General features: G+C 39.4%; 6 non-coding genes across 6 annotated transcripts; all 6 read left to right on the top strand.

Annotated features, from left to right (window-relative positions):
• The first annotated feature begins 54054 nt into the window (after positions 1-54054).
• On the top strand, positions 54055-54099 carry LOC112580959. Its single transcript, XR_003105416.3, has one exon. It is a non-coding gene; the product is annotated as a small nucleolar RNA SNORD115 (small nucleolar RNA).
• A 3755-nt stretch (positions 54100-57854) lies between these two features.
• LOC112580956 lies at positions 57855-57935 on the top strand. Its single transcript, XR_003105413.2, has one exon. It is a non-coding gene; the product is annotated as a small nucleolar RNA SNORD115 (small nucleolar RNA).
• A 2026-nt stretch (positions 57936-59961) lies between these two features.
• LOC112580953 lies at positions 59962-60041 on the top strand. Its single transcript, XR_003105411.1, has one exon. It is a non-coding gene; the product is annotated as a small nucleolar RNA SNORD115 (small nucleolar RNA).
• A 2473-nt stretch (positions 60042-62514) lies between these two features.
• On the top strand, positions 62515-62593 carry LOC112580957. Its single transcript, XR_003105414.1, has one exon. It is a non-coding gene; the product is annotated as a small nucleolar RNA SNORD115 (small nucleolar RNA).
• Positions 62594-64592: 1999 nt separating this feature from the next.
• Positions 64593-64672, top strand: LOC112580954. Its single transcript, XR_003105412.1, has one exon. It is a non-coding gene; the product is annotated as a small nucleolar RNA SNORD115 (small nucleolar RNA).
• Positions 64673-66698: 2026 nt separating this feature from the next.
• Positions 66699-66779, top strand: LOC112580958. Its single transcript, XR_003105415.1, has one exon. It is a non-coding gene; the product is annotated as a small nucleolar RNA SNORD115 (small nucleolar RNA).
• The last annotated feature ends 5310 nt before the right edge of the window (positions 66780-72089 follow it).

The following is a 72089-nucleotide window of genomic DNA, read 5'->3' as shown; positions in this document are numbered from 1 at the left end:
AAGTAGATGTGATAAAGCTATCCTTTCATTACCACTTAATGAAATTTTGCTATGTACCAGCCTCATGTTTACCCTGTATCTATTGTCATCTTTCTTATATAATCTATGTATGTACATCTAGGTATAGCTTACATCCACTTAAAGAGAAACCCCAATGTTTAGAGCTCAAGGAAGGTGTCTTGGGACATACATTGCCCTAGTGACAGAGCAGCTACCTCTACAGCAGCTGGGTAGAATGCCTACTCCAATAAAAATATAAGCTTACTCCCTCACATACTCAACCTACTTTTTCTCTGCCCTTTAAATCCCTGATTCTGGCTGAGATGTAATAGGCATTAAGTGGTTATGGTCCACTTACATGCCTTGTCTCCAGATACTCAGAAACCTCTAAAATTAAAAAATCAGAAAACTAAAACTATAGAACAGTTTATTTTATATAGTTACTAAATAACCAGAAATAAGCTGAAGTGTAACAAAGTAAGGGAGTATGTCACTTAATGAAATCATATGTAGGGAAGAAAAACACTGAGGAGGAGAAAACATAATATAAGAATCATCTAATACAGTTATGTTAAGTTTAAAAATAAAATAAAATTTAAAAAAAAAAAAAAAGAATCATCACCATGAACACTATTTTTATTGAGCCAATCTATTCTAACCCCTGTGTGTTCAGTCACTTACTTGTGCTCGACTTTTTGAGACCCCATGGACTCCTTTGTCCTTGGAATTTTCTAGGCAAGAATACTGGAGTGGGTTGCCATTTCCTACTCCAGAGGTTCTTCCTGACCCAGGTGTCGAACCTATGTTTCTTGTATCTTCTGCACTGGAAGGCGGGTTTTTCACCACTAGGATCACCTGGAAAGCCCCTATGGCTGCTGCTTAATATAATCCTACCATGTCATCTTTAGAGCAAACCTAGATATTATTTTCTCCACCTTAAGGTAAATAATATATACTAGTGTCTTCCCTGGTGGCTCAGATGGTAAAGTGTCTGCCTACAATGCAGGAAACCTGGGTTTGATCCCTGGGTTGGGAAGATCCCCTGGAGAAGGAAATGGCAACCCACTCCAGTACTCTTGCCTGGAAAATCCCATGGACAGAGGAGCCTGGTAGTCTGTAGTCCATGGGGTCACAAAGAGTCAGACATGACTGAACGACTTCACTTCACTAGCATATATATTAGTCTTAACTTTGAACTTCTGGATTCAAAGCCCACATTCTAGGATATCACTCTGTGTACCAGCATATAATATGCTTTAAATTCATCTAGTCACCCTAAAAATATTTATGGATCATGTAGTATGAGAAAGTTTCTCTTCTAGGCAGTGGAGAAATAGCTGTGAGCAAGATAATAAGGGTCCCTGCAATCATGGAAATAGAATATATTAGTAGGTACAATTGCATACTTATTAAGGAAATGAGTGCCAGAATAGATTTCCTGGATTCCAATTCCCATTCACCGTGGTTTCCTGGTTGTCTCTGTAGTGAGTGGAAGTAGATGTGCCAGCCATTACCAAAATTAAAAGAGATAATAACATCTGGCACATTATGTGTTCAATAAAAATTGCTTGTGACTCTGAGAAAATATACATTTTAAAATAACTGATTACATTACATATAGCAAATGCTGGCTCCTGAAAAATATCACCGAAGCTTGTTCCTTTTAAGACAGTAAGAGCCCATCTTGGCAGAGTCTCAGGAGTATATCACAGAGGGCAGTACACTCTGAAATTTCATTCAAGTTAGATCTTTTCATTGTGGGAACTTGAGAAAGTAAGCAATACAGAGTTCCCTTTGAGTGGTAAGGCTTGGATTCTAACATCAAGATTATTTTTTTTTTTTCTTCTAGAATTAAATTATCTGAGGATCTCTTCTTGGAGTAGAAATTGATGGGTCAAAATACAACCTGGGTGATGTCTGAAAGTATACTGACGGCAGAACTTAGTTTATCAAGGTAGCAGATTCCTCCAGTGTGCAGGATGTTACCAAGAAACTTTTGCTTCACTAATCTAATACCAGTCTTTCAGAAATACACAGTGATCTGTTTAAAGCCAAAATACCCCTAGGAGATTGTCAAATATTTTTGTAATGTCTCAGTGTTACTGATCAAGAATCTTCTAGTGCTAGACAATAAATGTAGTATCAATATCATTGATAGATCTAAAGCAAAAATAGTGAATTTTATGAAATCTGAGAAAATGAGACACCTCCAAGTAGATATTTTTTGTTCTGCAGTTCTCATGAAATTCTATTCCTGTGAAAGGTCAGTTACAAAAGCTAACTTCCACCAAAGACCTGCCAGTATTGTTTTCATAGACATAGGAAACTCCTTTTCCAGATATGACAGGATAGTAATTTTAGATTTCTGTCTGTCTAGTATGTTGTTGTGTTTGCCTTGTCTTCAGTGGTTGGGCCTCAGTTTCTGATTCATTTCAAAGAATTGAAACCAAGAGAAATTGGGTCGCTCACCATGGAAAATGTGTACAAATTCAACAATCAGTTTGATTATATGCTTTAACCCTTCACACATAAAATGTGTTATGTGTTTTTATTAGACTCATACTAAGGAGTGATTACATGCAAAATAAATACAGTAATATAAATAATAAATGCCTTATAAGTAACATAATTAAATGAAACCAAAACCTTAAACCAGGTAGATAAGAAGATAAACAATGAAGGAATACAAATTAAACCATGACAGTTTGTCATATTTTTTTGTGGATCTTAAGGAGAAGCCATTTCTTTCCAAAGAATATCTGCTTCTAATCGATCCTAAAATTTCTTAGCTTGAGGTCTCCAGTAATGATTTAAGATGGTTTATCCCTCTTTGATTGAAAGATATCACACTTAAGTATCAACCTCGTGAAATTTTACTTCTGCACCAGCCTCACCATCCTCAACAGTATTTGATAAGGCTTTTTCCCCCCAGAGTTTGAAGGCTGTTTTTCCCTCCCAAATTTTAGACCAGACCTCCAGAATTTAACAGTTGTTAAAAGAATATTAGGGCTTCCCTGGTGGCTCAGATGGTAAAGAATCTGCCTGCAATGCGGGAGACCCAGGTTTGATCCCTGGGTTGGGAGGATCCCCTGGAGAAGGAACTGGCTTACCCAATCCAGTATTCCTGCCTGGAGAATTTCATGGGCAGAGGAGCCTCGTGAGCTACAATCCACAGAGTCACAAAGTCACAAAAAACTGAGAGACTAACACTTGCGCTTTCTAGGAGATTATTGAGGAAAATCATTTGTGTCATTTGATTTAAAGGAGACCCTAACCTAAAATCAAGCTGGCATAAATTTCTACTTGTTTAACTGCTATGACTATTTATTGCAACAAAGTTAAGACATATACGTGGTGGTCTCTGAGGATTCCAATGAAGTTGAATCAGAACACCAAGTTTGTCCACATTACTCAGATAGGAATTGGTACAAAGTTTTATTATAAATACAACTGGATGAATTGCTGATGACTCATCTGAAATATTTGGCCAGGATTTCTTAAAATAGAGCAGAGTCCAGAAGTAGAGGTGATATTACTAGACTTGTCCTGTTACTAACTCAAAAGGAACAATTCAATGAACCCCAAGAATTAAGCTCATTGTCATTAAAGCAATCGTTAGGCCATGGGAGTTTGAATGAAGCTGAGAATGTTGCTAATTTGACCTTAAGATTTCTGTTTTTTCTATCTTTCCTGAAGATTGAAGCAATGTGGACAGTAAGGTTACTGTGTGACTGGAAGAGATGTGCAAAACTTCAATTACAGTCTCAGGAAAAAGATTGTGCCTAGTATTATCTCAGAAATAGTTTGGGAACACAAAATCATGTAATATATTGCTACTGGCAGAGCTGGAATTCTCCAACAAGGCTTTAGGCCCCCCACCCCTCCAAAAAAGCAATTATGATATATATTTAAAGCACATTCCAAAAAGTATGAAATCTGTTTGGACATGTTTAAAGGAATTCTAAGGTTTGGGCTCTTATCCATACCCCACCTTTACAGTTTTATCAAGAACAAAAAATGAGACATTCACCAGACACCCTCAGTGACTTTGTAAAGTTTCTCCACCAGGCTGATTATATACAGTAGTCAATTTGTCTTTGCTGTGGTAGATAATTTCATGTTAAATGTTTGTAATTCTCCATTTGATGTCACCTGGTATAGCTAAGTATCCATAATTAGAGCAGTAGAGATTATTCTCATGTAATTTACCTGCAGATTCCTCCTGGTAACTGTGATAACTCTGAAGCCAATGGAGCCAACAGGCTATTTGAATCTCTCAAAATATATAATCATGAGGGACAGGATGTTAGTGAGTGCTGCCTGTTAGGGCATTTATTTAGTTTTCATGGTATCCTCTCACGATGGGTGTTTACTTTTATAACAGCCAACTCTTTAGAAAACTTCAGAGCACTCTAAAGTTACTTAATTTGCTGACCATTCTTTGTTGAGACTCCTGCAGAAATCAAGAACCCTGTTTATTCTTAAAGATTTCAAAAATAATGGACTACACTCAAAGTATACTTATTATCACTCTGTATCACTCTCTTAGGAACCATGGACTACACTCAAAGTATACTTACTATCACTCTATCACTCTCTTACATCTCTCCAACTAATCAAATCTGTGGAATGTAATGAGTTCTGCCTTGTGGATATATTTTGCCTTGGGACATAGTCTAAATATGCTGTTGATTTTCCTGAGTGACAAGTATAAGCTATTTTGATCCAGAGTGACACTAACAAAAAACTAGATCATGAATCTACCACTATAAAGTATACTGCCTCAAGGAGTTACTGAAAATAAAATGGTATGGGTGTTGTACTATAGGGAAACAGGGAAAAACTCTTCTATTTATGGCTCTGAGGTCCTAAATAAATCTCTGTCTTTGTCAAGTAGGTTTTTGGAATTGGAGGGTTAAGGTATTATAAGGACTGGTATAAGTTTTTTACTTCCATTCTTAGTCCTCAGTTCCTGGTTTTAGAAGATACAGTGGAAGTTTGGATAGCAACTTAGATGGATAAATCTAAACTGTTTAGCCCAGACAATCCTGCCTATGTAAGTAGAAATTCTTTTGCACAGGAATGGGTGCTTCCTTGAGATCTTCAGTTTGGGCTCAGTTTAGATACAAAAATAGCAGTATATCAGTTTCTAAATTATCCACATTCTTTATGTGGAGGGGAGTCCTCAAGGACTTGAGGCCTAGACCATCCAGAGAATATTTAGCTTGCAATTCCATTTATACAGTGATTCTCTACCTATCAAGAAAGTAGAGATGGTATTACAGTGGAAGAACAAGTGTAATTTAGATAAAGTCCGAGGGTTATTGGAGAAATCTACCACCTGAATACTTGTCATTTCTAAGGAACAAGTTGTGTAATAGTGGTAGTGTTTAAAATTGATATATCACCCATATTGATTTTTTTAATTGCAAGTTTATCCTTTAATGTTGTTATATTTTTGACTTTAAGGGTAAAATGTAGGTTATTAGTTGCCTGATGCGCACTTAAAGCACCTTGATTGATTGCTTATTTCTTTTTTTTTTTTTTTTACTGTTTAGATTCTCAGCTAATGCAAGACAATTATTTTCCCAAAGTACTTAATGTTTACAGGTGTCTGGGATGGGAGGATGTAGTTTTGTCTCTAGTCTGATTTTGTTTTTATTATAAAACTCAATGTTTAGTGCAATGCTGCAGATCTAATAATGTGAGTATTTCCCTTTCTAGTTTTTTTGTGTTCATATTAAATCCTCTATTTCTGGTTTAAGTTTATTTGTATCCTGTTCCATATTTTTTAATACTTGTTATCTAATATAAAGTACCCTATTTAATATTTTTAATGAGTATTTGCCTTCTTGCACTAGAATGTAAACATGTTGAGCATAGAGATTTTTGTGTGTCCTTTACTGTATTAATACTAATGCTCTGACTGTAAGAAACATAAAAATTAGCTTAAATTTTAAAACCAAGTGCTAAACTTACTTCAAATTATTGGTCTGGTAGGGGACAAACTGAAAGAGAAATTTCAATATTTTGCTTCTTCAAGAAAAAAGCAAAATTACATAGAATTTTGAGGATGAGCGAAATCTGACTAAATTTATAATAAGCAGCATTTGGGGTAGATCAAAGCAAAAATGACATTGACTGGATGGATTGATTTGATCAAACCTAAATAGAGATGACTGGAAGGATTGGAGAGTAAATCAGTTCTGTTCAGTTCAGTTCAGTCGCTCAGTCGTGTCCGACTCTTTGCGACCCCATGAATCACAGCATGCCAGGCCTCCCTGTCCATCACCAACTCCCGGAGTTCACCCAGACTCACATCCATTGAGTCAGTGATGCCATCCAGCCATCTCATCCCCTGTTGTCCCCTTCTCCTCCTGCCCCCAGTCCCTCCCAGCATCAGAGTCTTTTCCAATGAGTCAACTCTTCGCATGAGGTGGCCAAAGTACTGGAGTTTCAGCTTTAGCATCATTCCTTCCAAAGAAATCCCAGGGCTGATCTCCTTCAGAATGGACTGGTTGGATCGCCTTGCAGTCCAAGGGACTCTCAAGAGTCTTCTCCAACACCACAGTTCAAAAGCATCAATTTTTCGGTGCTCAGCCTTCTTCACAGTCCAACTCTCACATCCATACATCACCACTGGAAAAACCATAGTCTTGACTAGACGAACCTTTGTTGGCAAAATAATGTCTCTGCTTTTGAACATGCTATCTAGGTTGGTCATAACTTTCCTTCCAAGGAGTAAGCGTCTTTTAATTTCATGGCTGCAGTCACCATCAGTTCTAGTAGTGTTTGCTAAATGTAAAGATTTAATTAAAAACCAGTTTTAACCACTTTTGCAGCTTCCTGAGTAGTGGGTAATTTTATCAGGAAAGTAGAATTTACAGCATTTTTATACATGTGGATGAGGTCCTTCTGGCAAATATGACATTTTCTTAAATCTCACCATCCAAACCTAAACATAAACGTGAGAACACAAAGTTCATTGTTATTTAAATACTCTTACTTGCCTTTGTAGATAATTTTAATTTTTCCTAAATTAAAATTTTAAATATCAATAACATTTGAAAAGTAATTTGCCAACCATTCATGTTGATGTATGGCAAAACCAATGCAATATTGTAATTAGCCTCTAATTAAAATAAATTAAAAAAAATAAAAATAAAAAATATGGTTGATCATTGAACAACATGAATTAGAGGTACAAATAAGTCTTCCCTCCCCAGTTGAAAATCTGTATATAACTTTACAGTCAGCACTCTGTGTCTGTGGTTCTGCATGCAAGGATCCACATTCACAGTCTCAACCAGATCCTGTAGTACATACTTGTTGAAAACAATTTGTATAATAAATGGATCTACACAGTTGAAATCATGTTGTTCAAGGGTCAGCTGTATCAATGAAATGGAAACAAATTCCTTAAGAACACAGCTAGTGAAAAAAAAAATCACAAGAATAAATAGAAAGTATAAATTGTCCTATATCTGGTAAAGATACTGAATCCAAATTGAAAATCCTTCCAAATGAGACTACTCCAGTCATGAATATTCTCACCAGTAGATTTTTACAAGTATTTAAGGAAAAAATATAGTATTAATTCCCATTTTCTCAGAATAGCTTAACTAAACCTGATAACACTGTTAAAAATGAATTTATAGAATATGACTACTATGAATATAGATGCAAACATCCTAAATATAATAATAGTAAACCACATTGCATAAAATATGTCAAAACTAATGCATCAGAACCATTTGTGACTTATTTAATAAAAGTTGCTTTTTTACATTAAAAAAATAAAGACTTTTGGTTTCAACTCTGAAATATGAAGGGATAAGAAGTCATTATTTCTGTACTTACAGCAAGATAAAGGTAGGAAAACTGAGAAAAATCAATGATTTCCTTGGATCCATCAGAGGCCTGAAGCTGCAGGGAAAACTGCCACCCCAAAATCTGGAGAGAGAGACGTCCATTGAGATACAGGTGAGATCTGCTAGTTGAAACAGAAGCTACAAATTGGTAGGAAAATTCAACTGCAATTTAGATGAAGAGATGGGCTGAATGTAGAATGAAGTGAAAGGGAGAAAATTCTGGAAACTCTTACACTTTTGTGGGCTTTACCTACAAGAACCTCACATGTTTCTTAAGGATTTGAGAAAAAAAAAAACAACCAAGACACCCTTATGACTCTGGAACTAGGGTGGTGGAGGAGAGTGATCCTTGTGAAATAAACCCAAAGAATTTTCCATAACTGAGGCCTAATCTTCAGAGGAAAGACTGGAAATTTGAAGTAAGGGCATTCCTCTAACTCTGGCCTATTATAGCCATTCAGTCTTACCAATCAGAAAACACACACACACAATTGTCAGTAGAAGTCAGTGCTTCAAGGAAATAGATTGGGAACACTAGAGTCAGGGAAAAGGGTAGGGGACAAGAAGAAAAACAACTATGCTACTCAAGAAACACTTGTAAAGGCCACAATCCTAAGACATAGGCAAACAAAACCAGAGACTTATTCAAAAATGCAGATCACTCAACTCCCCCACAAGCTTACCATCCCACCAATAAGCTTCACTATAATAACAGTGGATACAGTTGAAAGAGCTTCAAGACAACAGCTCTCTCAGAAGTACTTAGGGAAACCCAGAGTCAAGAGAGGAGACAAAAACAAACACACTAAAGTAATTTAACACTTCTGATACCTCTAGCAATACAAACATTAAACAGAACACAACTCCTAGTTAGATTACCACAAATCTCACACCAAAGGCTTATTTACCTCAATTCCAAATACCAGAAACAACTCAAAAAACTATAGTGCGTGTTACAGAGCAAGAAAAAAGCAGTTTGAAGAGAGAAAACAATCAGCAAAACCAGACTCAGGACACAGATGTTGAAATTATCAAATGGTTACAATAACTGATTCATATGTTAAGAGCTCTCAGAAAAATAAGACATCATGCAAGAATATATAAGCAGAGAAATAAAAACTACAAGAATCAAAAGGAAATGCTAAAAAAAAAAATGAATTCCTTCAATAGACTCATCACTAGATTCAACACAATTGAGAAAAACAATGCTATTGAAAACAATCCAATAGAAATTTCACAAAGTGAAATACAAAAAGAAAAAATGAAAAACCATCCAAGAACTGTCAATTTTAAAAAGTGAAATATATATAACTGTAATCCCAGAATGAGAAGAGAGAGCAGAAGAAATTTTCAAGGTAATAATGGTCAAGGATGTTTCAAAATGAATGAAAAACATTAAGTCACAAGTGTGGGAATTTAGAGAACACAAAGCAAGAAAAAATGTAAAGCACAGAAACACAAGCAAACTAACAACATTAAAGCCTAGGCATAACCTATTCAATTGAAAGAAAGTGAAAGTCGCTCATTCATGTCCAACTCTTTGTGACCCCATTGGCTATACAGTCCATGGAATTCTCCAGGCCAGAATACTGGAGTGGGTAGCCTCTCCCTTCTCCAGTGAATCTTCCCAACCCAGGGATTGAACCCAGGTCTCCCACATGCAGGTGGATTCTTTACCAGCTGAACCACAAGGGCAGCCCAGGAATACTGAAACCTATCCCTTCTCCAGTGGATCTTCCCAACTCAGGAATCCAACCGGGGTCTCCTGCATTGCAGGCAGATTCTTTACCAACTGAGCTATCAGGGAAGCCCTCAGTTGAAGGAAACCAAAGACAAAGAGAAAATCTTGAAGTTAGAAAATACCCACAATGCATTAACTATAGAGAATTACAGTGGACTTATCAGAAACAAAGTTAAGAGAACATGATGTGAGATATTTAAAATGCTGCAGGAAAGAAATATCGACCTAGAACAAGATTATTCTTCAGAAATAAAGGAGATATAAATACTCTCAGACAAACCAAAAATGAGGAAATTCTTGCTGAAAGACGTGGTGTACAAGAAATGCTAGCAGTTCTTTAGGAAGAAGAATTATACAGGTCAGAAACTTGGATTGCCATAAGAAAAGAGCATTGGAGAATAAATGAGGTAAAATAAAATTATTAGTTCCACTATTCTTAAATAATCTTAAAATGCCTAAAGTAATAATAGCTATAAAATGCTGGTTGATTATGGCATATGGATAGTGAAGCAAATGACAGTAATGTCACAAGAAATGGGAAGGAGAAATTGATAATACTCTGATCTAAGGAACCTGTACTGCATGTGAAGTGGTATAGTGTAATTTGCAAAGTGAGTTTGGATGAGTTGAAAATTTATAAGTTCTAGAGAAACCGATAAAAAGAGTAAGTGATATGCTAAAAGATAAAATGGAATCTTGTAAAAATCAACTAAAAGCAGAAAATGCAGTAAAATGGGAAGAAACAGAATAATTCAATGACTAGAAAACAGTTACAAATTGATAGATATTAATTGGTAGTATTAATAATTATTTTAAATGTGATGGTTTAAAATACAGGGATTGCTAGAATGAATTTTGAAAGGAAAAATAAAGACTCAACTAAATGTTGTCTACAAGAAACCTACTTTAAAATTAAAGATTTAGGTCAATAAAGGTATTGAGGAACCTTTCAGGAAAGGTATTAAGAAACATATATCATGCAAAATCTAATCAAAAGATAGCCAAAGAAGCTGCATTGATTTCAGACAAAGCCAGCTTCAGAACAAGGAGGATTATCAGGCATGAAGATTATTTAATGTTAAAGGACCCATTCTTAGAGAAGACATAACAATCATGAATGTATGTATGTGCCCATAAAAACAAAGTATCAAGATAGGTAAAAGTTGAAGGAACCCAAAGTAGGAATAAACAAGTCAACTATTATAGTTGGAGACTTCAACAGCCCTCTGACAGTAACTGATCAAACATAACAATAAAGATATAGATGATCAAAAGAGCACTATCAAATTTGTTTGCCTGATACTTACAGACTATTCCATCCCTGAAGGAGAATACACATTGTTCTAAAGGTCATATGAAATAGTGACTGAAATAGGTCATATTATGTTCCATAAAACATACCTTAACAAATGTAAAAGATTAGAAGCTATACAAAGCAACAATGAAATAAAACTGGTAGTTGATAAAGATATAGCTGGGAAATCCCCAAATATCTGAATTAATTCAAAATAAGAGATACATCAAGGAACATTAGAAAATGTTTTTTATATTTTGAGCAAAGTAAAAATGAAAATATTACTTAACCATAATTTATCAGATGCAGCTAAAACATCACTTACAGAAAAAAAAAAAATCAGCATTACATTTATACATTAGAAAATTTAAAAGACCTAAACCAATAATCTAAGTTTTACCTTAGAAAAATAAAGAACACTTCAAGCCTAAAGAAAATAGAAGAATATTAACAACAACAGTTAGAACAGAAGTCTGTAAAATTAAGAACAGAGAAAAGAGAGAAAATAAGAGGTAGTTCTTTTAACAGACCAATAAAATAGCTAAAATTCTACCGAGGCTAAGGAAAGGGGAAAAAAGATACAAATGACTAATAATAGAAATAAAAGAACAATCAGTTCTGATTCTAAGGATAGTGAAAGCATAATAACAGAATACTCAGAACTCTATGCTCCCAACTGGATAACTTCGATGAAATAACAGTTATGTAAAGTTTAAAAATAAAATAAAATTAAAAAAAAAACAGTAGTTTTGGTAGTTTGTCATACAAGGAAAAATACATATTCTAAATAGCCCTAAGTCTATTAAAGGAATTAACAGTTAATAGCTTTAAAAAAGAAAACACCAAGCCCAGATAGTTTTGCTGGTTTATTTTGCCAAACATTTAAGGAAGAAACAGTATCAACCCTCCACCACTGCCTCCAGAAAATGAAAGGGGGACGCATGCTGTCATTTCAGTCCTGTCTGACTCTGTGAGACCTGTGGACTGTAATCTGCCAGGCTCCTCTGTCCGTGGACTCTCCAGGCAAGAACACTGGAGTGGGTGGCCATTTCCTCCTTCAGGGGATCTTTTCAACCCAGGAACTGAACCCTCATCTCATGTCTCCTCCATTGGCAGGCAGGTTCTTTACCACTATCGCCATTTGGGAAGCACTAGAAAGAAGGGAGTCACTTCCTAATTCACTGCATTAAACCATTATTCCCCTAACACCATAACCAGATAAAGACATCACAAGAAGTTGGACATTACAGACCAATATATGTCATGAGCATCCTCAAAAATATTAGCAAATTAAATCCAATAATATATAGGAAAAATTGTACACAACCAAGTGAAATTTATTCCAGGTATTTCAACATTCAAAAATCAGTTGATATAATCCATCACATCCAAAGGCTACAAAAGAAAACTCATGGTCATATGCTATAAAAACTTGAGGGATGGTACGGGGAGGGAGGAGGGTTCAGGATGGGGAACACGTGTATACCTATGGCAGATTCATGTTGATATATGGCAAAACCAATACAATATTGTAAAGTTAAAAAAAAACTTGACAAAATCCAATATTCATTTAAGATAGAAACGCTCAGTAAATTAGTAATGCAGGGAAATTCTCTGTTTGGTAAAGGACACCTACAAAAAGCCCTGTAGCTAACATCATATTTTTTGATGAGAGTCCTTATGCTAATTTCAGAAAAAAGACAAGGATGTATTCTTGCACCACTTCTATACATCATACTGGAAGTCTTAGCTAATGCAATAAGATAAAAAGTATTAAGAGGTGTATAGATTGAAAATGAGAAAAATAAAACTGTCTTTATTCAGAGATGACATGAGTATCTATGTAGAGAATCCCAAAAAATCTATAAGGCTAAACAAAAACCTCCAGGAATTAAATGAGATAAATGTGCATAACAAGGATAAAGGATATAAGCATAGTATAAAAAAGTCAATTGTTTTCTTTATACCAGTTATGAACAATTGGTGTTTGAAATAATTTTTTTAAATGCCATTTACATTTGCAATTTTAAAAAAATTAGGTATTCATGGCACATACTTTTGTGTATCCAAATGGGGAAAGTACAAAATTCTGATAAAAGATAACAAAGAAAATATAAATAATGGCTATTCTGTTTTCATGAATTGGAAAACTGAGTATTAAGTCAGTTTTCCTCAGCTTTACCTATGGATACAATATAATCCTATTCAAAGCCCCAGCAAGTTATTTTGTAGATATCAGTGAACTGATTTTAAAGTTTATGTGAAAAGACAAAAGAACTAGAGTTAACCAATATACTGAAGAAAAGTTTGGAGGACTCACACTACCTTATTTTGAGACATTTACTATAAGCTACCGTAATCAAGATAGCATGGCATTGGCAAATAAATAGACATAGATCAATACTACAGAATAGAGCATCCAGAGGTAGATACACACTTATAACATTTATAATTACCCGATCTTTGACAGGAGGTCAAAGGCAATTTACTACATAAAAATAGTCTTTTCAATAAATGATGCTAGAACATGGGATATGCACATGCAAAACGGGGACCTAGACACAGCCCTTATATGTTACATAAAAATTAACTCGAAACCATAGAACTAGATGTGAAATGTAAAAATACAAAACTTCTCAAAGCAAACATAGAAAATCAACGTGTCCTTGGGTTTTGTGATGAGTTTTTAGATACTATAACAAAAGCACAAAACCATGAAGAAAAGTAAGTTGAGCTTTATTAAAATTAAAAGCTCTGATCTGGCAAAAAACACTGAAGTTAATGAAAAGACAGGAGACATTGGGAGAGTACATTTTCAAAGCACATATCTGATAAAGATCTTCAAATAGATTAAAAAAAAAACTTAAAATTCAGCAAAAAGAAAACAACCCATTTAAAATGGGCAAAAAATCTGAATAGACACCCCACCAGAGAAATATACATATGACCGTATGTAAAGATGCCGTACATTATCTGTCATTTTAGTTCAGTTCAGTCGCTCAGTCGTGTCCAACTCTTTAGCGACCCCATGAATCGCAGCACTCCAGGCCTCCCTGTCCATCACCAACTCACGGAGATCTGTCATTAGGGAGATGCAAATTAAACAAAAAAATACTACTACATACCTAGGATAATGGCTAAAATTTTAAAAACTGACAATGTCAATTATTTGTGGAAAATACAAGCAACAGAAACTGTCATTCATTGGTGGCTAGAATGAGAAATGGTACAGCAATGTTGAACAACAGTGTGGTTGCAAAGCTAAATGTTCTACATTTAGCCACTGTGCTCCTAGGTATTTACCCAAATGTGTTGAAAACTTAGGTCCACACAAAAACTAGCATATGAATATTTATAACAGCTTTATTCGTAACTGCCAAAAACTGGCAGTAGCTAAGATATTCTCCAATAGGTTAATCCTTAAAAACACTCGGCACTTCCACTTTGCCAAAAAGAGAGAGAGAGAAACAGAGACACAGATGAACTTTGAATACATTTTGTGAAGTGAAAGAAGTCAGTTGAAAAGAATATGTATGGTGTGCTTCCATTTATATGATATTCTGGGAAAGGCAAAACTAAAGATACAGTAAACACATGGTTGTCAGTGGGAGGGCAAGGGCTGAACAGATAAAGCAAACAATCTATCTTGTTTGATACTGTAATGGCATATATATAACATGCATTTGTCAAAACTCATAGAACTTTACAGCACAGAGAGTAAACCTTAATATATATGATTTTTAAAAACTAGAAGTTGGGGGATCCCAGGTTGGAATATAAAATGTAAAAAGAGAATCTACTGTACTACAAATGTATGAAACAATTTCACTTATGGGGTTGTAAAGAAAAGGTGCTAACAAGTGACTAGGGGAGTTAGTGCAATCTGTGTACAGGCCTGTACTTAATAAAGTTGTTTCTCATGAGTGTACGGATTAGCAATTCTGAAACCACTACACATACATACTAGAATTAATTAAGTAAATGGCAGATGAGCCTGGAGCATCCTAGAGGACCAGAAAATAAGGAAGTGCTTCTCTCTCTTTCTAATTATCCATGAATTCACACTAATATAAAAAAGTGAATAAACACATTGGGAGAATAGACAAAATTCTTATGTAAAATAATCCAAAACAAATTTTGTAGATACTTTGACTTCAAGGAGGTGCAACATGAGTCCTCATTCCTCAAGTGTGGTCTGTGCATAGTGACTTCCTTGCAAAGAATACAGTGTGAAAGTGGCAGGTGGGAGGAAAAGTAAAGTTATGGTGGAGAAACCTAATGAACACTATCTCAGCCAGGTAATCAAGGTTAATATAGTCATATTGATAGAATGTAACCTTTTATGACAGGATGACAATGGTACTTTATGATCTTCTTTCCCAAAACCCATAACGACAGTATAATCATGAGATAATAATTAGATAAATCCCACTTGAGAGACACTCTACAAACACTTAACTAGTTCTCAGATCAGTTCTTGATGTACCAAAGAATTGATGCTTTTGAACTATGGTGTTGGAGAAGACTCTTGAGAGTCCCTTGGATAGCAAGGAGATCAAACCAGTCAATCCTCAAGGAAATCAACCCTGAATATTCACTGGAAGGACTGGTACTAAAGCTGAAGCTCCAATAATTTGCCCACTTGATGCAAAGAACTGACTCATTGCAAAAGACCCTGATGCTGGGAAAGATTCAGGGCAGGAGGAGAGGGGGACGACAGAGGATGAAATGGATGGCGTCATGGACTCAATGGACTTGAGTCTGAGCAAGCTCTGGGAGCTGGTGATGGACAGGGAAGCCTGGTGTGCTGCAGTCCATGGGGTTGCAGAATCGGACACAACTGAGTGACTGAACTGAGTTCTTCTAAAACATGAGAGGACTGTCAAAACAAGGAAAATCTGAGAAATAGTCATGGTCAAGAGGATCCTAAGTAGATATAACATCAAAATACAGCATCCTGTATGGGATCATGGAACACTAGTAGGTCATTAGGCAAAAGCAATGGAAATCTGTAAAAAGCATAGACTCAATAAAAATGTACCATTATCAATTAGTTGCGTGACAAATAAACTGTACTAGTATCAGATAGTAATGGTTTGTGAAATGGGGTGTGAGATATTCAGTAACTGCTATTTTCAGAGCTTTTTAAAACAAATCTAAAACTATTCTAAATTAAGTTTAATTTTAAGAAATTTAAAGAAATCAATGTAATTTGATTACAAAAAAATCAATGATCCCATCACTTCATGGGAAATAGATGGGGAAACAGTGGAAACAGTGTCAGACTTTTTTTGGGGGGGGCTCCAAAGTCACTGCAGATGGTGTTTGCAGCCATGAAATTAAAAGACGCTTACTCCTTGGAAGGAAAGTTATGACCAACCTCGATAGCATATTCAAAAGCAGAGACATTACTTTGCCAACTAAAGTCCATCTAGTCAAGGCTATGGTTTTTCCAGTGGTCATGTATGGACGTGAGAGTTGGACTGTGAAGAAAGCTGAGCGCCGAAGAATTAATGCTTTTGAACTGTGGTGTTGGAGAAGACTCTTGAGAGTCCGTTGGACAGCAAGGAGATCCAACCAGTCCATCCTAAAGGAGATCAGTCCTGGCTGTTCTTTGGAAGGACTGATGCTGACGCTGAAACTCCAATACTTTGGCCACCTCATGCGAAGAGTTGACTCATTGGAAAAGACTGATGCTGGGAGGGATTGGGGGCAGGAAGAGAAGGAGACGACTGAGGATGAGATGGCTGGATGGTATCACCGACTCAATGGACATGAGTTTGAGTGAACTCCGGGAGTTGGTGATGGACAGGGGGGCCTGGTATGCTGCAATTCATGGGGTCGCAAAGAGTCGGACACAACTGAGCGACTGAACTGAACTGAACTGATCTCAAAAATAAAAAGCATTTGATAAATACAAAACATTCCTCATAAATCTCATCAGAACTGAGAATTTAACAAAATTCTTTAATAAGTATTTACAAAATAAATCAATTGCTAAATGCTTAATAATGGAGCTATTGAAAGCTTTTCTATTGAGTGAGAATAAAACAAATTTTCTATCACCATTTCTATTCAATACTATACTGGCTGTTTTAGTGCAGTAAGTCATGCAAAAGGAATAAAAGGTGGATAAGGATTAGAAATGCAAAGTATATGTAAATTCCATTATTTACAGATAATAAAATTGGTGTCTATACGTATGTGTGTTAGTATATATCTCTATCTGTCTATATAGCTATATCCCCAAATGATTTGAAATAAACAATTACAATTAGGAAGTTAATTTAGCAAAGTTGTTGTATATGTAAGCAAATAAATACAATGAAATGTGTTTATGCAAAGTACAAACAAACAGATTTTTAAATCAACATTTCCAAGAACATCAGAAATAGCAATTACATAAGAAAAGATCAACAAATATCATTACAAAACATTAGTGAAAAGAAGTAATACCTCAAAACTGAAGAGATATATTCAGATTGGCAGATTTGATTATATTTAGATGTTAATTCTCTCCAAATATTCATTTTAAATATTCAATGCATTAACATTCCAATCCAAATCCCGTTAGGAGTTTTGTAAATTGACACCTGATTTTAAAAATTATATATAATGCAGGTGTGAGGTGTATATAATGCAAAGAGCCAAGAAAAGCCAAGGTTGTCCTGATCAAAATGAATAAAATTTCTTAAGTTATAAAATTTCAAAGCATTTCAAGAGGTTACAGTAGTTAAGACTGTGTGTAGTGACAAAAGGTAGAAAACTAGCTCAATGAGAAAAAATACAGATCAAGAAATGTATGGTTACTTGATTAATAATAAAGGTGCCACTGCTGCATAATGAGGAAAAGATGAAAAAACTTGAGTCCATTTTCCAATTTCTAGACATAATGTAGACATATGTGAAAAACAAAGCAATAAAGATTTTTGAACATAGGAGAGCAGTATCATGATTTTGGTGAATGCAAAAACTTATAATTGAATAACTAGCACTAACTAAAGGAAAAATTGATAAATTGGTTTGCATCAAAATGAAAACTTCTGTTTATCCAAATTAAAACTTTTGTTTATCAAAATGTATATTCATTAAAAGATCATTATACATAAATAAACTTTTATATGTCAAGAAGTGAGAAAGAAGACATTTAAACAAGCACATCACAAAGGAGGATATCCAAATGGCTAATAAACATGTGCAAAGGTGCTTGAGGTCATTAGCCATGAGGGAAAAGAATATTCAATCAATAAATGTTTACCAGCATATAGAAAAATTTTAAAATCAAGCTATATGTCTATTTAGAATACTCTTAGACTGTGTCCATAAACATAATCCCAGGTATAAGAAAAATTTGTAAACATTTGCTCTAAAGTACAAACATGTGAGTACTTATAGTAGCACCATTTCTAACAGCAAAAACTGAAAGCAAAGTACCCATCAAGAGTTGAAAGAATAAGTACACCTCAAAACATGCACACCATTAAACAACAGATAGATCATGGAGAAATAAAAATGGAGAGGCTAACATGGTAGGAGGGAAAGGGAGCCTCAACAGGGGCTCATACATGGAATGACCACGTTTGTCGGAGCTGGACTAATAAATACAATGCTGCTTTACCAAAATCTGGGCTGTACAAGACTAGATAATAAATATCTACACAGTGTGGAATAGCAAACTACAGAGCTAAGTTAAATTTTCTTTAGCACAGGCAGAACTCATCTACAATTTTCAGAGATGGGTTGAAAAAAGAATCTACAGTAGCAACAGGTATGAAGTACAAGCAAAATGAGAATTACCAAAAATGAAAATTAATCTGGACCCTCCCTTTCTTCAGTGATTACAGAGAGCTATAATTCCTAATATATCTGTGGACTAATAGAGACAAATGTCTAAGATATTTGGGTTAGTTCTTTAAGGAACTATGGATTTTATTATGGCTAATTCTTTTTATGAGTGACTCACATGAGCTTTGCTTTGATTAAATTTGAGAAATCTTATAATTTACTAGTATTATTTCTTTGGTGCATTATCTGGTTACATCTAAAATCATATATAGACAAGTTTTATTTGTTAGATCATTTTGAGTTTGCTAAGGTGTTGTGATACTTGTGGATCCTAAATGAACTACTCACAACTGAAGGACCATGGCAACTGCAGCCAGAGGTTTGAAATCCAGGTATATACTTTGTCCATGATAAGTGAGACAATAAAATCACAAGTACCCTGATACTGATATCTAGCTTCTTATTATCATGTGACTTCATTAGATTTATTTTAAGTAGAAAATCCATGCTATTAATGATGCCATTGCTTTTCTGCTCTGGCTTCCTGGAAGAGACAGCCAAGAACTGGTTAGTAATAGATTTTAAATCTGCATTAAGATTTATGACAGGTTTCTTGAGGCCAAAGTATATTATTTACATCAATTTGACTATGTTTGATGAATCACTGGCTATGTATAAAGGAATGTGCCCCTCCCTGTTTGAGTAATAACCTTCCTATATAAATCACCATGGAACACGAGCAATGCAAACATGAAATACATGTTCTTTGAATACTGCCCTGTCTCTGTCCTCATACAAAAATATAAATGGGGAAGAAGACCCTTTAGCCCACTTCCCCTGGGCTACCCAGTTGTCCGACACTGAATCTCTCAGATATCCAGTCTACGTGGGACCCAGAATTTAAGGATGGGACCCCTAGTAAGAAATTACAGAATAAAGAATGTGTCAGTGTGGATGGTGCCCTGGTTTTAGTGAATAAGGACATTTGTCTTGAGATGTGGTTGCCTAAAAATCATGCTTAATGAAATTACTCTGGAGACTAGCAGAGGTGAAAATCCTGCATTATGAAATGAGAGTGAGAGTTCTCAACTGTTAATGTTGTTCAGTCACTCAGTCATGTCTGACTCTTCGCGACCCTGTGGACTGCAGCACACCAGGCTTCTCTGTTCTTCACCATCTCCTGGAGCTTGCTCAAACTCATGTCCATTGAGTCAGTGATGCCATCCAACCATTTCATCCTGTGTCATCCCCTTTTCCTCCTGCCTTCAATCTTTCCCAGCATCAGGGTCTTTTCTAATGAGTCAGCTCTTTGCATCAGATTGCCAAAGTATTGGAGCTTCAGCATCAGTCCTTCCAGTGAATAATCAGGGTTGATTTCCTTTAGGATTGACTGGCATGATCTCCTTGCAGTCCAAGGGACTCTCAAGAGTCTTCTCCAATACCACAGTTCAAAAGCATCAATTCTTCAGTGCTCAGCTTTCTTTATAGTCCAGCTCACATCCATACATGACTACTGGTAAAGCCATACCTTTGACTATACAGAACTTTGTCACCAAAGTAATGTCTCTGCTTTTAATATGCTGTCTAGGTTGGTCATAGCTTTTCTTCCAAGGAGCAAGTGTCTTTTAATTCCATGGCTACAGTAACCATCTGCAGTGATTTTGGAGCCCAAGAAAATAAAGTCTGTCACTATTTCCATTGTTTCCCCATCTATTTGCCATGAAGTGATGGGACTGGATGCCATGATCTTAGCCACTTTCATCAAGAGGCTCTTTAGTTACTTTTCACTTTCTGCCATAAGAGTGGTATCATCTTCATATATGAAATTATTGATATTTCTCCCAGCAGTCTTGATCTCAGTTTGTGCTTCATCCTGCCTGGTATTTCCCATGATGTACTCTGCATATAAGTTAAATAAGCAGAGTGACAATATACAGCCTTTACATACTCCTTTTCATATTTGGAACCAGTCTGTTGTTCCATGTCCCATTCTAACTGTTGCTTCTTGACCTGCATACAGGTTTCTCAGGAGGCAGATAAGGTGGTCTGGCATTCCAGACCTTCACTACAACTTCACTGTAATAGGATAGGAACTCTATTCATAGGCTTCAGATAATAAAGCCATATGGGAAACATGTTTCTTCCACTTCTTTCTGTCTCCTTCTGGGAAAGCAATGGTTTATTTTATATTAATCAGATTTGGGTGGTTTATTCTCATATTTTTGAAATTATTCCTCAACTCTTTTTTTATATTGTGTGCACACTAGCTGAATTAAACTGCATTTGGTAAATGCAAAGTGCAATATATATATATTATATAATGCAAAGTGCAATATATATATATATATATATATATATATATATTATATATTATATAATTGGAGAAGGCAATGGCACCCCACTCCAGTACTCTTGCCTGGAAAATCCCATGGATGGAGGAGCCTGGTGGGCTGCAGTCTTATGGGGTCATGAAGAGTCAGACACGACTGAGCGTCTTCACTTTCACTTTTCGCTTTCATGCATTGGAGAAGGAAATGGCAACCCACTCCAGTGTCCTTGCCTGGAGAATCCCAGGGACGGGGGAGCCTGGTGGGCTGCCGTCTATGGGGTTGCACAGAGTTGGACACGACTGAAGTGACTTAGCAGCAGCAGCAGCATATTATATAATGGGATCCTCATCACAAGAATTTTACTTTTCACCTGAGTGCTTTATTGGAATTTGTGGAAGTTTTATAATTCATCAAAATCATTTCTATGGTGCAATATTTGCTTTATTCTAAATATCCAAGTAAATAAATTCAAACCTGTTATATTATTTCAAGTTTTTAATGTGTGGTTTTTAATTGTTGATCATTTTTGGACTGTAAAAGATCCTGGCAATTGTGAATCTTTGTGATCCAGATAATTGTTTTCCTATTATGTAAAATCAATATAATTAGAAACTTCTTGATATCCTATTTACTTTTTAGGAATAATACCCATGAAATACAGTTTTCCTTTGACTACTGTCCTACCGCTGTCCTCTTAGACAAAGACTATTGAGAAAGATGACTTTCTTTCTGTCCCACTTGTACAAGTGACACATGAAAGCTACACAGAGTAATGTCACTGCTGCTGAGTCACTTCAGTCGTGTCCGACTCTGTGCAACCCCATAGATGGTAGCCCACCAGGCTCCCCCGTCCCTTGGATTCTCCAAGCAAGAACACTGGAGTGGGTTGCCATTTCCTTCTCCAATGCATGAAAGTGAAAGTGAAGTTGCTCAGTCGTGTCCGACCTTCAGCGACCCCATGGACTGCAGCCTTCCAGGCTCCTCCATCCATGGGATTTTCCAGGCAAGAGTACTGGAGTGGGGTGCCATTAACGGCACTGAATGTACCCAAATCCCAATATACTTTGGCACAAGGTTTTTAAGAATACTAACTCTGGTTAGACTTTTCACAATCAAGCAAATATATAAGGAGAGCATCATGGCTTGTGTCATTATGCTAATCCCCAGCATAGGTGCCATTCTTGGGAACAGATGTAGGAGTGTTCTAGGCTGTGCAAAATAAAGCTATGGAAGCAGATATGATGAAGAGAAAAAGAGTAAGGAGTCCTTGAAAAATTGTGTAAAGACTGAGCCATAGAATGAAAGTATCAGGTTAGACTAGTGGTCACTGGAAGAAAGGGAATAAGGCTGCTGGAAGGACTGAAAATGGTAAAGATCTATATGCCCTTTTACCTCAAGCCCTGGAGAGATCCACAGAATTTTGCAAGGTGCCCTGCACTGTGCTTTCTAGTCTACAGTCCTATACCTGGGCTTGTGTACTGGCCGCCACACAAATTGCTGCCTCTAATTGACTTTCTTCAACTAATGAAAAAGGCACAGTGAAGGCAAATTGGTAATCTCTATATCAGGGTGCTGAAGTCCTCAGGAATCCTGTACTCTTCCTTCAACAGCTTAGGCTATTCTGTTCTTTGTACCTTGGAAACCTAAGACAAGGGACTACTGAAAAGATTCCTTGCAAACTTTCTGCAGAAGGTAAACTGGGAAAAGCTAAATGCTGTACTTAGAAGCTGAGTCCTTCATTGTTTTTCATCACAGTTCAGTGAGGCATTTTCTAAGTATATATATATATATATATATATATATATATATATATATATATGTGTGTGTGTGTGTGTGTGTGTAAATATCAGAATAGACATTGAGCCTCTCCATTTTTATGACACTTTCGTTGCTAGGAATTCAAATACAAGTAGGAAGAAAAAGTAAGTTGATGGCAAGAATGAATAGTTTCTCAGATACTGGTAGCTACAATCTGGCTTTGAGAAAGTATGTAGAAAAGTAAACCATAAAGAAACTTAAGAGTGCAGTTTAGCTGCCTAGTTATAATTATTTACAAAGGAACACAATATTTTCTGGGGATCCCAACAAACGAGAAGGCACACCTGACGAAAAAGTTACTAATTCCCTATTGAAAAGTCAAGATATTAGAAAAAGTAATGCTGGAAAAGACTGAGGAAGATGCAAGGGATACAACCTATGTCTGAAATTTTATCCCCTCCTCAAGAGGATCTTCCCTACTCCAAGAAATCAGACAGAAAAAAATGGGTAAATGATGCAAACTAATGGACAAAATTGACATCATGCAAAAACCTTACAACTGGGAATGAAATGAACTTACATGTCTGTTTTTCTTTTCTCCATCTTAAATGTTTCCAGTCCTTTCTTGTGGATACTGAAGCCATGAATTCTGCAGTTTTACTACCTTTCTTGTTTTACCCTAACCCAGAAAAAACATCCATGATATGGGTGTTTCTGGATGACTTTATATTTATTCTTTCTCCTCTGAGGTTTCCATGCAAGCTAGTACTTCTGAAGTATATATCTTGTCTGTTGATGTGCTTGATGATATCAGAAAGGGACCTGCTATGTAACTAAGGGGTATGAAAGTCTATATTTTGGATAGAGTGTTTTTGGAGCACCTGGGATGCAAGGCATCCAGGTTGATAAATATCTGCTTTCAGAAGCAAAAGGGGGCTATGGGAGAACAGCAGTCTTACCCAATGCTGAAAAAGTACACCCAAATTATAGAAAATCTGTATTTATGGGTAGAAAAATTCTAGCCATTTAATAAAAGGGATGAATCTTGGTACAGTTTACAATAAAGAAAATACATGCCAGTGTATAAAACATATTCTCCGCTTCTAGCTCAAACAAAATGTATAAAACCAGTAGAGAAATATGAAAATGGAGCATAATAAAAAAAAAAGGATATTTACCTTATAATTCCCTTATTTATTACCTATAAGGAAGAAATTTGACAAGGAGATCTATCTGTTTATAGAACTGTCCATGATCTGAGAGCAATAAATAAGTCATAATTGGTCTGATACCTGTGCTATTCAATCTTGCTACTTTCTTAACCTCTGTGTCTGAGTTGGCTAATTATTTTTATGTAGTCTATTTACTATGTTCAGCTTTCTTGTCTTTACCTTTAAATAAAGAGTTAATGTTCGTATTTGAGTTTACCTATGTAGGCTTTCAATACTTGTGGCAATTGATTCCACAGAAATTCAAAGATTCATTTACTGTATTCTCTAGGTATTTACAAAACAAACTTAAATAATTATCTCTGCCTTGAGGCTCCAAACTAATTCAACACTCGTTGATTTACTGATAGCTGCTTACATGCTAACAAAGAAGATACTTTAGCTTTACTAAATTTCTTAGTCTCCCAAGACACAACATCTTCCTGAATATGTCACAACATTGTCAAACTGAAGTCATTTGACATGTATATAGCTCCAATTGCATTGCATATATGCAATAGGCCAGCAAATAGTAGACAGTTGCATCCTGAACTCAGCCTAAATATACAAATGAAACAGTGTCACACACACACACATACACACCTCCATTGATTTTGAGAATTGTTTATGGATCCTTGCCTATTACGTTAAGCCTCTCATGGTATGTTATATAAAATAACAAAATTGTAGTACAAATAAAATAAAGAAGCCTTTCACATTCTTAGAATAGATGTTTCTCTTTCTGTGTTAGTTTTTAACTTTAATAAGACCTTCTACATTCTCTGTAATAAGATTTACGGTGCTTCTAATAGTGAGCTTATTAAAAATTAGGCCTTGGTTTTAGGCATATTGCTTACTTTTCTGTGTTATTGGGTTTTGTTGCTCTGGGAATGCAAAGGTATTTACAAGGCATTATAGCAAGAACTCCCTGATTAAAAGACTTACGCTTTAACCTTAGAGCACTTAATTTACTTATAGATGCCTCATGATGTTACTATTTTACAAGTTTTTAGATTCATTTCTCAATTTGCTGCCAGTCTATTTATGAACAAGTCTTACTGTCTGATTCAAATACAATTCTTTGCAAGTGTAGCCTCATTAACCCAGTTACTATGTTGCCTTATTCTGACAAAACAGGTTAAATATGACTGTCTCACGGCCATTGATAATAGATATTGGACCTTGGTCTGATTTACATAATATTCCTATTCCCAAAGCTGACTTAATATTGTTCACTGAATCCTCTTGAGATTTTAGAGGTTTCTGTTCCCTCAAACAAAAAGTTAGTTCAAGCAGCAATGCCTGCTCATTCATTTATGATTTTATTTCTGTTTCTTTTTTCCTTATGTAGTCTAGCTACAGGTTTGTCAATAGTATTTATCTTTTTCAAAAAGCAACTTAAAAATATTTATATTGTTTTGTCTAGTCTCTATTTGATTTATTTCTTCTCTGATCTTTATTATTTCCTGACTTCAGATAACTTGGAGCTTAGTTTGTTCTTTTTCTAGTTTTTTGACCTGTAAAGTTAGATTACTTGAGATCTTTCTTTTTTCTTAATATAGGCACTTATTGCTATTCAGTCTTAGAACAGCTGTTGCTTCACCACATAAGTTTGGATATGTTGTTTCAATTTTCATTTGCCTTGATTATTTTAATTTTATTTCTTTTATGACTTTTTATTTCCTTTTTCATTCATTAGTTGTTCAAGAGTGTGTTGTTTAATTTCCATGTATTTCTGAATTTTACAAAATTTTTCTTATTGATTTCTAGTTTCATACTACTGTAGTTGGAAGACACACACGATAAACTTAATAATCTCATTTTTTTGTTAAGACATGTTTCGTGGCCTAACACATAATTTATCCTGGAGAATATTTCATGTGCTTAAAAGAATGTATATTCTGAAACTGTTGGATAGAATGTCTTATATATATTTATTAGGTCTTTCTGGTCTATAACGTTAAGTCCAATGTTTTCTTAGACATTTTGTCTGGATTATTTATCTATTTTGAAAATGGGTTATTAAAGTCAGCTGTGTTGTTCTTCAGTCACTAAGTTGTATCCAACTCTTTGTGACCCATGGACTGCAGCACACCAGGCTTCTCTCTCCTCCACTGTTTCCCAGAGTTTGCTCAAATTCATGTCCATTGAATTGGTGATGCTATCTAACCATCTCATCCTCTGCCACCCACTTCTTCTGCTTTCAATCTTTCTCAACATCAGGGTCTTTTCCAGTGAGTCAGCTTGTCAAATCAGGTCGCCAAAATATTGGAGCTTAGCTTCATCAACAGTTCTTCCAATGAAAATTCAAGGTTGATTTCCTTTAGGATTATTGATTTGATCTCCTTGCACTCAAAGTGACTCTCAAGAGTCTCCTTGAGCACCACAGTTTGAAAGTATCAATTCTTTGAAACTCAGCCTTCTTTATGGTCCAACTCACACCTGCACATGATTACTGGAAAAACCATAGCTTTGACTATATGGACCTTTGTTGACAAAGTGATGTCTCTGCTTTTCAATATGTTGTCTAAGTATGTCATAGCTTTCCTTCCAAGGAGCAAGCATCTTATAGTTTCATGACTGCAGTCACCATCTGCAGTGATTTTGGAACCCAAGAAAATAAAATCTGTCACTGCCTCCACTTTTTTCCCTTCTATTTGTCATAAAGTGATGGGACTGAATGCTGTGATCTTAGTGTTATTTTTTTTTTTTTGGAAGTTCATAAATATTTACTTCACATTGTAATCTGTGTACATATTTTCATATAGGAAGAGTACAATTAAAGCATCAAAACGTTACATGCACAGTGCACAAGCAAGTTGCCTGAATCAGTGGGTTAAAATGTGACAGAGATTTTTGGTTTTTTTAGTTTTGGAATCACTAACTTAAGGAAGAGAAAATAATGTTGTCTGGTATTATTTAGTTCAGTTCAGTTCAGTCATGTCTGACTTTTTGCGACCCCATGGACTGCAGCATGCCAGGCTTCCCTGTCCATCGCCAACTCCCGGAGCTTGCTAAAACTCCTGTCCATCAAGTCGGTGATGCCATCCAACCATCTCATACTCTGTCGTCCCCTTCTCCTCCTGCCCTCAATCTTTCCCAGCATCAGGCTCTTTTCTAATGAGTTAGCTCTTCGAACCAGGTGGCCAAAATTTTGGAGCTTCAGCTTCAGCATCACTCCTTCCAATGAAGTCAGGGTTGATTTCCTGTAGGATGGACTAGTTTGATCTCCTTGTAGTCCAAGAGACTCTCAAGAGTCTTCTCCAACACCAGAGTTCAAAAGCTTCAATTTTTCAGTGCTCAACTTTCTTTAGAGTCCAACTCTCGCATCCATACATGACTACTGGAAAAACCATAGTTTTGACTATGTGGACCTTTGTTGGCAAAGTAATGTCTCTGCTTTTAGGTATGCTGTCTAGGTTCGTCATAGCTTTTCTTCCAAGGAGCAACCATCTTTTAATTTCATGCAGCAGTCACCATCTACAGTGATTTTGGAGCCCAAGAAAATAAAGTCTGTCACTGTTTCCATTGTTTCCCCATCTATCTGCCATGAAATGATGGGACCAGATACCCTGGTATTATTAGATGATAATATAACTAATCTTGTGGAAATGGGAAGGAAGTCATAGTATATACATTTCTCATGGGAGAAACAGTTCTCTACATTCAGTATGAGTACGTACTCTGGGGGACCAGTGGTTTTATTTTTTGCTTATTGTCTTTCTCACTGTTGGGCCTCATGATGTTTTGCTCTTTTTTTTTTTTTTTTGAGTACTAAAGCTTAGGGACATATTTATGTACCCCTTCTAGCAAGCAGATATATATTCATGACCTATGTTTTTATGTTCTAACATCATTCCAGAGGTCATCTTTTTTTTTTTACTTTACAATATTGTCTTAGTGTTATTTTATTTTTTTTAATTAAAATAATTTTTTAGAGCAGTTTTAGGTTCACAGCAAAACTGAAGAGAAAGTACAAAGACTTCCCATATACTGCCTGCCCCCACATACACATAGCTTCTCCCCCATTATCAACATCTCTCAACACAGTGGGGTACAATTGTTACAACTAATGAACCCACAATGACACATCATAGTCACTCAAAGTCCACTGTTTGCAGTTCATTCTTGGTATTATATATTCTTTTTTTTTTTTTTTTTGATGCTTTTTTTAATTTAATTTTATTTTTTAACTTTACAATATTGTATTGGCTTTGCCATATATCAACATGAATCTGCCACAGGTATACACGTGTTCCCCATCCTGAACCCTCCTCCCTCCTCCCTCCATATACCATCCCTCTGGGTCGTCCCAATGCACCAGCCCCAAGCATCCAGTATCGTGCATCGAACCTGGACTGGCAACTCATTTCATATATGATATTATACATGTTTCAATGCCATTCTCCCAAATCATCCCACCCTCTCCCTCTCCCACAGAGTCCAAAAGACTGTTCTATACATCAGTGTCTCTTTTGCTGTCTCGTATACAGGGTTGTCGTTACCATCTTTCTAAATTCCATATATATGCATTAGTATACTGTATTGGTGTTTTTCTTTCTGGCTTACTTCACCCTATATAATAGGCTCCAGTTTCATCCACCTCATTAGAACTGATTCAAATGTATTCTTTTTAATGGCTGAGTAATACTCCATTGTGTATATGTACCACAGCTTTCTTATCCATTCATCTGCTGATGGACATCTAGGTTGCTTCCATGTCCTGGCTATTATAAACAGTGCTGCAATGAACATTGGGGTACACGTGTCTCTTTCCCTTCTGGTTTCCTCAGTGTGTATGCCCAGCAGTGGGATTGCTGGGTCGTATGGCAGTTCTATTTCCAGTTTTTTAAGGAATCGCCACACTGTTCTCCATAGTGGCTGTACTAGTTTGCATTCCCACCAACAGTGTAAGAGGGTTCCCTTTTCTCCACATCCTCTCCAGCATTTATTGCTTGTAGACTTTTGGATTGCAGCCATTCTGACTGGTGTGAAATGGTACCTCATATTGGTTTTGATTTGCATTTCTCTGATAATGAGTGATGTTGAGCATCTTTTCAAGTGTTTGTTAGCCATCTGTATGTCTTCTTTGGAGAAATGTCTATTTAGTTCTTTGGCCCATTTTTTGATTGGGTCATTTATTTTTCTGGAATTGAGCTGTAGGAGTTGCTTGTATATTTTTGAGATTAGTTGTTTGTCAGTTGCCTCATTTGCTATTATTTTCTCCCATTCCGAAGGCTGTCTTTTCACCTTGCTTATAGTTTCCTTTGTTGTGCAGAAGCTTTTAAGTTTAATTAAGTCCCATTTGTTTATTTTTGCTTTTATTTCCAATATTCTGCGAGGTGGGTCATAGAGGATCCTGCTGTGATGTATGTTGGAGAGTGTTTTGCCTATGTTCTCCTCTAGGAGTTTTATAGTTTCTGGTCTTATGTTTAGATCTTTAATCCATTTTGAGTTTATTTTTGTGTATGGTGTTAGAAAGTGTTCTAGTTTCATTCTTTTACAAGTGGTTGACCAGATTTCCCAGCACCACTTGTTAAAGAGATTGTCTTTAATCCATTGTATATTCTTGCCATTTATTTAATGTTGAGTGTCAAGTCAGTTTTTTTCACTCTCTTTTTTCACCCTAATCAAAAGGCTCTTTAATACCTCTTGACTTTCTGCCATTACAGTGATATCATCTGCATATCTGAGATCACTGATATTTATCCCAGCAATCTGGATTCATCCATCCTGACATTTCACGTGATGTACTCTGTAAGTTAAATGATCAGGGTGGCAATATACAGCCCTATTATACTTCTTTCCTAATTTTCAACCAGTCAGAGGTCCATGTCTGACTGGTCTGGTACTCCCATCTCTTTAAGTATTTTCCACAGTTTGTTATAATCCACATAGTCAAATGCTTTAACATAGTCAATCATGCAGAAGTAGATGTTTTTCTGGAACTCCCTTGCTTTCTCCATGATCCAACAAATATTGGCAATTTGATCTCTGGTTCATCTGCTCTTTGAAACCCAGCTTTTATATCTGGAAGTTCTCAGTTCATGTATTGCTGAAGCTAACTTGAAGGAGTTTGAGTCAAAATGAGCACACTTGTATGGTAGTTGGAACATTCTTTGGCATTGCCCTTCCTTGCGATTGGAATGAAAAATAACCTTTATAGTCCTGTAGCCACTGCTGAGTTTTCCATGTTCACCAACTTGTTGAGTGGAGTACTTTAACAGAATTATCTTTTAGAATTTAAATAAATCAGTTGGAATTTCATCACCTCCTCTAGCTTTGTTCATTGTAATCCTTCCTAAGGCCCACTTGATTTCACACTTCAGGATGTCTAGCTTTAGGTTAGTGACCACACAATTGTGGTTATCCAAGTCATTAAGACTTTTCTTGTATAGTTCCTCTGTGTGTTCTTGTCACCTCTTCTTAATCTCTTCTGCTTCTGTTAGGTCCTTAGCATCCTTTATCATGCCCATCCTTACATGAAATTTTGCCTTGATATTTCCAACTTTCTTAAAGAGATCTTTAGTCTTTCCCATTGTATTTTTCCCTCTATTTCTTTTCATTGTTCATTTAAGGCCTTCTTATTTATCCTTGCTATTCTCTGGAACTCTGCAATCATTTGGGTATATCTTTCCCTTTCTCTTTTGCGTTTCATGTGTCTTCTTTTATCAGTTGTTTGTAAAGCCTCCTCAGACAACCACTTTGCCTTCCCGCATTTCTTTTTCTTTGGAATAGTTTTGGTTTTGCTTCCTGCACAGTGTTATGAATTTCCATCCATAATTCATCAGACACTCTTTCTATCAGATCTAGTCCCTTGAATCTATTTGTCACCTCCACTGTATAATCATAAGGGATTATATTTAAGTCAAACTTGAATGGCCTAGTGGTTTTCCATACTTTCTTCAATTTAAGCCTGAATTTTTCAATGCATGATATGAGCCACAGTCATCTCCCAGTCTTGTTTAGCTGACAGTATAGAGCTTCTCCATCTTTGGCTGCAAAGAATATAGTCAATTTGATTTCAGTATTGACCATCTTGTGATGTCCATGTGTAGAATCATCTTTTGGGTTGTTGGAAAAGGATGTTTGCTATGACCAGTGTGCTCTCTTGACAAAAATGTTAGCCCTTACCTTGCTTCATTTTGTACTTCAAGGGCAAACGTGCCTGTTATGCTGAGTATCTCTTGACTTCCTACTTTTGCATTCTAATATATATATATAATGACATCTTTTTTGGTGTTAGTTCTAGAAGATATTGTAGGTCTCCATAGAGCTGGTAAACTTCAGCTTCTTCAGCATCAGTGGTTGGGTCATTAAGGTGATATTGAACGGTTTGCCTTGGAAACAAACTGAGATCATTCTGTAGATTTTGAGATTGCACCCAAGCACTGCATTTCAGCAAAAAGGCAAAATGGCTGTATGAGGAGGCCTTACAAATAGCTGTGAATATAAGAGAAGTGAAAAGCAAAGGCGAAAAGGAACGATATACCCATTTGAATGCAGAGTTCCAAAGAATAGCAAGGAGAGATAAGAAAGCCTTTTTCAGTGATCAATGCAAAGAAATAGAGGAATCAATAGAATGGGAAAGATGTGAGATTTCTTCAAGAAAATTAGATATACCGAGGGAACATTTCATGCAAAGATGGGCTCAATAAAAGACAGAAATGGTATGGACCTAACAGAAGCAGAAGATATTTCTAAAAGGTGGCCATAATACACAGAAGAACTATACAAAAAATGTCTTCATGGCCCAGATAATCACGATGGTGTGATCACCAATTTAGAGTCAAACATCCTGGTATGCAAAATCAAGTGGGCCTTAGGCAGCATCATTTCAGTTCAGTTCAGTTCAGTCACTCAGTTGTGTCCAACTCTTTGTGACCCCATGAACCACAGCACACCAGGCCTCCCTGTCCATCACAAACTCTCAGAGTCCACCCAAACCCATGTCTATTGAGTTGGTGATGCTATCCAACCAGCTCATCCTCTGTTGTTCCCTTCTCCTCCTGCCCTCAATTTTCTCCAGCATCTGAGTCTTTTCCAATGAGTCAGCTCTTTGCATCTGGTGGCCAAAGTATTGGAGTTTCAGCTTCAACATCAGTCCTTCCAGTGAACACCCAGGACTGATCTGCTTTAGGATGGACTGGTTGGAGCTCCTTGCAATCCAAGGAACTCTCAAGAGTTTTTTCCAACACCACAGTTCAAAAGCATCAATTCTTCAGCGCTCAGCTTTCCTTATAGTCCAACTCTCATATCCATACATGACCATTGGAAAAACTATAGTCTTGACTAGACAGACCTTTTTTGACAAAGTAATGTCTCTGCTTTTTAATATGCTGTCTAGGTTGGTCATAACTTTCCTTCCAAGGAGTAAGCATCTTTTAATTTCATGGCTGCAGTCACCATCTGCAGTGATTTTGGAGCCCAGAAAAATAAAGTCAGCCACTGTTCCCATTGTTTCCCCATCTATTTGCCATGAAATGATGGGACCAGATGTCATGACCTTAGTTTTCTGAATGTTGAGCTTTAAGCCAACTTTTTCACTCTCCTCTTTCACTTTCATCAAGAAGCTCTTTAGTTCTTCTTCACTTTTGGCCATAAGGGTAGTAACGTCTGCATATCTTAAGTTATTGGTATTTCTCCAAGCAATCTTAATTCTAGCTTGTGCTTCATCCAGCCTAGCATTTCTCATGATGTACTCTGCATGTGTTAAATAAGCAGGGTGACAATATACAGGCTTGATGTGCTCCTTTTCCTATTTGGAACTAGTCTGTTGTTCCATGTCCAGTTCTAACTGTTGCTTCCTGACCTGCATGCAGGTTTCTCAAGAGGCAGGTCAGGTGGTGTGGTATTCCCATCTCTTTCAGAATTTTCCACAGTTTATTGTGATCCACACAGTCAAAGGCTTTGGCATAGTCAATAAAGCAGAAGTAGATGTTTTTCTAGGACTCTTGCTTTCATTATAGGAGACTGGAATACAAAAGTACGAAGTCAAGAAACACCTGGAGTTACAAGCAAATTTCAACTTGGAGTACAGAATGAAGCAGGGCAAAGGCTAATATAGTTTGGCCAAGAGAACACAATGGTCATGGCAAACACCCTCTTCCAACAACACAAGAGAAGACTCTACACATGGACATCACCAGATGGTCAACAATGAAATCAGACTGACTATGTTCTTTGCAGCCAAAGATGTAGAAGCTCTATACAGTCAGCAAAAACAAGACCGAGAGCTGACTGTGGCTCAGATCATGAACTCCTAATTGACAAATTCAGACTGAAATTGAAGAAAGTGGAGAAAACCACTAGACCATTCAGGTATGACCTAAATCAAATCCCCTATGATTATACAGTGAAAGTGAGAAATAGATTTAAGGGACTAGATCTGATAGAGTCATTGATGAACTATGGACAGAGGTTGGTGACATAGTACAGGAGACAGGAATCAAGACCATCCCCAAGAAAAAGAAATGCAAAAAAGCCAAATGGCTGTCTGAGGAGGCCTTACAAATAGCTGTGAAAAGAAGGGAAGTGAAGGCAAAGGAGAAAAGGAAAGATATACCCATTTGAATGCAGAGTTCCAAAGAATAGCAAGGAGAGATAAGAAAGCCTTCCTCAGGGATCAATGCAAAGAAATAGAGGAAAACAATAGAATGGGAAAGACTGAGATCTCTTCAAGAAAACTAGAGATACAAGGGAACATTTCATGCAAAGATAGGCTCAATAAAGGACAGAAATGGTAGGGACCTAACAGAAGTAGAAGATATTAAGAAGAGGTGGCAAGAATACACAGATCAGATCAGATCAGATCAGTCGCTCAGTCGTGTCCGACTCTTTGCGACCCCATGAATCGCAGCACACCAGGCCTCCCTGTCCATCACCAACTCCCGGAGTTCACTCAGACTCATGTCCATCGAGTCAGTGATGCCATCCAGCCATTTCATCCCCTGTCGTCCCCTTCTCCTCCTGCCCCCAATCCCTCCCAGCGTCAGAGTCTTTTCCAATGAGTCAACTCTTCGCATGAGGTGGCCAAAGTACTGGAGTAGAAGAACTGTACAAAAAAGATCTTTATGACCCAGATAATCACGATGGTGTGATCACTCATCTAGAGCCAGACATCCTGGAATAAGTCAAGTGGGCCTTAGGAAGCATCACTACTAAGAAATCTAGTGGAAGTGATGGAATTCCAGTTGTCCTATTTCAAATTCTGAAAGATGATGCTGTGAAAGTACGGCACTCAATATGCCAGCCAATTTGGAAAACTCAGCGGTGGCCACAGGACTGGAAAAGGTCAGTTTTCATTCCAATCCCAAAGAAAGGCAATGCCAAACAATGCTCAAACTACCATACAATTAGGCAGCATAACGACAAACAAAGCTAGTGGAGGTGATGGAATTCCAGTTGAGCTATTTCAAATCCTAAAAGATGATGCTGTGAAAGTGCTGCACTCAATATGCCAGCCAATTTGGAAAACTCAGCAGTAGCCACAGGACTGGAAAAGGTCAGGTATCATTCCAATCCTAAAGAAAGACAATGCCAAAGAATGCTCAAACTACCGCACAATGAACTCATCTCACATGCTAGTAAAGTAATGCTCAAAATTCTCCAAGCTAGGCTTCAACAGTACATGAACCGTGAACTTCCAGATGTTTAAGCTGCTTTTAGAAAAGGCAGAGGAACCAGAGATCAAATTGCCAGATCCGCTGGATCATGGGGAAAGGAAGAGAGTTCCAGAAAAACATCTATTTCTGCTTTATTGACTATGCCAAAGCCTTTGATTGTGTGGACCACAACAAACTGTGGAAAATTCTGAAAGAGATGGGAATACCACACCACCTGACCTGCCTCCTGAGAAATCTGTATGCAGGTCAGGAAGCAACAGTTAGAACTGGATATGGAACAACAGACTGGTTCCAAATCCTGAAAGGAGTACATCAAGGCAGTATATTGTTACCCTGCTAATTTAACTTATATGCAGAGCACATCATGAGACACGCTGGGTTGGATGAAGCACAAGCTGGAGTCAAGACTGCCAGGAGAAATATCAATAACCTCAGATATGCAGATAACATCACCCTTATGGAAGAAAGCGAAGAACTAAAGAGCCTCTTGATGAAAGTCAAAGAGGAGAGTGAAAAAGCTGGCTTCAAACTCAACATTCAGAAAACTAAGATCATGGCATATGATCCCATCACTTCATGACAAACAGATGGGTAAAGAGTGGGAAGAGCCACAGACTTTATTTCTTGGGGCTCCAAAATCACTGTGGATGGTGACTACAGCTGTGAAATTAAGCTATACTTGCTCCTTGGAAGAGAAATTATGACCAACCTAGACAGCATATTAAAAAGCAGTGATGTTACTTTACCAACAGAGGTCAGGCTAGTCAAAACTATGGTTTTTCCAGTAGTCATGTATGGATGTGAGAGTTGGACTATAAAGAAAGCTGAGCACCAAAGAAATGATGCTTTTGAACTGTGGTTTGGAGAAGACTCTTGAGAGTCCCTTGAACTGCAAGGAGATCCAACCAGTCTATCCTAAAGGAAATCAGTCTTGAATATTCTTTGAAAGGACTGATGCTGAAGCTGAAAATCCAGTTGTTTGGCCACCTGATGTGAAGAACTGACTCATTTGAAAATATCCTGATGCTGGGAAAGACTTAAGGCAGGAAGAGAAGGGGACGACAGTGGACAAGATGGTTGGATGGCATGACTACATTCAATGGACATGAGTTTGTGTAAACTCCGGGAGTTAGCGCTGGACAGGGAGGCCTGGTGTGCTGCAGTCCATGGCGTCTCAAAGAGTCATATGCGACTGAGCAACTGAACTGACCTGAACTGCATTTCAGACTCTTTTGCTGACTCTGAGGGCTACTCCATTTCTTCTAAGGCATTCTTGCCCACAGTGGTAGATATACTGGCTATCTGATTTACGTTTGCCCATTCCCATCTATTTTAGTTCACTGATTCCTATAATATTGAAGTTCAGTCTTGCCATCTCCTGTTTGATGATGTACAATTTCCCTTGTTCATGGGCCCAACATTCCAGTTTCCTAAGGAATATTGTTCTTTACAGCATCAGACTTTACTTTCACCACCAGATTCATCCCCAACAAAGCATCATTTCCACTTTGGCCCAGTCGCTTCATTCTTTCTGGAGCTAGTAGTAATTGCCCTCCACTCTATGCCCAGTAGCATACTGAACACCTTCTGACCTAGTGGCTCATCTTCCAGTATCATATCTTTTTGCCTTTTCATACCATCCATGGGATTCTCCAGGCAAGAATACTAGAATGGTTTTCCATTTCCTCCTCCAGCGGACCACATTTTGTCAGAACATTTTACATGACCTGTCCTTCCAGGGTGGTCCTGCATGTTATGGCTCATAGCTTCATTGGGTTACACAGTCCCCTTTATCATGATAAGCCTTTGATCCATCAAGGGGTTATTATTCAGCTATAATTATTTCAATGTTCCTATTTCTTCCTCTACTTCCATCAAATCTCTTTCATCTGCTAGGTGCTTTGATGTTGGGTGCCTATATAATAATTGTTACATCTTCTTCTTAAATTGGTCTTTTAATCATTGTGTGTGGACTTATTTGTCTCTCGTTAACAGTTTTTTTTTTTTGTCTTAAAGTCTATTTGTCTAATATAAGTATAGACATTCCTGCTCTTTTGTTGTCATTTGCTTATCTTTTTTCATCTCTTAACTTTCAGCCTATGTATGCACATAAATCTGAGTCTCTTGTACACAGCATATGGTTGAGGCTTGTTGTTTTTTCCATTCACTCACTCTATGTCTTTGAATCATGAGTTTGATTCTTTTACTAAAAGTAATCATTGACATAGGTAAGGACTTACTATAGTCATTTTGTTAATTTTTTTTGCCTGATTTGCAGTTTTCTTCTCCTCCTGTTCTCTTGAGCTTATAATTCTTTTTGCACTTATATTGTTTATTTTCTCTTCAACTTCTGTGGATCTACCAAGGGTTATTTCTTTTCCATAAGACTTGCATTGAACCACTTATGGTTATAGTGGTCTAATTTAAACTGAGGTTGAATCACAACTTAACTTCAAGTGCATAAAAAACTCTACACTTTTATTTCCCCCCATATCAGTTCAGTCAGTTCAGTCATTCAATCATGTGTCTGACTCTTTGTGACCCCATGAACAGCAGCAGGCTAGGCCTTCCTGTCCATCATCAACTCCCGGAGTCCACCCAAACCCATGTCCATTGAGTTGGTTATGCCATCTAACCATCTCATCCTCTGTCTTCCCCTTATTCTCCTGCCCTCAGTCCTTCTCAGGATCAGGGTCTTTTCAAATGAGTCAGCTCTTCGCATCAGGTGGCCAAAGTACTGGAGTTTCAGCTTCAACATCAGTCCTACCAATGAACACCCAGGACTGATCTCCTTTAGGATGGACTGGTTGGATCTCCTTGTAGTCCAAGGGACTCTCAAGAGTCTTCTCCAACACCACAGTTCAAAAGCATCAATTCTTCGGTGCTCAGCTTTCTTTACAGGTCCAACTCTCACATCCATACATGACCACAGGAAAAACCATAGTCTTGACTAAATGGACCTTTGTTGACAAAGTAATGTCTCTGCTTTTGCATATGCTTTCTAGGTTGGTCATAACTTTCCTTCCAAGGAGTAAGCGTCTTTTAATTTCATGGCTGCAGTCACCATCTGCAGTGATTTTGGAGCCCCAACAAATAAAGTCTGACACTGTCTCCACTGTTTCCCCATCTATTTGCCATGAAGTGATGGGACCAGATGCCATGATCTTAGTTTTCTGAGTGTTGAGCTTTAAGCCAGCTTTTTCACTCTCCTCTTTCACTTTCATCAAGAGGCTGTTTAGTTCTTCTTCACTTTCTGCCACAAGAATGGTGTCATCTGCATATCTGAGGTTACTGATATTTCTCCTGACAATCTTGAATCCAGGTTGTGCTTCATCCAGCCCAGTGTTTCTCATGATGTACTCTGCATACAAGTTAAATAAGCAGGGTGACAATATACAGCCTTGACGTACTCCTTTTCCTATTTGGAACCAGTCTGTTGTTCCATGTCCAGTTCTAACTGTTGCTTCCTGGCCTGCATACAGGTTTCTCAACAGGCAGATCAGGTGGTGTGGTATTCCCATCTCTTTCAGAATTTTCCACAGTTTATTGTGATCCACAAGTCAAAGGTTTTGGCATAGTCAATAAAGCAGAAATAGATGTTTTTCTGGAACTCTCTTGCTTTTTCGATGATGCAGCAGATGTTGGCAATTTGATCTCTGGTTCCTCTGCCTTTTCTAAATGCAGCTTGAACATCTGGAAGTTCATGGTTCACGTGAACCTCATCCTGAAGCTGAAGACTAGCTTGGAGAATTTTAAGCATTACTTTACTAGTGTGTGAGATTAGTACAATTGTGCGGTAGTTTGAGCCTTCTTTGGCATTGCCTTTCTTTGGGATTGGAATGAAAATTGACCTTTTCCAGTCCTGTGGCTACTGCTGAGTTTTCCAAATTGGCTGGCATATTGAGTGCAGCACTTTCACAGCATCATCTTTCAGAATTTGAAATAGAACAACTAGAATTCCATCACCTCCACTAGCTTTGTTCGTAGTGATGCTTCCTAAGACTCACTTAACTTCACATTCCAGGATGTCTGGCTCTAGGTGAGTGATCACACCATTGTGATTATCTGGGTCATGAAGATCTTTTTTGTACAGTTCTTCTGTGTATTCTTACCACCTCTTCTTAATATATTCTGCTTCTGTTATGTCCTTACCATTTCTGTCCTTTATTGAGCCTATCTTTGCATGAAATGTTCCCTTGTATCTCTAGTTTTCTTGAAGAGATCTCTAGTCTTTCCCATTCTATTGTTTTCCTCTCTTTCTTTGCATTGATCCTTGAGGAAGACTTTCTTATCTCTCCTTGCTATTCTTTGGAACTCTACATTCAAATGGTTATATATCTTTCCTTTTCTCCTTTGTGTTTCGCTTCCCTTCTTTTCACAGCTATTTGTAAGGCCTCCTCAGACAGCCATTTGGCTTTTTTGCATTTCTTTTTCTTGGGGATGGTCTTGATTCCTGTCTCCTGTTCAATGTCATGAACCTCCGTCCATAGTTCATCAAGCACTCTGTCTATCAGATCTAGTCCCTTAAATCTGTTTCTCACTTTCACTGTATAATCACAAGGGATTTGATTTAGGTCATTGCCTGAATGGTCTAGTGGTTTTCTCCATTTTATTCAATTTCAGTCCAAATTTGTCAATAAGGAGTTCATGATCTGAGCCACAGTCAACTCCCGGTCTTGTTTTTGCTGACTGTATAGAGCTTCCTCATCTTTGGCTGTAAAGAATATAATCAATCTGATTTCATTGTTGACCATCTGGTGATGTCCATGTATAGAGTCTTCTCTTGTGTTGTTGGAAAAGGGTGTTTGCTATGACCATTGCGTTCTCTTGGCTGAATTCTATTACCCTTTGCCCTGCTTCATTCTGTACTCTAAAGCCAAATTTGCCTTTTACTCCAGGTGTTTCTTGACTTCCTACTTTTGTATTCCAATCCCCTATAATGAAAAGGACATCTTATTTGGGTGTTAGTTCTAGAAGGTCTTGTAGGTCATCATAGAACTGTTCAACTTCAGCTTCTTCAGCATTACTGGTGGGGGCATAGACTTGGATTACCGTGATATTGAATGATTTGCCTTGGAAACGAACAGACAACATTCTTTTGTTTTAGAGATTGCATCCAAGTACGGCATTTTGGACTCTTTTATTGACTATGATGGCTACTCCATTTCTTCTAAGGGATTCCTGCCCAAAGTAGTAGATATAATGGTCATCTGAGTTAAATTCACCTATTCCAGTTAAATTCACACATTCCCCCCCCCCATATGCACTCTTTATATTGTTGATGTCAGATTTTATTTCTATCTATAAATTGTGAGTTTATTAAAAATTTCTTATGGTTCAGTTCAGTGCCATTCAGTCGCTCAGTCATGTCTGACTCTTTGCTACCCCATGAATTGCAGCACGCCAGGCCTCCCTATCCATCACCAGCTCCCAGAGTTGACTCAGACTCACGTCTATCGAGTCAGTGATGTCATCCAGCCATCTCATCCTCTGTCACCCCCTTCTCCTCCTGCCCCCAATCCCTCCCAGCATCAGAGTCTTTTCCAATGAGTGAACTCTTCGCATGAGGTGGCCAAAGTATTGGAGTTTCAGCTTTAGCATCATTCCTTCCAAAGAAAACCCAGGGCTGATTTCCTTCAGAATGGACTGATTGGATCTCCTTGCAGTCCAAGGGACTCGCAAGAGTCTTCTCCAACACCACAGTCAAAAGCATCAATTCTTCGGCGCTCAGCCTTCTTCACAGTCCAACTCTCACATCCATACATGACCACAGGAAAAACCATAGCCTTGACTAGACGGACCTTTGTTGACAAAGTAATGTCTCTGCTTTTTAATATGCTTTCTAGGTTGGTCATAACTTTCCTTCCAAGGAGTAAGCGTCTTTTAATTTAATGGCTGCAGTCACCATCTGCAGTGATTTTGGAGCCCCAAAAAATAAAGTCTGACACTGTTTCCCCATCTATTTGCCATGAAGTGATTGGACCGGATGCCATGATCTTCGTTTTCTGAATGTTGAGCTTTAAGCCAACTTTTTCACTCTCCTCTTTCACTTTCATCAAGAGGCTTTTGAGTTCCTCTTCACTTTCTGCCATAAGGGTGGTGTCATCTGCATATCTGAAGTTATTGATATTTCTCCTGGTAATCTTGATTCCAGCTTGTGTTTCTTCCAGTCCAGCGTTTCTCATGATGTACTCTGCATATAAGTTAAATAAGCAGGGTGACAATATGGTTAGAGGTAGTCTTAATAGTTTTTTTTTTTTTCATTTTTACACTATGTAGCAGAGTTAAACTAATTTATGTGCCACTGTACACTATTAAAACCATTAACACTATTTTGTCTTTGTCTATATATTTACTTTTACAAGTGAGATTTGTTCTTTTATATACTTCTGTGTTTCTTTTTAGTGTTTTTTCTTTTCAACTTGAAGTGCACCCTTAAGGATTTCTTGTAAGTTAGGTCTAGTGCTGACAAACACTCACAATTTTTTTATTTAAATGGGAAAATCTTAATCTCATCTATATTTTTAAAGGGCACTTTCAACCAGTTTAATATTCTTGATTGGCAAGGTATTTTTCTTTTATAGTATTTTGAATATCTTTTGTTTCTCTCCTAGACTACAGGATACCAGCCGGTAAATCTGCTTGTAGTCTTTTGTGAATTCCCATATATATCAAGAGTCACTTATCTTTTGAGAATTTTATGGTTCTCACTTTGTCTTTGCCAATTTAATTATAATGGGCCTTGGTTTAGACCTCTTTGGGTTCAATCTATTTGGTAACTCTTGAGCTTCATGAATTCCATTTCACTCTGCAAATTTGGGAAGTTGCCTGACATTAATTTTTTAATTTAAATTTTAATTGGAGGATCATTCAGTTCAGTTCAGTCACTCAGTCCTGTCCAACTCTTTGTTGACCCCATGGACTGCAGCATGCTAGGCCTTCCTGTCCATTGCCAACTCCTGGTGTTTACTCAAACTCATGTCTATTGAGTTGGTGATGCCACCCAACTATCTTGTCCTCTATTGTCCCCTTCTTCTCCCATCTTCAATCTTTCCCAGCATCAGGGTCTTTTCCAATGAGTCAGCTCTTTGTATCAGGTGGCCAAAGTACTGGAGTTTCAGCTTCAGCACAGTCCTTCCAATGACTATTCAGGACTCATCTCCTTTAGGATAGACTGGTTTAATCTCCTTGCAGTCCAAGAGACTGCCAAGAGTCTTCTCCAACACCACAGTTCAAAAGCATCAATTGTTTGGTGCTCAGCTTTCTTTATAGTTCAACTCTCACATCCATACATGACTACTGGAAAAACTATAGCCTTGACTAGATGGATCTTTGTTGGCAAAGTAATGTCTCTACTCTTTAATATGCTGTCTACGTTGGTCATAACTTTCCTTCCAAGGAGTAAGTGTCTTTTAATTTCATGGCGGCAGTGATTTTGGAGCCCAGAAAAATAAAGTCTGTCACTGTTTCCACTGTTTCCCCATCTATTTTCCATGAAGTGATGGGACCAGATGCCTTGATCTTAGTTTTCTGAATGTTGAGTTTTAGGCCAACTTTTTCACCCTCCTCTTTCACTTTCATCAAGAGGCTCTTTAGTTTTCTTCCCTTTCTGCCATAAGGGTGGTGTCATATGCATATCTGAGGTTACTGATATTTCTCCCGGCAATCTTGATTCCAGGTTGTGCTTCATCCAGCCCAGCGTTTCTCATGATGTACTCTGCATATAAGTTAAATAAGCATATAATATTATGATGGTCTGCCATATATCAACATAAATCAGCCATAGGTACATATATGTCCCCTTCCCTCTTAATCTCCCTCCCCTCTCTTCACCATCCCACCCCTCTAAGTTGTCATACCACTCCAGGTTTTGGTTCCCTGTGTCATACAGCCAATTCCAACTGGTTATCTTCTTTACATATGGTAATGTATGTTTCAATGCTACTCTCTCAAATCCTTCCACCTTCTCTCTCCCTTACTATTTCCAAAAGTCCATTCTCTATGTCTGCATTTCCATTATTGCCCTGTAGATAGGTTTGTCAGTACCATCTTTCTAGATTCCGTATATGCACGTTAATATATGTTAGTCTTTCTTTTTCTTTTTTTTCTTCTTTTTTTTTAATTTTAGTTTTTTAAATATAAAATGATTATATTTTATTATTTTTTTATTTTTTATTTTTTATTTTCTTCTGACTTACTTCATCTTGTTTAATAGGTTCTAGGTTCATCCACCTCTTTTAAAGTGACTCAAATACATTCCTTTTTATAGGTGAGTAATATTCCATTGTATATATGTACCACAACTTCTTTATCCATCCATCTGTCAATGGACATCTAATTTGTTTCCATGTCCTAGCTAAATAGTGCATCATCAAAAAGTCTGCAACCAATAAATATTGAAGAGGGTGTGGAGAAAAGGAAACCCTTTTTTTCTGTTGGTGGGAACTCAAATTGATACAGCCACTATAGAGAACAGTATGGAGACTCCTTAAAATCTAGGAATAAAACTACCATATCACCCAGCAATCCCACTACGAGGCATATACCCTGAGTAAACCATAATAAAAAAAAAAAAAACCCACATGTACCCCTACATTCGTTTCAGCCTTTATATTTTAAAACAACTTCTCTTTCTTTTTCCCTTCCCTTTCTGGGATTCCCATAATACAAATATCGTCCCATGTGATGGTGTTCCATTCTCCCATAGGCTTTCATCTTTTAAATTTTTTTTTTCTTTTTTTGTTCCTCTGACTGAATACTTTTAAATGACTTATCTTCAAAGTCACCAATTCTTTCTTATGTTTGACTGAGTGCATTGGTGAAGTTCCCTATTGAAAATTGTAGTAATAGTTGTATTCTTTAGCTCTAAAATTTCTGTTTGATTTTTTCTTGTTTTTATTTCTTTTTTGTTGTTGTTGTTGTTGAACCTCATTTTGTTCATGTACTATTTTTTAGGTTTTATTCAGTTGTTTATGCATCTTCTCTTTTAGTTCTCTGAGTTTCTTTAAAATATTTTGAGTTCTTTATCAAGTTGTTGTTAAGGCTCCATTTCTTTAGGGTTAGTTATTATGACTCTGTTCATTTCCTTTGATAGTGTTCAATATCTCTGATTATTTGTGATCCTCATATCCTGGTATTGATATCTCCACATTTGAGGAAGTTGTCACTTCAAGCCATTAGAGCTTGGCTTGGAAGAAAAAGTTATTCATCAGCCAGTTCAGCCTGGGATTGTGGAAGGGCCAGTTCTTAGCATCCATGGGCAGTTGAAGCAAACTGCCAATACCCTGATGTTGAGTGAGGACACTTGCTGGGCTCTGAGATGAGGGAGGGTTGGGTCTGGCCTTATAGTTGGGCAGGGCTGCAGTCTGGCCTCTTTGGCTGGGCGAAACTCATGAAGGGCTCCTTGTTCTAGCAATACTCCTAGCAAGGGCCCTCGATGGACAAGGCTGCTGTTAGGGGTACAGGACTTCTGTCAAGATTATCAGCATCAGTTGCAGTAAGCCCATAACCCTTTTCCTTGTTCCTACTGTCCATGAGTGGTACATCAAAGACAGTTCCCTCAGTGTTCCATGTGGGAGAAGAGAGGAACATACCTCACAAACAATGTCCTGAAACCCTGGGGAAGTGGACGTAGGTCTTAGTTTCTGTTTCCTAAACGGGAGAAATCATGGCCAAAGAGATCCTTCTCAGCATATTGCTGTTTCAGCTCAGGGAAGGAATGAGAGTGTACAAAATGAAACGTTTACTCTAACCCTTCTTGATGTGTTTTTCTTGTCCTTTTGTGCCCCACCAGTGTACTATCGGAGAGGGCAATGGCACCCCACTCCAGTACTCTTGCCTGGAAAATCCCATGGATGGAGGAGCCTGGTAGGCTGCAGTCCATGGGGTTGCGAAGAGTCAGAGACGACTGAGCGACTTCACTTTCACTTTTCACTTTCATGCATTGGAGAAGGAAATGGCAACCCACTCCAGTGTTCTTGCCTGGAGAATCCCAGGGATGGGGGAGCCTGGTGGGCTGCTGTCTATGGGATGGTACAGAGTTGAACATGACTGAAGCGACTTAGCAGCAGCAGCAGCAGCAGTGTACTATAGCCTTGCACTTGAGGTGTCAGACTCTCTTTTCATTTGTGTATAGTTGCTAAATTGTTCTTCTGTGAGGGAACTAGGCCCAAGATACCTCTTTGCCATGTTGCCAGTGTCACCTTAGATTAGCCATCAGCCTTAAAATGAGTATCTATGCTGATAATAAATATGTTCTATTATGCCACCATCCAACTTTGGAAGAATGGAGGCTTTCAAATGTTGATAGAACTGAAATATTACCTGAGATATGAATTACCAAGGTATTAGAGTCATTGAAAATTCTCTAAAAATTTATATTACTCTTTATAAAACCCATATTGGGAAAAAGTTATCTTAAAAAAGAAATTGCAGACCAAATTGTGAAAAGAGCTACAAAGTTTTGGACTAGAAAAATTAAATTTCTGTTACTCCTACCCAGAAACTCCAATTCATAATTTCAAAAATATCTAACTATTTAAAATTTAAAAATTTTAAATTTAAAAATTATAAATCAAGGGTAAATAAGAACAACATGGGAAAATGGAAATTACATGATGGGAATTTTTCCTTACAATTTTTCAATTGTATAATTGTGTGGCTTTTTCATGCCACTGATCAACTCATTCAGAGGGAATATGCTAATTATTTTGGAATCTTGCAACGCTTATATAGGGCTAAATAATTTAGAAGATAATACAAAGATATGTTGCTTAAAAAAATACTTTACGACTAACTCCTAGGAAAGCCATCTACATCCAATATTACCTGGAATATGGTGGCAAATAGACTTGATCAAGATTAGACCTTTAGAAGGTATCAAATATTTTTAGTAATGCTGAGTATGACGTTTAGATGGCCAGACAAGTTTCCATAGGCCAGACAAGTTTCCATAGGCTAAAACTGATGCCCAAGTATATTATCTATAACACTATATAAGATCTATATAGATCTATAACATCTAAAATATATCATCTCAACTTTTGGAATTCCTAAATATCTAGAATCCAATAAATTGCTTCTATGTTCTTTGTAATTTAGTAGCTATGTAACATCCTTCAAATACTCAAAATTTGCCTACTTCTTACCATTTCCAGTTCCTAAAGAGTGGAATAAATGAACCATATCCTAAAATTTATTTGGCTCAGTTACATTAAACCACTCACGGTGACCCAAAGCCTTACCATTGGTTTCACCGAAATTAGATTAACTCTCTCTAGTAAGCATAATATTTCTCAAATATCATTTAGAAGATGTTTGAATTTAGAGATTAAGCCTAATCCATTTTCTGATGTAAAAAAAAGTAGTCATGATCAAATATAATACTTAAAGATTTTTTGGCCTTCCTGGACTTATTTTGCCATCACTATAGCCAGATGCTATAAAAATTCCACTGAGGAGGTGTGTCATCAATACTGAACAGGAAATCTGGTATATATCAAATTGTTCCAATATCTCACCAGAGAGGTTTATTGATAATTCACCCTGCCATCAAGGTAAAGAAGAAACCCAAGTAGAGGCATATTTCTCTTGTGAGATCAACATCTATGTTTGAGTGGACCTCAATTCCCATTAAGAAAAAGGTGAAAGTGAAAGTCACTCAGTCATGTCCAACTCTTTGTGACCCCATGGACTGGTCCATGGACTTCTCCAGGCCAGAATACTGGAGTGGATAGCTGTTCCCTCCTCCAGGGGATCTTCCCAGCCCAGGGATAGAACTCCAGGTCTCCCACATTGCAGGCAGATTCTTTACTCTCTGAGCCACCAGGGAAGCCCATTAAGAACTTTAAGGTTAAATTCTCTAGATAGTAACTAAAAAGTTTCTCTGATGGACAAACAGCAGGAGAGATAGATTGCTGTATTACTTAATTATCTCGACCATTTATAATTTTGATATTTATCCTATTTCACGTTAGTTGAGCATGAAGCTTATGGTGTTAGTCATTCTTCCTTTAAAACTGAGTATATTAACCTCAAGGAATTTTGAATTGATTACAAATGTTCTAAAAATGGAGTGGAAACTCTAGAAACATCTATTTTGTCATAACACTTCATATACTTCAATTGGAAGAATGGAAAATGTCCAAGTCCCATCAACTATCAGTATTACCCAAATAAAGCAATCAAGTGTCACCCTTTGTGTTACTGAATATACCAATGGGAAGAATTTTTTAACCCATCAAACTAAATACAAGTATATTCAAACTGAAAGTCCCTGAACAATAACACAAAACTCCATCTGCTCTCTGGCTGCCACTGGAGTCCAGTTTAACATAACTGAAATTAATGTCAATGAGAAAGAAATATACCCAGCCCAAATAATAAAAGGTAGTTCCTTGCAAAGTCCCAAAATGTATCATCCTATTAAAAATAAGCCTACCTGGTTTAGAACTTGACCATCTCCATTACCCATACTTAAGGTTCCTAGGATCATCAAATGAATTATTTCTTTTAATATTACTACTTCTAATTTGAGTCAATTAAATTCTACTTGTATGCAATAAGCTTTATCATTATGAAAAGCTTTTATATGAATATTAAAATGGTGTCATGATCAAACTAAATAGATTTACTAAATACTATGTTTATAAATAAATAGAAACTGAGGCCACAATTGCAAACTCTACTGATATAGAAATAAAGACAAACATACTTATTGTCTTAGAACAATTGCAGAAAGATGTAACTCAAATGCAAACAGGGTGGAATCAAACCTAATACACAATACAGCAATAGAGAAAAGTGAAAATAGAATTGAGAAATAACTTGACATCTGGGAATGAAACCTGCTGGGGAAAAAAAAAATGTAGCCAAATATTTTTCACAAACCTTCACTCATATAACTGAATAACAATTAGTTATCCAACAACTGCAGAACTGAAATACAAATTTTCACCTATTTAGGGCAATAGTTAGATTTGGGCATGTTACCGTATATGAAGAGATTAAGTAATATAAAAAGATTTATCATAGATGGAAGAGCTGAAACTTAGCAATCGCAGATTGAAACTTCTGAAAACTACAAAAGCTAACTTAACTAAAAGATACAAGTTTCCTCCTGTACATATTTGAAATATGTTAAATGGGTACCTGTCCTTCAAGGAGATATATTTGAATTGAGACAATAGAACCTTAAGAAAAACATTTGTGTCTCTACCAATTTATGTGCTTATAAGTGAAGAAAATGTTCATCCATTACGCTTTGTTTAATGATTTATAATTCCTAATAGTGTTGCAGATTTGGGTTCTATCCTTGGCTTTTTTTTTTTTTTTTTTCCTCTCTCTCTCTTTACTTATTACAGTAAGATATACTGCTAGGAATTACACCTTCACATTAAGTGGCAAATGGCAGCCTTAGCCATAAATTCATTCCAAATGTATCACTGGCCAAAGCAGTTTGGTTTATTTTTTTAATCAGCCTGAATATTGATATGAAAGTGAAAGTCACTCAGTCATGTCTGTGCCACCCCATGGACTGTAGCCTGCCAGGCCTCCTCTGTCCATGGGGATTCTCCAGGCAAGAATACTGGAGTGGGTTGTCATGCCCTCCGGATGGAACCCAGATCTCCCACATTGCAGGCGGATTCTTTAACAGCTGAGCTACCAGGGAAGCCTGAATATTGATATGGGATAATCTTATCGATTTGACTGATCTACTTGATGTCATCTTATGACAAAATAATTGTTGCTTATTATTTGAATCTCACTTGATAATTGTTAAGAAAATTTTTATTAACCGGTATATAGAAGAATGTTTACTACTCATCCAGGTCTCTATACATGACTAAAACCAATATTTATATAATATCAAAGAAAGAAATGAACGTGAAATTGCTCAGTCGTGTCTGACTGTTTGCAACCCCATGGACTGTAACCTACCAGGCTCCTCCATCCAGGCAAGAGTACTGGAGTGGGTTGCCATTTCCTTCTCCAGGGGATCTTCCTGACCTGGGGATCGAACCTGGGTCTCCCGCATTCCAAGCAGACACTTTACCATCTGAGCCACCAGGGAAGCCCACCCGTGGGATCCTAATAGTGTCATGCTGCCTTAGGGTCACTGAAAAAATTTTAACAAATGAAAGACTCTGCCACCATAGATTAAAATATGAGATTCAGTGATTTTCTATTCTTATTAAACCTAAAGTTGATTATATTAATGAGGAAACCCATATATAAATTTCAGTGCCTGTATATCATGTTAATGCATTATTTTTAGTGTAACGATATTTGTCCTATGAATGTTGGAGGATGCTTGGAAATGAATACTATTTCTAGTAGCCTGATAATTGATTTGTTTCATGTCACTTCATATGCATCATTTTAGGAGAGTTCATATTTGGCAGTAGACAATGCCAGATGTTACTGGTATGGCATCTTTTGATATTAGAGTAAGAAAAGGCAGCCCACTTCAGTGTTCTTGCCTGGGAAATCCCACAGACAGAGGAGCTTGGTGGCCTACAGTCTATGCAGTCACAAAGAGTCAGACATGACTGAGTGACTTTATATACACATCTTTTGATAAATAAATAAAGGATAATAATTGAGACACTCTTGTGTTCTCCTGACATCTTCTGAGTGGTTCTCCAAAGAAACCTGTATTTTGTGTCATTCTTGTGTAGGATTATCAGTAGTCTACAACCTCTACACTAGATAATTTTTTGAGTATTGACCATATTGTTTCATTATTCAAGCATTCAAGGGTCATGTTTCACAAGACTTAGTTCTATATTTTAATACCTGTCCTACTCCTGTACCCTTAAATAATGAGTACAAAGAAGGAACATGGTTTGGCTTGCAACCTTTGAAAATTAATGTGATTCAGGTGCCCACTACTGAATATATCAAAATGCCAGTGCAAATTGGTACCATAATTGGCTGGTATGTATATTCAGGTCCAAGTGTATGAATGTGTATCAAGTGCCAGGGCTTGGAACAATGATGAGAACTTGTGGTCTTAAAGTAAGATGAAGACCTTACTGATCATGAAAATCATGATAAATATAATTAAAATGAAGATAAACCTAGGTGACAATACAGGGAAATATGTTAATATAGGAAATCATTATATCCTTTTTAGACATTGTATTTGGGATTTGAGACAGTGAAACCTTGAAAGAAACTCATGTGAACCAATCCTGTCTATCTAGCTCAAAGATAAAAAAAAATATTCATCCTATAAGCTTTGTTTCAGAGATTTATTTTTTTATATACTACATTCAGAACCTAGTCCACTGCTTTTATCTCAATTATCTTTGAGTAAGACATTCAACCAAGAAATGCAACACTGCATTAATGATAGGTGTCCAGTTACCTTTGGTCATGTTTATATTCCAAATAGAAAATCAACTGAGGAAGATGCACTCCTAAGCATAATAGGTTTAAGCAGAAGACAAACTGAATAGGGATATGGGATTTCCTTTTGAATGAGTGACTAACTTACTTGATATAAGCTTATAAATTTCATTTGAACATGAAATTAATAATATTGAAGTTGAGAAATTTTGTTTCACTGGTCCACAGCATAGTGGTTAATCTAATTCAACAAACATGATGAAAATATTTTTATATTTTTACAGGATTCTATTTGAAGTACTAAAGAATGTCCCATACTGAAGGAAAATGACATTAAAAAGGTTAGAGATACAGTAGTACTGTCATAGAACCAAAATTCTTACCTAATATTTAGTCTATACACTAAGAAACATAAAAAATTATAGATCCTAATGTGGACTAACTGTATAATATAATAAAGAATATGCTATAAATGATGTCAAAAGATTATCATTTACAACTGAACATGAGTCACCAAATTAGAAATAGATTTTTTCTCAATGAGCAACCAGATAACATTAAGGGCAAATCCAGTTTTTTGGATGACCCTGTACTGAAATAGTCTGAGACATTTTCTGAGCCATGTTTGCCACAGCTGCTGCTGCTGCTAAGTCGCTTCAGTCGTGTCCGACTCTGCGACCCCATGGACAGCAGCCCACCAGGCTCCCCTGTCCCTGGGATTCTCCAGGCAAGAACACTGGAGTGGGTTGCCATTTCCTTCTCCAATGCATGAATGTGAAAAGTCAAAGTGAAGTCACTCAGTCGTGTCCAAATCTTAGCGACCCCATGGACTGCAGCCTACCAGGCTCCTCCGTCCATGGGATTTTCCAGGCAAGAGTACTGGAGTGGGGTGCCATTGCCTTCTCCGATGTTTGCCACAGGTTGGTGTAATTTATTTTTACCTAAATATATAAGAAGATACATTTACATGCATTATGAAATGAGTTTCCTCTGAGATTGAGTTATTGTTCAGTCTTTAAGTCATATCCAACTCTTTGTGACCCCATGACCTGCAGCACACAGGCTTCCCTATCCTTCATTATCTGCCAGGGTTTTCTCAGATTCTTGTTCTCTGAATCTTCCCCCTCATACTCTGCTGCCCTTTTCTCCTTTTGCCTTCCATCTTTCCCAACATCAGCATCTTTTTCAATGAATCAGCTCTTTGTATCAAGTGGCCAAAGTATTGGAGCTTCAGCTTTAGCATTAGTCAGTCAGTCGGTTCAGTCGCTCAGTCATGTCCGACTCGTTGCGATCCCATGAATCGCAGCACTCCAGGCTTCCCACATCACCAACTCCCAGAGTTCACTCAGACTCATGCCGATCGAGTCAGTGATGCCATCCAGCCATCTCATCCTCTGTCGCCCCTTCTCCTCCTGTCCCCAATCCCTCCCAGCATCAGGGTCTTTTCCAATGAGTCAACTCTTCGCATGGGCTTTAGCATCATTCCTTCCAAAGAAATTCCAGGGATGATCTTCTTCAGAATGGACTGGTTGGATCTCCTTGCAGTCCAAGGGACTCTCAAGAGTCTTCTCCAACACCACACTTCAAAAGCATCAATTCTTTGGCTCTCAGCTTTCTTCACAGTCCAACTCTCACATCCATACATGACCCCAGGAAAAACCATAGCCTTGACTAGACGGACCTTTGTTGGCAAAGTAATGTCTCTGCTTTTCAATATGCTATCTAGGTTGATCATAACTTTTCTTCCAAGGAGTAAGCGTCTTTTAATTTCATGGCTGCAATCACCATCTGCAGTGATTTTGGAGCCCAGAAAAACAAAGTCTGACACTGTTTCCACTGTCTCCCCATCTATTTCCCATGAAGTGATTGGACCGGATGCCATGATCTTCGTTTTCTGAATGTTGAGCTTTAAGCCCACTTTTTCACTCTCCACTTTCACTTTCATCAAGAGGCTTTTTAGTTCCTCTTCACTTTCTGCCATAAGGGTCGTGTCATCTGCATATCTGAGGTTATTGATATTTCTCCCGGCAATCTTGATTCCAGCTTGTGTTTCTTCCAGTCCAGTGTTTCTCATGATGTACTCTACATAAAAGTTAAATAAGCAGGGTGACAATATACAGCCTTGACGTACTCCTTTTCCTATTGGAACCAGTCTGTTGTTCCATGTCTAGTTGTAACTGTTGCTTCCTGACCTGCATATAGGTTTCTCAAGAGGCAGGTCAGGTGGTGTATTTTCATCTCTTTCAGAATTCTCTACAGTTTATTGTGATCCACATAGTCAAAGGCTTTGGCATAGTCAATAAAGCAGAAATAGATGTTTTTCTGGAACTCCCTTGCTTTTTCCATGATCCAGCGGGTGTTGGCAATTTGATCTCTGGTTCCTCTGCCTTTTCTAAATCCAGCTTGAACATCTGGTAGTTCACGGTTCACATATTGCTGAATCCTGGCTTGGAGAATTTTGAGCATTATTTTACTAGCATGTGAGATGAGTGCAATTGTGTGGTATTTTGAGCATTCTTTGGCATTGCCTTTCTTTGGGATTGGAATGAAAACTGACCTTTTCCAGTCCTGTGGCCACTGCTGAGATTTCCAAATTGGCTGGCATATTGAGTGCAACACATTCACAGCATCATCTTTCAGGATTTGAAATAGCTCAATTGGAATTCCATCACCTCCACTAGCTTTGTTCATAGTGATGCTTTCTAAGGCCCACTTGACTTCACATTCCAGGATGACTGGCTCTAGGTGAGTGATCACACCATCGTGATTATCTGGGTCGTGAAGATCTGTTTTGTACAGTTCAAGGTTTTGTGCAGTTCAAGATTTTGTACAATTCAAGATTGATTTTCTTTAGGATTGACTGGTTTGATCTTCTTGCTTTCTGATGGACTTTCAAGAGTCCTCTCCAGCACCACAATTTGAAGGCATTAATTCTTCCGAATTCAGTCTTCTTTATAGTCCAACTCTCACATCCATACATGACTACTGGAAAAACCATAGCTTTGACTATACTGACCTTTGTTGGCAAAGTGATATATTTGCTTTTTAAAATGTTGTCACGGGCTTCCCTGGTAGTTCAGCTGGTAAAAAAAACCTGTAATGCAGGAAAACCCAGTTCTATCCCTAGGTTGGGAAGATCCCCTGGAGGAGGACATGGCAACCCTTTCCAGTATTCTTGCTAGGAAAATCCCCATGGACAGAGGAGCTTGGTAGGCTACAGTCCATCGGGTCACAAACAGTCAGGCACGACTGAGCAACTAAGTACAGCTTTCCTTCCAAGAGGCAAGCATCTTTTAATTTCATGGCTGCAGTCACCATCTGCAGAGATTTTGGAGCTCAAGGAAACAAAATCTGTTACTACTTCCACTTTTCCCCCATTTATTTGCCATGAAGTGATGGGACCAGATGTCATGATCTTAGTTTTTTGAATGCTGAGTTTTAAGCCAGCCTTTTCACTCTGCTTGAGGGTGAACCCCTCAAGAGGCTGTATCAAGTTAGCAAGATATTAAAGAAAACAAATGACACAACAAAACCTTATTAACATGGTTCAGAAAAGGCCATAAATTAATTTCCAGCTAAAAAAATCAAAATTACAAATGCATGTATATTTAATTTATAATCAAAAGACACATGTGGCTTCAAAATATTTGAAAAAGTTTTTATGCAATAAAAAAACAGGTATCAATATAAATCATAACTGATAAAAGCTCATCAATGAAATGATCTCATATATCATAATTAAACATGAAAAAAATGTATGGAAATGTACAAACAGTCCATTTCTGTGGGAAATAATGGGGTTAACAAAACGATAATTACTTTTAAAATATATATATAATTATCACTAAAAAAGTATATTTTAAACTATGACAATCCTAAAATTGAGAAAATAACAAGGAAAAAGCAACTATGCTTAGTAAAAAAAATCCCTAAAAATATTTATAATGAATATCAAAAATATTATAGAGTTAATATTCATAAAATATTAATGTTGACATTTTATGATAAGCATGTTGAAGAAAGAGGAAGACAATACATGAAAATCAAAAAAATGCCTGAAAATAAAACATATTAACTCCTATTAACTCTCCTGTTGAAGAGAGATGATGACCTAAAAATTATGTTCAATATGATTACACTGAGGCCCAATGTAGGTGGCAGTCCAGGGGCAAGAGGTCGAGTGTGATTCTATCCCTTTCAGAGCCCTGGGATTTGGGTGTGGAGGCACCCAATCCCTCAAGGAAAGCCCTTGAGACTCCACTTTTTCTAGGGGCTTCCACATGGCCAAGGTGTGGTCCCGCCTTCAGCTTTCTTTCCTGATCACTGCTTCCACCAACCACCCAGAGACCATAGATGGGGCCTTTCCTTAACTCCTTCAAATTGTGCCTTTCTGTCAGATATTCTGGTGAGAGTCTCACCAGAGACCAAATGAATACTTTTCAAAATTCATCAGAAATATTTTTAGAGGTATTTTTACTAAGTATAGTTGTTTTTTCCTGGTTTATTTTTTTTTTTAATTTTATTTATTTTTTATTTTTTTTCTTTCTTTTTTTTAAATTTTATTTTATTTTTAAACTTTACAATATTGTATTGGTTTTGCCAATTTAGGATTGTCATAGTTGTATTTTTTTTTTAAAGTCTTGTTAAATACATGTTTTGTGTGTGATCATTATATACTCATTCAAAACATTGACATGAATCAGCCATTGGTGTACATATGTCCCCCGTCCTGAACCCCACTCCCACCTCCCTCCCCAATCCCATCCCTCAGGGTCATCCCATGCACCAGCCCTGAGCACCCTGTCTCATGCATCAAACCTGGACTGGTGATCTATTTCACATATGATAATATACATGTTTCAATGCTGTTCTCTCAAATCATCCCACCCTTGCCTTCTCCCACAGAGTCCAAAAGTCTGTTCTTTATCTCTGTGTCTCTTTTGCTGTCTTGCATATAGGGTCATTGTTACCATCTTTCTAAATTCCATATATATGCATTAGTATACTGTATTGGTGTTTTTCTTTCTGACTTACTTCACTCTGTATAATAGGCTCCAGTTTCATCCACCTCATTAGAACTGATTCAAATGCATTATTTTTAATAGCTGAATAATAATATTCCATTGTGTATATGTACCACAGCTTTCTTATCTATTCACCTGCTGATAGACATCTAGGTTGTTTCCATGTCCTGGCTATTGTAAACAGTGCTGCGATGAACATTGGGATACATGTGTCTCTTTCAATTCTGGTTTCCTCAGTGTGTATGCCCAGCAGTAGGATTGCTGGGTTGTATGGCAGTTCTAGTTCCAGTTTTTTAAGGAGGTGCCACACTGTTCTCCATAGTGGCTGTACTAGTTTTCATTCCCACCAACAGCATAAGAGGGTTCCCTTTTCTCCACACCCTCTCCAGCATTTATTGTTTGTAGACTTTTTGGAAGCAGCTATTATTAGAGCTTCCCTGATAGCTCAGTTGGTAAAGAATCCGCCTGCAATGCAGGAGACCCCGGTTTGATTCCTGGGTCGGGAAGATCCCCTGGAGAAGGAAATGGCAACCCACTCCAGTATTCCTGCCTGGAAAATCCCATAGAGAAAGCAGAATGGTGGGCTACATACAGTCCATAGAGTCACAAAGAGTCAGGAACGACTGAATGACTTCACTTTCACTTTCATTCTGACCAAAAATGGCCCGGATCTTGCCATTCTGACTTGAATGATTTGAGGTCAGTGGTTCTCTTTAGTTCTGGACACCAGACACAGAGGATGTTGGACTATGGGGGAAGCCCGCTTCAATGCAGTCCAGAAGGGGGAGTCCTTTTAAGAACCTCAGTCTTCAGAAAGGAAGGAATCTGGCTGCCACACCGTCTTGCTAGGCTCCAAGCCCTTGGCCCTGAAAAGCCTTTCCTGAGACTTGAATTCTAGTCAGATAGTACATGGAGGCAATGTTTCCTTCCCTGCACCCTGGGGAACCTTCACACATACATGTCTCTATACACCTCCACATAGCACACACTGAGCTACTGAGGGGACAATCACCTGGTGTGTGCTTTTCAGTCTCCCAAGAACCACTGATAGGAAAATATCGTGCCCCTGGCCTGGCAACAGTGAGAGGCAGGCAGAAACCTGTGAACCAGGTTTTGGCAGGTGGATGTTACTGGCTGTTGGGAGAGCTGAAGTGCGGCACCTGAGTTTCCATGGGGCTTGGCCAGGTCACTTTCAGGCATGCCAGAGTCTGGGTGACACAAGTGGTTCCTGATGGGCTGTTTGATGGGCTTTGCTTTGATCGCCCACTGGAGCCCCTTGTTTCTCCTGGGACATTCTTCCTTTCCAGGAGCCACAGTCTTCAACTAAAGCAGCCCCAGAGGAGAAACCCCTTCCAAGCACTCCTTCCTAGAAAGAAAGTTGAGAGCTCATAGGAGCCCTGGTATCATCTCCATAGTGAGGCCCTGATTGCCTGAAGTAGAGGGGTGGCCCCATGATGTGGGCCAAGCAGGGAGCATTGCATTGCTTTATCTGGGGGCCTTGGGCAGGCATGGGAACAGACACCCCACCAGTTGACAATCACTGTTGTCCCTGGTATGAACACTCCCATGCAGGGTGTTCGCTGTTGGCTGTTAAGAGAGCTGAAGGGCAACCTCTTAGATTCCATGGGGTTAGGCCAGGTCACTTTTGGGCATGGCAGGGTCTCTGTAAAGCCAGATATTCCTGATGGGCCCTTTGCTGAGTTTTGTTTCATTTGTACTCAGGCACCATGAGCCTCCTGGGGGCCACAGCCTTTAACAATAACACCTCCAGAGGAGAAACCCCTTTTGAGCTTACTTCCTAGTGAGGCTGTTGAGAGCTCTTTGCAGCCCATATTAACTCCATCATAGGGCACCGTTCACCTGAAGTAGGGGGGTGGTCCCTTGGCATGGGCCGAGCAAGGAGTAGTTGCCTTCTTGTTGTTTGGAGGCTTTCAGCAGGCCATGAAGGGGATGCCCCAGCAGCAGTGATGGCTCTTGTTTCCAGCTTGAATGTTCCCTTGCAGGGCATTGCCAGGTTGACTCGTGATGAGCCCATGGGCCCAGCCACAGATACCTGCTTCCTCGAGCATCCATTCTGTGGAACTTCTTGGCCTCTTTTTTTGTGTGATTGCAGCAAGTGACCAGACTTCATGCCACCTCAGCCACCCCTTTGCTAGCACAGACCCAGACTGAGCTTGGAGGAGCATCTCCATTCCCCAAGACATGTCCATGGAATCTTGGCAGCTGAGAGGTCCTCATGACCCTCTCAGAGCCTATGAGGCTCTGTCTTCTCTCAGGACTCTTTCTTGGAGTCACCATTTCTATCTCCCTGGATGTATTGTTATTCATATATTCACTCAAACATTGATCCATTCATCCACTTGTTTCTTCATGTTTGTCAGTATGTAGGGTGGGAGGCAAAGATGGAGAAAAGTGAGGATGTAGGGAGGTAGCAAACCAAAGAGGACGGGAGGTTGGAACTTAGAGAGGTAAGGAGGAAGGTAGATGAGCATTTCAGCCAGGGGTTTGTGTCTCTGCATATAGGTGCATTTTGTTGCTTTCTTGTGTTCCTGGACTTATTGCTCTAGGTATGTCTTGTAGCAACATTTGCTACATCAAAGTGTAGCACACATGACCACCAAAGCCTACAGGGACAGACTAGGCTGTCTCACAGGAGTCTTTCTGCTCTCTAGACAGACAACATCTGCAAAGGAAGGATTATCTGAGTGTGGCCTGCTGCTCCTGGTGCAACTGATGTCAGCCTTGATGCCACAGCTGGGTAGACAGAAACTCAAGTCCTTTACAGCTTCCTTATTTCCAGAAAGCTTTGGAGGTAAGACTACTTAGATTCCTGTGCATAGATGCACTTCATGGGGCATGCCTCACTTGGGTTGAGGAGAAGAATTCATATGGTTCTGAAGAGAGATGATCAGCTAAAAATCATGTTCGATAGAAGTATGCTGAGGCCCATTGGAGACTGCAGCCCAGAAGCTAGAGGTCAGGGACCTTTCTTTTTTCTCTGAAACCCTGGGATTTAGGTGTGGAGGCACCCTACCCCTTGAGGAAAGCCCTTGAGTCTCTACAGTATCTAGGGGCTTCCACAGGGTGAAGGCCTGGTCCTGCCTTTAGTCATCCTAATTTCCACAGGCCACCAGGAGGCCATTAGGTGGGGCCTTTCTATAGTTCCTTCTCTTTAAATTGTTTCTTTTAGGCAGATGTTCTATAGAGATTCTTGCCACATGCTAAATAACTTGAGGTGAGTGGCTCTCTTTGGTCCTGCACATGGGCCCCAGAGAGAGGTGGACCATGGGGGAGGCACCCCTTTAGGCCGTCCAGAGGTGGGAATCCTTTTGGGAACCTCAGTCATCCCCATGGTGGAATTTATGCTGCAGTGGCATTTCCAGGGGCTAGGAACTCAGGTACTGAAAAGCCTTTCATTAAACCTAAATTCTAATTAGATTAGACATGGAGGCAATGTTTGCATCCCTGGCCAACTGGAGTCATCCACACAAAGGTCTTTGCACACCTCCATGCAGAGCATGCTGATTGACTGAGAGAATGGTCAGCTATGGTGTGGTCTTTTCCATCTCCCAAGAACCATCAGCAGAGAAAGATGGTGCCCCAGGACTGGTAATGGTGAGTGGCAGGCAGAAACCAACCTGCCAGGTCTTGGCAGATAGACCCTGCTGGCAATTGAGAGAGCTGAAGGTCAGCCCATGAGATTCCATGGGGCATGGCCAGGTCACTTTCAGGCATGGTAAGTTCTTGATGTGGCCACTTGTTCCTAATGGGCCCTATGATGGGTTTTGTTTCATTCATTCAGTTGCCTGGGCCCCTTGTGTTTCATGTGGCATTCTTCCTCTCTAGGGGCCATGGCCACCAATGATAGCACCTTCCAGAGGAGAAGTTCCTACGATGCTTACTTTCACAGTAAGGTTGTTGAGAACCTTTAAGGGTCACAGTATCACCTCCATCGAGAGGCACCATTTGCCCAAAGTAGAGGGTCAGTCCCATGATCTGGACTGATCAAGGACTAGATACTTTGCTGCTCTCTGAGGGCCTTGGGCAAGCCCATGGGAGGGGATGCTGAAGCAGCCAGCAATGGTTCCTGTCCCCATCCTGAAGTTTCCCATGCAGGGCACTGATGTGTTAACTGGTGCTGAGCCCTCAGGTCCCGTCTCCAAATATCTGCATCCTTGACCACCTCTACTGAGGGATTTCATGGCCTTGTTTTCTGCATGTTTGCAGTAAATGGCCAGCCCCATGTTCCCTCTGTGATCCCTTGCTTGCAAAGACCTGGTTCGAGCACTGAGGAAGTCTCCATTCCCAAAACAGATCCATAGACTCTTGGAGGTTGAGAGGCCTTTGTGCCAGGCCTCTGATGGGTGGAAAGTCCATGAGGCTATGCCTTCTCTTGGAACTCCTCTTTGAATATGCCATTTCTGGCTGCTTGTACACGTTATTCTTATATTCACTCATGCCTTGACCACTTGTCCACTCATTTCCTCATATTTAGCAGTAAGTATGGTGGGAAGGAAGGAGTGTTTGAAAAAAGTAAAGAGGTAAGGAACTAGAGAGGTAGGGACCTAGTAGGGAGGAAGGTTGGTGGTAGTTATCCATTTCAGCCAGGGATTTTTGTCTCTGCATATAGGTATATTTAGTTGCTTTCCAGTGTTCCTGGATGTGTCTCTGTAGTTATGTCTTGCAGCGTCATTCACTGCCTGAAGGTGCAGCATGCGTGACCACCAAAGCCTGCAAGGATGGAGTAGGTATTCTCATAGCTGTTGTTCTCCTTCTAGACAGACAACACCCCCAGAGAAAGGAAGATCTGAGTGTGGCCTGCTGCCCCTAGGGCAATCGATATCAGCCTTGATCCGGCCTTTGGTGTGGACAGAAACTCACATCCTCTGGGGCATCCTCCTTTTCAGAAAGCATCAGAAGTAAGCCTACTCAGGTGCCTGTGCATGCATGCAATGCGTGGGGCATGCCTCGTTTGGGCTGATGATGAGAACTCATATGGTCCTGAAGAGAGATGGTGATCTAAAATCATGCTCAATAGGACTATGGTGAGGCTCAATGGAAGTGAAATTACAGGGCCCAGAGGTTGTGGTTTCTTCTGTCCTTTCTGGAGCCCTGGGATTTGAGTGTGGAGGCACCCTATCCCTGAGTCTCTACAGTGCCCAGGAGCTTCCGTGTGACCAAAGCCTGTCCTGCCTTTGGTTTTCTTTCCTGATCCCTGCTTCCACCACCCACCCAGAGGACATAGCCAGGACCTTTCTTTAGCTACTTCTCTTCAAATTGTGTCTTTCAGTCAGACATTCTGGAGAAGGCCTCACTGTGACCTGAACAATTCAAGGTGAGTGACTCTCTTTGGTCCTTAACATGGGCCCCGGAGGACACTGGGCTATGGAGTAGGCCCACCTCAAGGCAGTCAAGAGTGGGGAGTTGTTTGTGGTCCACAGTCCTCTCAAAGGGGAACTTCTGCTGCAGTGCCTTCAAGACCATCTATGATCTCGGAGACTGAAATGCTTTCTATTGGTCCTACATTCTAATCAGATTGATCATGGAGGCAGTGTTTGTTTCCTGGCTCCCTGAGGAATATCCACACACAGGTCTCTGCACACTTTCATACAGAGCTTGCTGAATGACTAAGGGGATGGTCACCTGTTTGTGTGCTTCACAGTCTCTAAAGAACAAGCAGGTAGAGAAAGATTATGCCCTAGACCTGGCAATGGTGAGAGGCAGGAACCTGTCCAGTGGGTCTTGGAAGTTAGATGGTGCTGGCTGTTAAGAGAGCTAAAGAGTAGCCCCTAAGATTCCATAGGGTGTGGCTAATTAATTTACAGGCATGCCAGGGTCTTGGTGAGACCACTTGTTCCTGATGAGCCCTTTGATGGGTTTTTCGTTTTTCCACTTGGGCCCCAGGCATATCTTGAAGCGTTCTCCCTCTCTGGGGGGCATGGCCTTCAGTGATCACACCCCCAGAGAAGAAATCTTTTTGGAGCTTAACTTTCTAGTAAGGCTGTTGCAAGCCCTTCAGAGCCCTGGTAGCATCTCCATTATGGGGCTATATTTTCCTGGAGTAGAACAATGGCCTCAAGATGTGGGTCAATCCAGGAAAAGTTGTGTTGTTTTTGTTTGGGGCCTTCAGCAGGCCATGGGAGAGGACACACACCAGGTGATGAGGCCTCCTGTTCCCAGCCTGAACGTTCCCATGCAAGGCATTGACAGGTTGACTGGTCCTGAGCCTTTGTGCCCTGTCACCAGATACCTGCTTCCTCAAGAATCCATTCTGTGGGACTTTGTGGACTCATTTTCTGTGTGTTTGCTGCAAGTGGCCTAGCCCCATGTCTTCAATTCCACCCCTTGCTTGCACAGACCAAGATCGAGCTGAGAGGTACATCTCTGTTTTCCAAAACACATCTATAGAATTTTAGTGACTGAGAGGCCCTTGTGCTGGGCCTTCTTCTGGGTATAGAGCACATGAGGTTCTCCCTTCTCTTGGGGCACCTTTGTGGAGTTGCCATTTTTCCCTCTCTGGACACATTACTTAAGTATTCACTCAAGCACTGATATGCTAGTCACTTGTTTCCTCAGGTTTGGCAGTAGGTTGGTTGGGAGGTAAGGATGGATGAAGAAAAGTAAAGAGGTAGATAACTAGAGATAGGGGACATAGAAAGCTAGAGAGGTAGCAAGGAAGGTCGGTGGTAGTATATTTTACCCAGGGGTTTGTGTCACTGTGTATAGATAGATGAATTTTGTTGCTTTCTTGGGTTCTTGGATTTATCACTCTAGATAGGTCTTGTAGCATCATTCACTGCATGAAGATGTAGCATCAGATCAGATCAGTCACTCAGTCGTGTCCGACTCTTTGCAACCCCATGAATCGCAGCATGCCAGGCCTCCCTGTCCATCACCAGCTCCCAGAGTTCACTGAGACTCACGTCCATCAAGTCAGTGATGCCATCCAGCCATCTCATCCTCTGTCGTCCCCTTCTCCTCTTGCCCCCAATCCCTCCCAGCATCAGAGTCTTTTCCAATGAGTCAACTCTTTGCATGAGGTGGCCAAAGTACTGGAGTTTCAGCTTTAGCATCATTCCTTCCAAAGAAATCCCAGGGCTGATCTTCAGAATGGACTGGTTGGATCTCCTTGCAGTCCAAGGGACTCTCAAGAGTCTTCTCCAACACCACAGTTCAAAAGCATCAATTCTTCAGTGCTCAGCCTTCTTCACAGTCCAACTCTCACATCCATACATGACCACAGGAAAAACCATAGCCTTGACTAGACGAACATGACTACCAAAGCCTACAGGGCCAAACTAGATGTCAGCACAGCTGTTGTGCTTCTCTATAGACAGACAATGCCCCAAAGAAAGGAAGATCTGACTCATACCTGTTGCCTCCAGGGCCATCGATGTCAGCCTTGGTACAGCACCTGGGGTAGACAGAAACTCACATGCTTTGGGGCTTCATCATTTCCAGAATGCACTGAAAGCAAGCCTACTCAGACTCTTGGTATAAATGCAATGTGTGGAGCATGCTTTTTTTGGCTTAATGATGAGAAGTCATATGGTCCTAAAGAGAGAAAATAACATAAAAATTATGCTCAATAGGATTGTGCTGAGCTGAATGGAAGTGGCAGTCCAAGGGCAAAAGGTCCTGTCCTTCTGTCCCTTTTGGAGCATTAGAATTTGGGTGTGGAGGCAACTGATCCCACAAGGTGAGCCCCTGTGTCTCTACCTTGTGTAGGTTCTTTTACATAGGCTAATTCCTAGTCCTGCCTTTGACTTTCTTTGCTGATCCCTACTTCCACCACCTACCTGGAGGCCATAGGCAAGGCCTTTCCTTAGGTCCTTCTCTTTGCATCTTGTCTTTCGGTAAGACATTCCAGTGAGGGTCTCACTACGACCTGGATGATTCAAAGTGAATGGTTCCCTTTTTTCCTGGACATGAGCACCAGAGGATGAAGAGCTATGAGGGAGGCACACCCCAAGGCAGTCCAAAGGGAGGAGTCCTTGTGGGAACCTCAGTCATCACAAAGGGTGAACGTATTCTACAATGCCATCTAGACAGGCTAGGATCTCAGACATTAAAAGGCCTTTTGTTAAACCTGAATTCTAGTCAGACTGGACATCAAGACAGTGTTAGCTTCCCTGGTTCCCTGGGGAACATCCACACAAATGTCTCTGGAAACTTCCATGCAGAATACATTGATCACCTGAGGGGATGGTCACCTATGGTGTGTGCTTTCCAGTCTCCTAAGAATGGTTGGGAGGGAAGGATTGTGCCCCAAGCCTGGCAATGGTGATAAGCAGGTAGTAACTGATCCACTTAGTCTTGGCAAGCAGACGCTGTTGCTGTTGAGAGAGCTGAAGGGCAGCCCCATGGGGCTTGGCCAGATCACTTTCAGGCATAATGAGTTTTCAGTGTGGCCATTTGTTCCTGATGGGCCCCTTGATGTATTTGTTTTGTTCACCCACTTGGGCACCTTGCATCTCCTGGGGTGCTCTTCCACTCTGGGGTTACAGCCTTCAATGATTCTACCCCCGAGAAGAGAAACCCCTTCCAAGTATACCTTTTTGGTAAGGCTGTTGAGAGCCCTTTGGAGCCACTGTATCAGCCCCAGCATGAGGCCCCATTTACCTGAAGGAGAGCCGTGACACCATCACAAGGGTCAAGTGAGCAGTAATCACGTTGGTGTTGTTTGGGGCCTTTGGTGGGACACAGGAGGGGGATGCTGCTCCAGGCAACAGTGGCTCCTGCCTCAGCCTGAACATCCCTATGTAGGTGTTGCCAGGTTGACTAGTGCTGGGTCTGTGTGCCCTGTCACCAGATAGCTGTTTCCTTCAGAATCAATTCCATGCGACATCGTGGCCTCATTCTCTGTGTGTTGGCAGCAAGTGACCAGGCCCAATGTCCCCTCAGCCACCCCTTGCTTGAACAGACAAGAATTGAGCTTAGAGGAATGTCTCCATTCCACAAGACACATCTGTAGAATCTTGGCAGCCAAGAGGTTCTGTCAGGTGGAGAACCCACGAGGGTCTGCCTTCTCTCTCGATTCCTTTATGGAATTACCATTTTTCCCTCCTGGTCACGTTATTCATGTACTCACCCATGCACTTACCCACTCATTCATTCATTCCCTAATGTTTGGCCATAGGTAGGGTGGGAGGGAAGGATGAATAAAAGTAAGGAGGTGGGGAGGTAGAGAACTAGAGAGGTAGGGAGGAAGACGGGTGGCAGTCATGCATTTCAGCCAGGGGTTTGTGTCTCTGTGAGTAAGTTCATTTTGTCACTTTCTTGGGTTCCTGTATGTCTTGTTCTACGTATGTCTTGTAGCATTATTCACTGCATGAAGATGGAGCACATGTGACCATCGAAGCCTACAAGAAATAACAAGGAGTTCTCACAGGTATCTTTTTGCTCCATAGACAGACAACGTCCCCAGAGGAAGGAAGATCTGAGTGTGGCTTGCTGCTCCTGGGGAATAAATGTCAGCCTTGGTACAGCACCTGGGGTAGCCAAAAACTCACAATCTTTGGGACATACTCATTTCCAGAAAGCTTCAGAGGTAAGCCTACTCAGGTGCCTGTGCCTGAATGTGATATGAGGGAAGTGCCTCAGTTGTGTCAATGTTTAGAATTTAAATGGCCTGAAGAAAGATGATGACCTAAAAATCATTCTCAAAAAGATTATGCTGAGACCCAATGGACATGTCCGTGCAGAAGCAGGAGGTCTCTCTGTCCCTTCTGGAGCCCTGGGATTTGGCTGTGGAGGTACCCTATCCCACAGAGAGTGCACTTAAATACTCTCTACAGTGACTAGGGGCTTCCGTGTGGCCAAGGATTGGCCCTGCCTTTGGCTTTCTTTCCTAATCCTTGCTTTCACCACTCACCTGGAGGACATACACTGGGCCTTTCCTTAGCACCTTCTTTTTGAATTGTGTCTTTCAGTCAGACATTCTGGTGAGGATCTTGCCACGGCCTGAATGATTCAAGGTTAATGGCTCTCTTTTGTCCTTAACAAAGGCCCCAGAGGAAGACGGACTGTGGGGGAGGTGAGCGTCAAGGCAGTTGAGAGAGGGGTGTCCTTGCCGGAACCTCAGTTCTCACAAAAGGGGAACTATTGCTGTGGCACCATCACAACAGGCTAGGAACTCTGGCACTGAAAAGCCTTTCGTTAAACCTGAATTCTTGTCATATTGTATACGGAGGCAATGTTTGCTTCCCTTGCCCCCTGGGGAACATCCATCCACACATAGGTCTCTGCACATCTTTGTCCAGAGCACATTGATCTACTGAGAGGATGGTCACCTATGGTGTGTCCTTTTCAGTTTCCCGGTAATTTTTTGTAGGGAAGGATCCTGCCTCAGGCCTAGCAACGGAGAGAGGCAGGCATGAACCTGTCTAGGCACGTAGACACTACTGGCTGTTGAGAAAGCTGAAGGGTAGCCCCTGAGATTCCATGGTGCTTTGCCAGGTCATTTTCAGGCATGACAAGCTCTCATGAGACCAATTGTTCTGATGGGCCCTTTAACATGTTTTGTCCTGTTTGTCCACTCAGTCCCCTTGAATCTCCTGCAGCGTTCTTCCTCTCTGGGGGCCATAGCCTTCAATGATAGCAACCCCAGAAGAGAAACCCTTCCAAACTTACCTTCTTAGTAAGGCTGCTGAGAGCCCTTCAGAGCCCCGGTATCATGTTCATCGTGAGGCCCCATTTGCCTGAAGTAGAGGAGTGGCTTCATGATGTGAACCAAACAGGGAGTGGTTGCACTGTTGTTGTTGCAGGGCCTTTGGCAAGCCATTGGAGGTGAGGCTGCACCAGATAACAATGTCTCCTGTCCCCAGCCTGAATGCTCCTATGTAGGGCATTGCCAGGTTGACTGGTGCTGAGCCCACACACCCCAAATCCAGATATCTGCTTCCTTGAGCATCATTTCATGCTTGTTGCTTCATTTTTCTGTATGTTGGTGGCAAGCAGCCAAGCTCCATGTCTTTTTGCCCACTCCTTGCTCACAAAGGCCAGATTAGAACTCAGAGGAACATCTTGTCCCCCAAGATACAACCATAGAATCTTGGTAACCAAGAGGCCCTCTTGCCGGACCTTCTGCCAGGTGGAGAGCCCATGAAACTCTGCTTTCTCTCAGTACTCCTTTATTGATTCACCATTTCTTCCTCCCTGGATCAGTTATTCATCTACTCACTCACGCACTGATCCACTCGTTCACACTTTCCCTCACATTTGGCAGTAGGTAAGATGGGTGAAAGGATGTAAGGGAGAAAAGTAAGGAGGTAGGGAAGTAGGGAGCTAGAAAAGTAGTGAGATAGGAAGCTGGAGAGGTAGCGAGGAAGGTTGGTGGTAGGTATGCATTTCAGTCAGGGATTTGTGTATAAATGAATTTTGTCACTTTCTCTTGATCCTGGATATGTCACTGTAGGTGTGTCTTGTAGCATATTTGTTGCATGAAGGTGTAAACCATGTGACCACCAAATCCTTCATGGACAGACTAAGTGTTCTCACACCAGTCATGCTTCTCTCTAGACAGACAATGCCAGAGAGGAAGGAAGATCTGAGTGTGGTCTGCTGCCCCCAGGCCAGTCGATGTGTCTTGGTCTAGAATCTGGGGTAGGCAGACTCTCGTCCCGTGGGGCATACTCATTTCCAGAAAGCATCAGAGATAAGTTAACTCAAGTCCCTGTGCATAGATGCAATGAGTGGGAAGTGCATTGTTTGGCATGATGAATAGAATACATATAGTCCTGAAGAGAGATGATGACCCAAAAGTCATGCTCAGTACAATTACACTGAGGCCCAATGGACACGGCAGTCCAGAGGCAGGATGTCAGGGATCTTTCTGTCCCTTCTGGAGCCCTGGGATTTGACTGCAGAGGTACCCTATCCCTCAAAGAAAGTCCTTATGTCTCTACAGTGCCTAAGGGCTTCCATGTGGCCAAGGCCTGGTCCTGCCTTTGGTTTTCTTTCCTGTTCCCTACCTCCAGAGTTTTGCTGAGAGAATGCACTGGTCATAGCAAACATCCTCTTCCAACAACACAAGAGAAGACTCTACACATGGACATCACCCAGTGTCCAACACCAAAATCAGATTGAATATTCTTTGCAGCCAAAGATGGAGAAGCTCTATACAGTCAGCAAAAACAAGACTGGGAGCTGACTGTGACTCAGATCATGAACTCCTTATTGCCAAATTCAGACTTAAATTGAAGAAAGTAGGGAAAACCACTTGACCATTCAGCTATGACCTAAATAAAATTCCTATGATTATTCAGTGAAAGTGAGAAATAGATTTAAGGGACTAGATCTGATAGACAGAGTGCCTGATGAACTATGGACAGAGGTTCATGACATTGTACAGGAGACAGGGACCAAGGCCATCCCCAAGGAAAAACAAATGCAAAAAAACAAAATGGCTGTCTGAGGAGGCCTTACAAATAGCTCTGAAAAGAAGAGAAGCGAAAAGCAAAGAAGAAAAGGAATATATAAGCATCTGAATGCAGAGTTCCAAAGAATAGCAAGGAGAGATAAGAAAGCCTTCCTCAGTGATCAGTGCAAAGAAATAGAAGAAAACAATAGACTGGGAAAGACTAGAGATCTCTTCAAAAAAATTAGAGATACCAAGGGAACATTTCATGCAAAGATGGACTCAATAAGGACAGAAAAGTTAGGGACCTAACAGAAGCAGAAGATATTAAGAAGAGGTGGCAAGAATACACAGAAGAACTGTACAAAAAAGATCTTCATGATCCAGATACTCACGATGGTGTGATCATTCACCTAGAGCCAGACATCCTGGAATGTGAAGTCAAGTGGGCCTTAGGAAGCATCACTATGAACAAAGCTAGTGGAGGTGATGGCATTCCAGTTGAGCTATTTCAAATCCTGAAAGATGATGCTGTGGAAGTGCTGCACTCAATATGCCAGCCAATTTGGAAAACTCAGCAGTAGCCACAGGACTGGGAAAGGTCAGTTTTCATTCCATTCCCAAAGAAAGGCAATGCCAAAGAGTACTCAAACTACTGCACAGTTGTACTCATCTCACATGATAGCAAAGTAATGCTTAAAATTCTCCAAGCCAGGCTTCAGCAATATGTGAACTATGAACTTCCAGATGCTCAAGCTGGATTTAGAAAAGGCAGAGAAACCAGAGATCAAATTGCCAACATCTGCTGGATCATCTAAAAATCAAGAGAGTTCCAGAAAAACATCTATTTCTGCTTTATTGACTATGCCAAAGCCTTTGACTGTGTGATTACAGTAAACTGTGGAAAATTCTGAAAGTTATGGGAATACCTGACCTGCCTTTTGAGAAATCTGTATGCAGATTTAGTTAGAACTGGACATGGAACAACAGACTGGTTCCAAATAGGAAAAAGGAGTACGTCAAGGCTGTATATTGTCACCCTGCTTATTTAACTTATATGCAGAATACATCATGAGAAACACTGGACTGGATGAAGCAAAAGCTAAAGTCAAGACTGCCAGGATAAATATCAATAACCTCAAAAATGCAGATGTCACCACCCTTATGGCAGAAAGCAAAGAAAAACTAAAGAACCTCTTGATGAAAGTGAAAGAGGAGACTGAAAAAGTTGGCTTAAAGTTCAATATTCATAAAACTAAGATCATGGCATCTGATCCCATCACTTTGTGGCAAATAGAAGGGGAAACAGTGAAAACAGTGGCTAGCTTTATTTTTCTGGGCTCCAAAATCACTGCAGATGGTGACTTCAGCCATGAAATTAAAAGACACTTGCTCCTTGGAGGGAAAGTTATAACCAACCTAGACAGCATATTAAAAAGCAGAGACATTACTTTGCCAATAAAGTTCCATCTAGTCAAGGCTATGGTTTTTCCAGTGGTCATGTATGGATGTGAGAGTTGGACTATAAAGAAAGCTGAGCACCGAAGAATTGATGCTTTTGAACTATGGTGTTGGAGAAGACTCTTGAGAGTCCCTTGGACTGCAAGGAGATCCAACCAGTCCATCCTAAAGGAGATCAGTCCTGAGTGTTCATTGGAAGGACTGATGTTGAGGCTGAAATTCCAATACTTTGGCCACCTGATGGAAAGAACTGACTCATTTGAAAAGACCCTGATGCTGGGAAATATTGAAGGCAGTTGGAGAAGAGGACAACAGAGGATGAGATGGCTACATGGCATCACCGACTCAATGGACATGAGTTTGAGTAAACTCCGGGAGTAGGTTATGGACAGGGAGGCCTGGCATGCTGCGGTTCATGAGGTTGCAAAGAGTTGGACACGACTGAGCAACTGAACTTAATTGAGCCCCCACTGCCCACCCAGAGGATGTTGGCAGGCCTTTATTTAGCTCCTTCTCTCAAATTTTGTCTTTCTGTCAGATGTTTTGCCGAGGATCTTGCAATGGCCTGAATGATTTGAGGTGAGTGGCTCTCTATGGTCCTAGACACAGGCTCCAGAAGTGTTGGACTGCAGAGGAGGCCCTCCTCAAGGCAGTCCAGACGGCCAAGTCTTTTTTGTGATCTCATTCCTCACAAAGTAGGACTTCTTGACTTCTGTCAAGATGGTGGCACCATCTTGATGGGTTAAGATCTTGAACACTGAAGAACCTTTTGTTAGGCTTGAATTCTAGTCATATGGGTTATAGAAGCAATGTTTGCTTCCCTGGTCCCTGGAGAACATCTGCACACAGGTTTCTGCATACCTCCATGCAGAGCATGCTGATCCACTGGGGGTCAGTCACCTGTGATGTGTGCTTTGCAGTCTCCCAAGAAGAGGGATCATCCCCAGGCCTGGCAATGTTAAGAGGCTGGCAGGAACCCATCCACCAGATCTTGGCAGGTAGGTGCTGCTTGCTGTCGAAAGATGAATCACAGTCCCTGGGATACCATAAGACTTGACCAGGTCATGTTCAGGCATGGCAAACAACTGTGAGGCCAGTTGTTTCTGATGGACCCTTTAGTGGGTTTTGCTTTACTGGCCAACCCAGGCCTCTTGTGTCTCCTAGGGCATTCTTCCTCTCTGAGGGCCACAGCTTTTAAAGATGTCTCCCCCTAGAGGAGAAATACCTCTGAGATTACCTTCCTAATAAGGCCTTTGAGAGCCATTTGAAGCCCTGGTATCATCTGCAGCATGAGGCCCTGTTTGCCCAAAGTAAAAGGTTGGCCCCATGACATGGACTGAGTAGGGAGTAGTTGCATTACTGTTTGGGGAGTTTTGTCAGGTCATTGGAGAGGATGCTGCAGCAGACAATGACAGCTCTTTTGCACAGCCTGAATATTCCCATGCAGGGCATTGCAAGGTTGACTGGTGCTAAGCCCATAGGCCTTTCTCCGTATATCTGATTTCTTGAGCATAAATTCATGTGGTCCCATAACTACATTGTGTATTTTTACCAAGGAAAATAGAAGCCTAGTGTCTTGCACAAGCTGGGTTTCAAAGAGGTAGAGGAACCAGAGATCAAATTGCCAGCATTCACTGGATCATAGTGAAAGCAAGGTAGTTTCAGAAAAACATTTATTTCTGCTTCATTGACTTCACTAAAGCCTTTGTGCTCATCACAACAAACTGGAAAATGCTTAAAGATGGAGTACCAGACCACCTTACCTCTCCCGTGAGAAACCTGTATGTGGGTCAAGAAGCAATAATTAGAACCATACATGGAATAATGGACAGGATCAAATTTGGAAAGGAGTGCAGCAAGGATGTATATCATCACCCTGCTTATTTAACTTATTTGTAGAGTACATCATGTGAAATGCTGACCTGGATGAATCACATCTGAAATCATGATTGCCAGGATAATTATCAACAACCTCAGATATGCAGATGATAGCACTTTAATGGCAGAAAATAAAGAGAAACTAAAGAGCCTCTTAATGAAAGTGAAAGAGGAAAGTGAAAAAGCTGGCTTGAAACCCAACTTTAAGAAAAACTAAGATTATAGCATCCAGTCCCATCACTGTATGGCAAATAAAAGGAAATAAAGTGGAAATAATGACAAAGTTTATTTTCTTGGGCTCCAAAATCACTGATGATGGTGACTAAAGACATGAAAGTAAGGAAGGAAAGCTATGACAAACCTAGACAGCATATTAAAAAGCAGAGATATCACTGCCAACAAAGGTCCATATAGTCAAAGCTGTGGTTTTTCCAGTAGTCATGTATTTACATGAGAGTGGGACTATAAAAAAGGCTAAGTGCAGAAGAATTGGTGCTTTCAAACTGTTGTGCTGGGGAAGACTCTTCAGAGTCCCTTGGACTTCAAGGAGATGAAACCAATCATAAGGAAATTGACCTTAAATAGTCATTGGAAGGACTGTTTCTGAAGCCGAAGCTCCAATACTTTGGCCACCTGATGTGAAGAGCCAACTCATTGGAAAAGACCTCAATGATGGGAAAGATTGAAGGCAAAAGGAAAAGAGGGCAGCAGAGGATAAGATAGAAAGATAGCATCACTGACTCAAAGGACATGAACCTGAGCAAACTCTGGGGGATAGTGGAGGACAGAGAAGCCTGCCATGCTACAGTCCATGGGGACTCTGAGAGTCAGACAGGACTAAGAGACTGAACAGCAACAGCAGCAGTGTCCTGTTTGTCATCTATAGTTTTAACAGACATTGAAGAACCAGTAGGAATTTCTCCTTTCTTTAATCATTCCATGTTGTGTGAATCAACTATTGCATAATTAATGGTGCTTTTGATTGCATTCTATATTTGTTTTTGATATAAAGATACATCAAATAAATTATTTACCATTAAAATTTTTATTTTTCATCATTGAATATTGTCCATTTTTTGTCCTTCATTACAGACTACTTAGTAAGATGACTTTTTGGTCATTTTTGACTGTACTTTTACCATCATATCTTCCTGCATTCAATCTAGCCACTTGTACACTGAAATTTAAACTTTATTCCCACTAGGTGCTTTCTGGAACTATTATGGATATTTGTAAATATGAATATTTCCTAAATAATTTAGTTATTTGTTGAATGCCTTCTTAATATCTGATCCTAATTGGCAGGAATTTTCCGAATAGTTTAGTGCTCTTCAGTTTTTATTTTTCAAGCATTTTGATACCAGTTTTTTTGGTACTTTTTATTCTCTTTTTTTCTTTCTGCATG

Source organism: Bubalus bubalis, chromosome 20 (assembly GCF_019923935.1).
Source record: "Bubalus bubalis isolate 160015118507 breed Murrah chromosome 20, NDDB_SH_1, whole genome shotgun sequence".
In the NCBI taxonomy this organism is placed as follows: domain Eukaryota; kingdom Metazoa; phylum Chordata; class Mammalia; order Artiodactyla; family Bovidae; genus Bubalus; species Bubalus bubalis.
The sequence above is the reverse complement of the archived record's forward strand: the minus strand, read 5'-3'. Positions and strand labels throughout refer to the sequence as shown.